General features: G+C 49.0%; 5 protein-coding genes across 5 annotated transcripts; 2 read left to right on the forward strand and 3 right to left on the reverse strand.

Moving 5' to 3' along the window:
- Nucleotides 1-18,741: 18,741 nt before the first annotated feature.
- Nucleotides 18,742-20,878, reverse strand: CLAFUR5_04690 (Vacuole-localized protein 4; the record flags this gene model as incomplete). Its single annotated transcript, XM_047903838.1, has 2 exons — nucleotides 18,742-19,497; nucleotides 19,550-20,878. The coding sequence occupies 2 exons, from the start codon at nucleotides 20,876-20,878 to the stop codon at nucleotides 18,742-18,744; spliced, it is 2,085 nt and encodes a 694-aa protein (XP_047761388.1).
- Nucleotides 20,879-23,636: 2,758 nt separating this feature from the next.
- CLAFUR5_04691 (Apoptosis-inducing factor 1) lies at nucleotides 23,637-25,474 on the forward strand (the record flags this gene model as incomplete). Its single annotated transcript, XM_047903839.1, has 2 exons — nucleotides 23,637-23,937; nucleotides 23,988-25,474. 2 exons carry the CDS (start codon nucleotides 23,637-23,639, stop codon nucleotides 25,472-25,474), a joined length of 1,788 nt encoding a protein of 595 aa, XP_047761387.1.
- Nucleotides 25,475-25,552: 78 nt separating this feature from the next.
- Nucleotides 25,553-26,443, reverse strand: CLAFUR5_04692 (Uridylate kinase; the record flags this gene model as incomplete). Its single annotated transcript, XM_047903840.1, has 2 exons — nucleotides 25,553-25,869; nucleotides 25,924-26,443. 2 exons carry the CDS (start codon nucleotides 26,441-26,443, stop codon nucleotides 25,553-25,555), a joined length of 837 nt encoding a protein of 278 aa, XP_047761386.1.
- Nucleotides 26,444-30,524: 4,081 nt separating this feature from the next.
- Nucleotides 30,525-31,982, forward strand: CLAFUR5_04693 (Dothistromin biosynthesis peroxidase dotB; the record flags this gene model as incomplete). Its single annotated transcript, XM_047903841.1, has 4 exons — nucleotides 30,525-30,798; nucleotides 30,855-30,914; nucleotides 30,971-31,173; nucleotides 31,230-31,982. The coding sequence occupies 4 exons, from the start codon at nucleotides 30,525-30,527 to the stop codon at nucleotides 31,980-31,982; spliced, it is 1,290 nt and encodes a 429-aa protein (XP_047761385.1).
- An 877-nt stretch (nucleotides 31,983-32,859) lies between these two features.
- On the reverse strand, nucleotides 32,860-33,449 carry CLAFUR5_04694 (uncharacterized protein; the record flags this gene model as incomplete). The annotated part of the gene is made up of 4 exons (XM_047903842.1): nucleotides 32,860-32,964; nucleotides 33,023-33,182; nucleotides 33,247-33,290; nucleotides 33,327-33,449. The coding sequence occupies 4 exons, from the start codon at nucleotides 33,447-33,449 to the stop codon at nucleotides 32,860-32,862; spliced, it is 432 nt and encodes a 143-aa protein (XP_047761384.1).
- Nucleotides 33,450-67,116: the final 33,667 nt, after the last annotated feature.

The following is a 67,116-nucleotide window of genomic DNA, read 5'->3' on the forward strand; positions in this document are numbered from 1 at the left end:
ATGCCTACGAGGCGACGGCAGACCCCGTACGTGCTTCTATATTAGTAAGGACATACTAGAATCCGACTAGGAGGTAGTGTACTACGTAGACGAAGAAGGCGGGGGCGATATTACCTCCCTCTACGTAGGTAGTACCTAGATACACAACCTATATATACAACCGCTAGCCTCGAGGTCTAGCCGCGACCTAGGGGTCTATAGACACCTAGACAGTGCGCTTAAGAGATAAGGGTGCTATATCGTAGTAGGAGACTTCAATATAAACTACCCTTCCTAGGAAAGCCTTATATAGCTATACCCTATAGCCGACGAAGTACTCGACTTAATAGCGAGTAACGCAATTGCCCTTAATACCCGGAAGGACCTAGGCACCTAGAAGAGAGGGGGACTCTAAGGCACGATCGACCTCTCCTAGATCTTAGATAGCTACTACTATACGGTAACCTACTATAGGATCGAACATAAACTCGAGGCGTCGTTAGACTATATACTAGTCAGGACCTCTATTACGATATAGATATAACGTACACTAGCGAGAACCCCTAAGCTAAACTAGGGAAAGGCCTACTAGGCTAACATCTAGGCGTACCTCGATAACTCTAAGAGGCTAGTCTAGATCGCGTAGTAGTAATATAATAGTAAAGACGAGATAGACGAAGCAGTCTAGGGGTTAATAGACGAAATAAGAAAAGCGACCTTACTTTACGTTCTACTTACCTAACTAATAACGTAGTCCAAACTATACTAGACGCCGGAGTATACTACGGTAGTAAGAGAAGCAAGGAGAGCCCGCCGGGTATAGACGAGTAGCTATAGCGAGGAGGCCTAGAACGTATATAGGGAGGTATACTAATAGAAGAAGGCTATAATACGGAGGGAGAAAGCAGTCGGCTAGAGGGCTATAGTAGAAGAAATCGCCGGTAAGCTAGAGAGGATATAGAAGCTAGCGAAATAGGCCCGACAGGACTCTATATAGGGCCCCTCCTTCTCTATCCTAGCGCTACAATCGCCTAGTAGCCCGGTTAGTAACCCCGAGGCTAAGGCGCGTCTACTAGCTAGTAAGTTCTTCCTGCCCCTAGTCGAGGCTGATCTAAGCGACATAAATAGCTCTACTCCCCTAGCCCCTAGCATCGCGGTCTAATAGGAGGTGTCCGAGGGAGAAGTTGCCGCTATACTAAGGAAGTTACCGGCGAAGAAAGCCCCGGGGCCGGATAGGATCCTAAACGAGCTACTAAAGAAGTGTAGAGATCAACTAGCCCTAGTAGTTATAGCGATATTTAACGCCTGCCTATAGACCGGATACTACCCGATAGCTTTTAAACAATCGACGATAGTGGTCCTACGTAAGCCGTAGAAGGAAGACTATACGTAGGTAAAGTCGTACCGCCTAATTGCGCTCCTTAACACTCTTAGGAAGGCGCTTAAGAAGCTAGTTATAACGAGACTCTCCGAGGCGGTAGAGGAACACTCCCTACTCCCGGACACCTAGATAGGTACGCGCCTATAGCGATCGACGCTATCCGCGATAGAACTTATCACCTCTTAGGTAAAGGCTATCTAGTATAAGAATAGGGACAAGGTGGCTTCCTTACTTAGCCTAGACATATTAGGAGCCTTCGACTACGTGTTATACCCGCGGCTACTCTATATCCTAAGGTCGAAAGGACTCCCTAAGTAGCTTATTAACTTCGTACGGTCCTACCTCTAAAACCGTAGTACGTCGATCCTAGTCGGCTAGTATAGAAGCCTATTTTAAGTAGTCTATACTAGAATCCCGTAAGGCTTAACGCTAGTACCTATTCTGTTCCTCTTCTTTATAGCGACGCTACTCCTAGCCCTAGAATCCTAGAACACCGCTACGGGCGGCTTCGTAGACGACATAAACATCCTAGCGTAGTCTTCCTCGACTAAGGAGAACTGTAGGCTACTAGAAGAGAAGCACAAGATCTACGAGGACTAGGCTAGGAGGTACGGGGCTCGGTGTCACGGGCAGCCCGCGACCCCTCACTGTAGCTGCGTCGGCCCGGCTGAACCGCGGACCTTCTGCATTGGGTTAGCGCGGCTTGGCTTTGCTTTATAACTTCGCCGCGCCTCGCGCTCCTCTTTCGTAGCTTCGTAGAACAACAACTATCTCATTCGGACCCTATAGTACGCGCGCCCTTACAGTTTGTTCTACCTTACTACCTAGATCGCGGATCTAGGTAAGGGACGCGTAACAACAGGAACAGACAGAACCGCAGAACTCGAGAACGCGCAGAGCCGCATCAGAACACAGAACACGGTAAGGCGTATAGCGCGCAGATGCCTAGAGAACGCAACGCGGCGACACCATTAGCAGGTGGTCGCGCGCTCGTAGACAGTCAGGATATAGGCACCGTCACGCCTCCCCCGAACCTAGACAACATGACTTCACAAACAGCGAACGGCGGCATGCCACCGCCACCTAAGCCTAAGGGCAAAAGCAAGCAGCGCACATCTCTTTTCCCCGACCTCTCCTCTTTTCCTTAGAGTCAGACACAGGACGACAACCGGCGGGTCACAGTAGACACCGGTGTCGCGCTACAACAAGAGATTGATAAAGCTTACTAGAAGGCCTTCGAGCGAGAAGAAGGTGGTGAGATTGACTTTATAGAACTGTTCGAGTTCAAGCTCGAAGAGAACCTAGGCGGCGACCCAGACGAGGTGTATCTATTACTCGATGAGGCAGAACACATTCTCGCATCCGAATACCAGAATGTCACCCCAGACAACCTCACGACCCTTGCATCCCAACACCCGAAGACCACCCACGACTTCGTGCTACAAGTAGTCAACACGGCAATTACTAAGGGCAGACAACTCGATGTAATAGAGCGAGCCAACGACCTCCAGAACACCTAGTACACCACGCTGTACACCGAATACGACCGCATCTACAAGATGCTACGAAGTGAAGAGCTTGTCACACAGAAAATGGCAGCAGATCTCAAGAGCAAGAAGGATTGCGACCTAGCTAAGTTGCAAGAGCTGGGGAAGAAATACAAGGAAGCTAACAACCTGTGTAAGCAGTTCAGCGAGATCTGCGAGAAGGAGAAGAAGAAGGCACAAGATGCTGAGGCGAAGAACCAGGCCCTGCAACAAGAAGTCGATGACCTGAAGGCTCGGCTTGAGGCAGGAGACACCACACAGAACGGAGGCAGGGGCCGCTCAGGCCGCCGACCCTCTCGTTCCCGCCTACGCGAGACCTCACTCGAGCAGCTGTTGCGTAGGTATCGCGAAGCTGCTAGTGGAGGGGGCGGTGGCGGTGGTGGTGATAACGATAACGATGGAGACGACGATGACCGTGGCGACAATAGCCGAGGACGTGACAACGACCGTCCGCGACCAGGACCCAACAACAGTCGTGACTCGAGAATGCGTAACACCCGTACCTAGACACCACTGGTTGACCTTCCAGAACGTCTCTTCACCATTGACCGCACCCTCACTCGCGGCATAGAGATCGGCAAGGGTGTGCCCGACCCTAAGCACTTTAAGAACGATGACGACCCCAATTTCGACAGCTGGTACAGCAGTGTTCTCCTAAAGCTAACTGTAGCAACCTTCCGCACTGAGGCAGATGGTCTGCGCTTCGTGTATAGGTGGACATAAGGTGATCCTTAGCGAAGTATCAAGCCGAGGATCCCTATGCCTAGACAGTAGTCCTTTAACGAGTTCAAGACTAGAGAAGAGTTGTTAGACTGGATGACACGCTAATATAGCACACGTAATAAGGGAACCAAGGCTATGGTTAACATTGCTACCTGCAAGCAAGAACAAGGCGAAACCTTTGTAGCCTTCTATGCCCGCTACTCGAAGTTGCGCGCCTGGATATTATGGACCGATCAGACCGAGCTCATGCTGTTCCGCAACCGACTGAACCGCAAGTACTTCATCAAGACCTTCGGCGACCGCGAAGTCGACCGCCGCCTAGACAGCATACAAGACGTTATCGAGGAGTGCACCGTACTAGACGAGAGTTTCTACGAGACAGATCGACTATACCCGCAGAAGGAGCGCCCCCGGGGCAATAGCAACTCGAACAGCAATGGCGGCCAGAACAACTAGAACAACGGTAACGTAGTTGCTAGTGCCGCTGCCGGTGTAGCAGGTGCCTTGGTACAGCGCCCACTATAGTACGCTGGTACTAAGAAGAAGGAGGATCTGCCGACACATCTATAGAACCTGCCTACGCTCAACCGTGAGCAGCGCGAAGACCTTAAGAAGCAGGGTAAGTGCTACCGCTACCGTATAGGTTCTTACGTATCGACCAACCCTGAATGCCCAATGTATAGGTACGATAGCGACTATCGCCCACCGCGTCCACGCAATACCACGCCGAATCCGAACGCGAACCTCAGTTCCCTAGCCGCCGATCCGCGGTAGGGAAATGGCACGACCGCTGCCTAAGCGTGGTAGACAGCGGTCACCCGAACTTCCTAGGACAGAAAGAGTATGAGATTGAGAGACACGGAACGCAAGAGACGGTAACAGACTATAGTGAGGAGCTTAAGATATCGGCATGCGCACTGGATAAGCAACAGCCAGCTGTGTACCCTCACATAGTGTTACCCGTAATAATACGACAGAGAAAGGCTCGAGGCCTTGTAGATTCTGCTTCCACCTCTCTCTTTCTTGACTAGAAATTCACACGCAAATACACAATACCCCTGATCCCTTTGACGCAAAGCCGACGACTAACACTAGGAGATGGAACGGCCACTGCGCGGCAGATTACACACGCGGCCCCTGTAGACGTAGTCATAGGCGATCATCACGAGCAAATGTTATACTACGTCACCGACCTCGAATACGACATCGTCTTTGGCCTGCCGTGGCTTACAGCGCACAACCCAAACATCTTCTAGGAGACAGGCGAGGTGGCATTCAGGTCGGATTACTGCTTTGGTCACTGTCTACAGAATAAGACACCGACAATAGTGCAATCCCTGAACCACCGCGAGAAGAAGAAGCAGGCACTAGTACGGTACGGACCAGAGCCCTTCACTAGAGATGTAGCGAGCTTCACAGCAGGAGGAGCAGAGCTGAATGTCTCATCATATGACCTAGAAGACATAGACGATGAAGAAGTGGACTGCCAGGGCGTTTCTCAACGCGCGTGGGGGATGTACGCGCACCGGCCTAGGGCCGAGTGCTTCTACATCATGCCCACTAGGCGTGAGAGCGACGGCGGAGAGCTTAAGCTGAGTGCAATGGCTGCTAATGATCTGGACCAATTCTTGAACAAGCAGTTCAATCACAACCCGAAGGAGAAGTTGCCGCCAATGTACCACGATATTGCGGACGCTTTCTTAGCTAAGGATCATGAAGGACTCCCACCTCACCGACTAGGCGTAGATCATGAGATTCACATTAAGCCTGATGGTCTATAAGAGCCACTATACCGCAAGCCCTACGGCCTAGCTGAGAAGGAGAACGAGGCAGTTAAGAAATGGCTAGACGAGCAAACATCTGAAGGGAAGGTGCGGAAAGTAGGGCAAAAGACGAACCAGTCTCCTGCACCAGTGCTAGTAGTACGTAAGCCTAGAGGTGGGCTGCGTGTTTGTATCGACTACAGAGGATTGAATGCGATCACTATTAAGAACCGGTATCCGATTCCCTTGATATAAGAGACGCTCAACCGCATGCACGGCAAGAAGTACTTCACAAAGCTGGACATTGTAGCAGCCTTTAACAAGTTACGGATAGCTGAAGGGCACGAGTGGTTAACAGCGTTTGCGACACGATACGGCATCTACGAGTGTCTAGTGTTGCCATTCGGCTTGTGCAACGGACTAGCATCGTTCTAATTATACATTAACAAGGTCTTGTAAGAACACCTAGACGACTTTGTGTCGGCCTACCTGGATGACGTACTTATCTTCAGTGACACCTTAGAGGAGCACATTGAACACGTGCGGAAGGTTCTCACTAAGCTACGCGATGTAGGACTTACAGTGGACATCGACAAAAGCGAATTCTACCAACAGAAGGTGAAGTATCTTGGGCTAATCATAACCCCTAACGGCATCGAGATGGACCCCGAGAAACTCGAATGTATTCAGACATGGGAAGCTCCTGAGAACCTGAAGGATGTCTAGGCCTTCCTTGGATTTGCCAACTTCTACAGGCGATTCATCGAAGCATTTTCGCGCATAGCTGCTCCTCTCACAAACCTGACCAAGTCGGACGGACCAAGCAATCACAAGAACAGAAGGATTCAATGGTCACTAGATTGCCAACGAGCCTTTGACAATTTGAAAGCTGCGTTCAGCAAAGCCGGCATGCTCGCACATTACGTGCTAGGCAGGGAAACAGTAATAGAGACAGATTCTTCAGATTTTGTGAACGCCGGCGTGCTTTCGCAGTATGACGAGAATGGTGTGCTACATCCTATGGCCTTCTACTCGAAGAAGTTGAGTCCATAGGAGTGCAATTATGAAATCTATGATAAGGAACTGTTAGCTATCATTAAGGCTTTTGAGGAATAGAGACCCGAGCTCGCCTACGAGGCAGATGATGAGGACTCACAGCTAGTCAAGATTTACACCGACTATAAGAACCTGGAATACTTTATGACGATAAAGCAGCTAAATCGGCGACAAGCGCGTTGGGCTGAGTTCTTGTCACAGTTCAACTTCAAGATAATATACCGTCTAGGACTTCAAGGTACAAAGCCAGACAGCCTGACGAGACGCAGCCAGGACCTTCCGTAGGGGGTGGACGACCCTCGGAACCAGCATCAGCATCAGACATTGCTGCCTCCTAAGCGATTCCTTAAGATCGCCTCACTATAGGCAACAGTAGAAGATGCGCCGGAAGAAGAGGAACCAGTACCGCTAAACCCTAAAGCTGAAGAGTTTATGCCTACAGAACGAGATGCGCCTACTGAACAACCGGCGACGCGTGAAAGTCAGCGGGAAGCCGAACTCGAGTATCGAATGTCGACGGCGTACGTAACCGATAACGAGCTCAAGACCGCGATTAAGGACCTGCAGAAAGACCGTACTCCTACACTGCTATAGAGAGCGAAGATTCACCTAGCACACTACAAAGTGGATGGCGACCTGCTATATGTTCGAAACCAATACGACGGCTAGAGCTTATAGGTACTAAATGACCAAGCTTTACAGACCAGGATAATCAAGATAAACTATGACGCTCCAGCAGCAGGCCATCTAGGACGAGCTCGCACTTATAAACTCGTAGCACGTGAATTCTACTGGCCTGGATTAGCGAGATCCGTGCGCAGATACACCGCGAATTGCCGCACCTGCCGTACAACAAAATCTCTACACTCCCAGCCACTAGGATTACTACAGCCACTTCCTGTTCCAGATCGGCCTTGGAAACACATTGCAGTCGACTTCGTTGTCGGACTCCTAGACAGCACTCTTGACGGCATAGTCTACAACAACATTATGACCGTCACTGACAGGCTCACTAAGGAAGTCGAGCTGATCCCTATTGGCGTAATGACAGCACAGAATGCGGCAAGGCTTTTCCTCAAACATGTGTTCTGTCGGCGCGGGTTTCCTAACACTATTACATCAGACCGTAGCAAGCAGTGGGTTACTACCTTCTAGAAGAAACTCTGTAAGATGCTCCGCACAAATCGTAAGCTGAGTTCTTCGTATCACCTAGAAACTGATAGACAGTCAGAACGCACTAACTAGGCGATAGAACAGTATCTCCGCATGTTCACTAACGAGGCACAGGATGACTAGGCAGAATGGCTGTGCCTTGCTCAGTTCGCGATCAACAATCACCTGTCTGAGACTACTAGTGTGTCGCCGTTCTACGCCACCTTAGGATACAACCCTAAGTTCATAGAGCGAGTTGACCTAAACGCTGGAAAGGAGGGAGGACTGACCACTCTCTAGCGACTGGACGCGCGATCAGCAGAAACCTTTGTGCGTCGAATTTGCGAGCTTCACAAACACCTTTAAGAGAATATGCGAATGTCACAAGCTCTCTAAGCAGAGGCAGCAAACCGCCACCGAAGCATTCCTCTAGACTACAAGGTGGGTGATTGGGTGTATCTTAGCACCAAGAACATCCGCACGACTCGACTATCTAAGAAGCTAGACAGGAGATATGCCGGCCCTTACCAGATCACGGAAGTTATGCCGGCTAGACTCTCTTATCGACTAAAACTATCAGACGCTCTAGTAGGACTTGATAACTGCTTCCACACCTCACTACTACAACGAGCCGACCACCCCGATTTCCCACCACTTAAAGGGCAGCATCTAGCGCCGCCACCACCGATAACTATCGAACCTAACACCACCGAGGCTGATGTAGCAGCCGATATAGTGGCAGCACCTACGCACATGTACGAGGTGGAAAAGATCCTTGACATGTACACCCGTAAGCGGGTAGGCAAGGTGAAGAAGGGGCACAAGCGCAAAGTAGATACATGGTACAAGGTGAAATGGGCTGGATATCAGAACGAGGAGGATAGTGAGACCTGGCAACCTGCAGAGGACATGCTTGAACACGCAGCCGCCGCTGTTGCAGACTTTCACTATAACCGGCCGGAGTTGTCTACGCCTGTAGGCTTCGTAGCTCCATCTGACTGGTCCCTACCAGCCACTGAGATACTCGGGCTCAACTCGATCAGGGTCATTCCGAAAGACACCGTTACGAATGAGTCGCCTCGAGCCTTGCCTCTAATAGAATCTGCTCCGCACATATTCGATACTCGAGTAGAGCCTACAGAGCCTGCAATAATACCCAACTTTGGTCATAAGGATCATACGCGAGTGCGAGCCGAAGACAGACTTAGATCTAGGGCAAGCCAGCTAACTAGGCAATATGTTTCTCGAAGGAAGCCGGTCGAGGATGGTCTTAATAGAGCGAATGCGATGTTATCGGATGACGACAGGGCACTAGAGGATGATTCGGCGTTCGCGCGATTATGGAGCTCGACAGGCAAGTGGCCTCACAAGGTAAATAACGCTCAGAGGACTGAGGCGTGTTTTGGGAGGGGGGGTACTGTCACGGGCAGCCCGCGACCCCTCACTGTAGCTACGTCGGCCCGGCTGAACCGCGGACCTTCTGCATCGGGTTAGCGCGGCTTGGCTTTGCTTTATAACTTCGCCGCGCCTCGCGCTCCTCTTTCGTAGCTTCGTAGAACAACAACTATCTCATTCGGACCCTATAGTACGCGCGCCCTTACACTCGGTTTGCCCTAGAAAAGTACAATCTAATACACTTTACGCGCCGGCTACGGTTCTACAATATATAAGCTTCTATCTAGATATAGGGGCACACGACTAACCCGGTAAATCAGCTTAGGATCCTCGGACTATAGGTAGACCCGGCGCTACGGTAGAGGAAGTACGTATAGGTAATATTACGGAAAGCTAAACAGAATATAGTATTATGCTAGAGGCTTACTACGTCTATATAGGGGGCGGACTTCCGGTAGTTACGACTTCTATATACGGCTATTATACGGCCAGTCCTTACCTATAGTAGCTAAGTGTAGTCCTTAGGCGAGAGGGCCTACCTATCGAAGGGACTCGTCGCGCCGCTAGCGAAGATCTAAAACTAATGCCTAAGGAAGGTCACCGGGGTATATAAGTCGATACTAACGAGGATACTTAAGTACGAGACCGCTATACCGCTAATCGACCTATATATCTAGGGACTACGGACCTCCTACTTAGGCAAGTCGGCATAGTACCTAGTATAGAAGGTCATCGCTAGTATAGTCGTAAGGGCCCGCGAATTAGTACTAGCGTATAAGGGCATTCGACCCGGAAACGAGCCGAACTACCGGGTAAGGGACGAATAGCTAGTAATATAATAGGAAGGTAAGAAATCGTTTATAGAGCAACTATAGAAAGAGAGATGAAACAACTAGGTTGTAGGGCATAGTAGACGCCCTTAGCTAGCGGGATAACCTAAGTAATAGTTAGCTACAAAATCCGCGGTCAAGCACCCCCCGAAGCTTATCTACTACCGCCTTACGAGGGTATAGAGTAGTATAGTAACCCAACTACGAAGCGAACACATCGGCCTCTAGGGGTACCTATTATAGAGGAAGGTTCTAGGATATACGAATACTAGCTACCCCTACGGCTATCGCTCCTAGAACGTACGGCACGTACTCCTCGTCTATCCGAGGTAGTCGCTAGGAAGGGGGGAGTAGATAGTAAAGGCGAGGAACCGGACGATTAGGGCACTTCTTAACAACGCCGAGGACCTACGGCGCATTACGAACTGTATACTAGAGAAGGGCTAGCTAGAACAGTACCGCCTAGTAGGAGTAGTATAGGAAGAGAGGACACGACGTAGCGCGACGAGATCGGCTAGGAGCGGGGGCTAACGGGGTAGTGACATAGACTACGTACGTTTAGAGGGAAAGCTAATCTAGATAGTGAGTAGTCGGGGGCGGGAAGGGTTTTCACCTATTCGGGTTTCCCTTTGTATATAACAATAGATATATACCTATATAGGCCGGATAGGGTCCTAGAACAGGGGAATGACAAATCTATCTATCTATTATAGCGTATATCGTCTTTAGACGAGGCCAAACTGACCTTAGCTGTCTAGGCTACGAAACTCGACGCGATAATTACGAATCGACTTACTATAAAGGTATACGACGCGTCTCGAACTATACTAGGGTATCGATTGAATAGACGACCTCCTCGGGGTGACTACGAGCCTAATTCGAAGAAGCTTATAGAGCTAGAAGAGAGGGTGATACTTGAGTATATACTCGAGCTAGATCTTAGAGGTTTCCCGCTATTAAAGGCTAGTATACGAGTAATAGCCGATTCATTACTATAAGAGAAGGGTCTTAAGCCCGCTAGTCTTAATTAGATAGACAGGTTCATTAGGTAGTATTGTGAGCTAAAGGTTTGTATAACACGTAGATACGATCGTTAGTAAGCCCTAATAGAAGATCTAGACGTTATCGAGAAGTAGTTCTTATACGTAATATAAAGGAGAAGTATAGTATCCTTAACTAGGACACCTAAAACTTCGACAAGATAGGGTTTATAATAGGTATTATTACGTCTTAGAGCGTCGTTACAGGTTTAGAAAGGCGTAGTAGAAAGAGGAAGGTCGTTCAATAGGGTAATAGAGAGGGAGTAGAGAGATAGCGTCTTAGATAGCTCTTATACGAAGTAAGATTAGTAAGCTACGTAAGTCTAATAAGGCCCTTATATAGCGGAAAGTACGAAAGCGCAAGTATATTCAGTCTAGAGGGTCTCTAACCTTCGATAAGGCGTCGTAATTAATACCTCTAGAGGATACTAGGAGGTAGAAAGTAAGTAGAGAGTCGCTAGATAGTATTCGGCTAGTACTAAGGCTACGACGCTATAAGCGATATAGTAAGTCGGGGTATAACGTACGTACCTATTAAATAGACTTACTAGATAGCGAAGAATCTGAAGAGGAATTGTCCTCCTAGTAACGATTCTATAGGATGTCGTCGTATTAAGATACCGTCGTAATGAAAGTAGAAGTAGTATAGTTCTTAGTAAAAGTAGCCCGCTTAGTAGTATACCCCGCTTAGTAGTATACCCCGCTTAGTAGTAAAGCACGTAATTAATATTTACTATAAACGCGCCCTTTAGTAATCCGAGTAGGCTTAATAGTAGGTAGCTTACGATTAGGATTGTTTCTTATTAGCTATAATATAAAGTACTAGTAAGCTAGGAATACTAGTAAACTAGGAATTTCGTCTTAGTACGACTTACTTCTTAATTATCGTACTATGTCTTAATAACATAATATATAATCGTCTAATAAAGAAGGCAGAATTACTCTTACCCTCTCTACCTATCGTTAGGGCTAGTTTCCGAGTCTCCTACGCGTAGCTATAGTATATTACGTACCTTATTCGACGCTAACTAGCCGGTACTACGGAATTACTCCTCGCGTCGATACTCGCCCTATCTAGTATAAACTTACGTTAACCGAAGAATAGACGATTGTTCGATAGATCCTCGACCTCGATTTGCGAGGATTTACGCCTACCCTTAGCGAGGTAGTAGATATAGTAGACAAGCTAGTCGGTAAACGCGACGCGGATCCGGTAGGTAAGAACTAGGTAGAGAGATTCGTTTCGTACTCTACCGAGCTTCAAACGGCCTTTAACTAAGCAAAGGACCGTTAGAGAATACTCTAGGAAGATCTAGAAGTTATAAGCGCCTAATTTAGGCTTATATAAGAGACGATTACTAAGTATAGTATATATAACAAGGATATCTATAACTTCGATAAGACGGGCTTTTAGATAGGCGTAATTAGCTCTATAAAAGTCGTTACTAGCTCAGAGCGACGCTCTCGCCCTACGGCTACTTAGCCTAGTAATAGAGAGTAGGTTATAGTTATTTAGAGTATCTATACCGCTAGCTCCTCGAGCCTGCCCTTTATAATCTATAAAGGGCGCGTCTATATTTTAGTATAGTACGAAGAGGTAGATATACCGCGGAATTAGAAGCTTACGGTCTCCGAGAATAGATAGATAAACAACGTGCTTAGCCTCGAGTAGTGAAAGTACTTTAACGCGTATATAGAGGCGCGTTCTATAGGTAGCTATAGGTTGCTCATTTTAGACGGCTATAAGAGCTATTTAAACTAGGGTTTTAAGGACTACTATCTAGACTATAAGATCCTTACGCTCTATATACCGGCGTATTCGTTATATATCCTATAGCCTCTTAATATAGATAGATAGATATTTCATTAAGCTGTTATAGTGCCCTTTGGCCTATATAGCTATACTATCTTGTTTTCGTATATATAGAGGGGAAACCGTATTAGTGAAAACCCCTCCTCCTTCCCGCCTGTCTTTTCCCCCTAGTTATCGTCTTAAATTTCACTTATTAGGGGTACGCTAGTATTATAGGCCTGCCCTAATGACTACCCTATCTATAACCCCCCTAGCTTCCGCCTCTTGTCTATCTACTCCTCCGTCTCGCTAGCGAGGCTAAACTACTAGAGGTATCCCTACTATAGTATCTACCGAGAGATTCGGCGAATGTTACCTTTGTCCCTAATAATTGACTTATAGTCTCTCCTTCCCGCTTAGTACCTCTAATTTCCCCTGCCTCTCGCCTACTACGGGTATCGTAGTAGTATATGTTCTAGGTTTTACGATAGGTAGCTATACTAGTAGGCTAGGATATAGATGTCTAGTACGCGTCTCCTAAATAGGTAGGCCCTTAATCTAATATATTCGGACCTAATTTAGATTGCTATACTTGCTTTGGTCCCTATTAGCTATTAGGTCCCTATATAGCTAGTAATTGTGTCTCTAGAAGGCTCGGAGTGCTATCGGGCCTATTGTCTTAGGGGGCTTCCTTTTCTAGTCCTACTCCTATAGGTAGCTTACTATCTATTCCGCTAGGCTTTAGGTCTTAGCCTTACTCCCGCCGGCCTAGCGAGTCCTACGCTCCTCCTCTTTTCGTGCTAGCCATTCGGTACTTGTCTATACGGCCGTAAAGGTAGTAAGGTCATCCTCTTTTTAGCTTATCCTATATCCGGCCCCTCTCCGGTAGTAGCTTTCTATCTTATTCGTTACCTCCTAGATCGTAGTTTATACTAGGTAATCTGTCGTCTTTGCCGCGTATTAAATTCTTATTCCCCGGATATACTAGCCGATTAGTAGTGTTCCTATCTCTATTTCTACCGTACTTGTTAACGTTGTCTTATATACGCCTAGTATCCTACGTAGGTTGCCTACCTATGTCCTGTTTAGGGTTTGCTCTATCCGTTTCGGGATCGGTTTGCCTACGCCTCCTACTCCCTAAATCTATGCCCCGTATAACATAGCTAGTCTAACAATCGCCTTATATATTACTCTTACCTTGTCGAATGTTACTCCCTATATAGACGCCGTGAGCCTCTTTATCGAGGCTTCGTTAACTTACGCTCGACTCTAGGCTTTCTTAATCTATATATTCTAGCTTAGCTTCGGGTCGAGCTAGATCCCTAGTACTCGTAGCTCCGCTAATAGCTTAGTCTCGTAGCCTTAGATTCTTACCGCCGCCTTTATATTATAGTATGTTCTCGCTTTACTAAAGTATATAAGTTAGTACTTTTTAGGGGTGAACCGGGCACTATACTTCTTTACCTACTCCTCGCATTTCTTATGCCTATCTTTAAGGAGGCGACAATTCTCTTCTATCGAGTCTAACTAGGCTAGGATATTTATGTCGTCTACAAACCCCGATACTAAGGTTTACGGAGAGGTGAGTAGGGGGATTAGATCAGACATAAATATTAGAAATAGGATAGGGGAGAGAGTAGATCCCTAAGGTATTCTAGCCTCTACCTTTACCGGGTCGGACGTATACCTTCCTAGGACTAGGTATGTCGTCCGTTCCTAGAGAAAGGAGTAGACAAACGTCGTTACCTACTAGGGGATACCTTTCTACTATAGGATATATATTAGCCTTTAGTATAAGACGTTATCGAAGGCTCCTACGATGTCGAGGGATAGTAAGGACGCCGCTCGGTTCCTACCGTAGTACTAGAGGGTCTGAATTTGCTCCGTAATTAGCTCTATTACTATTAGTGTCGATCGCTAGCTTCTTCCCCCTATCTATGTTACTAGGAGTACGTAGTTGTCCTCGGCTAGCTACGTAAGTCTCTAGGCTACTATCTTTTCTAGGACCTTCTCTATCGTGTTTAGAAGTGCGATTAGTCTATACGACTTAGGCTAAGTATAGTCCTCCTTCTATAGCTTACGTAGCACTACTATTATAGACTCTCTATACGGCTTCGGGTAATACCCTAGCCGTAGGCACGCGGTAAATAGGTTTATAAGGCTCGGCGCGATCTCTTCTCTATACTCTTTTAGTAGTATGTTTAGTATCCTGTCTAGGCCTAGGGTTTTTCGTCCTTTTAGCTTACTTATAACTCCTATTACTATATTAGAGCTAACCGCCTAATCTATGTCTAGGGGTTCCGGGTATATACTCGGGTCGATGTCCGTAAGGTCTACCTCTACTTACGTCGAAAAGAAATAGTCGGCTAATACTTTTGCCTTGCCCCGGGGCGTAGCCTAGGCAATCCCTTCGCGGTCTATAATTAGGGGGAAGTGAGGGGTTTGTTACTCTTTAGGTAGTCGTACCTATTTAGTAAGTCTCTATATCTATTCCGGGTTTTCTATAACGAGCCTAATCGTCGCTCTTTAGTCCTATAGCTTATCGCGTCTTATCTATACCTTCTTCTCTTATGTCGCGCGACAGTATTACTCCTACGTCTCTTAGGTATACTCCTTCGTCTACTATTGCCTTACCCTTCTAGCCTCCCTTACCTTCGTAGAGTATTTAGGGGTCTAGAAGGCCTTCTACTACGTTAAGGGCCGGAGTAACGGCGTATATTGTTCCGCTACTTACTATATAACCGAGGTAATCTGTTCCGCTACTTGATCTAGCTAAGCTATCGTCTCGAGTTCTCTATACTATAGTAGGTTCGCTATTAGGAAGCCTCTTATATCGTCCTAGCGTGCCTTCTTCTAGTTACGGCGTAGTTCGCTTACTAGCTCCTCTATCGCCTTCACCCCTAGCGTCATTTAGATAGGAATATAGTCTAAGGAGGCTTCTAGCGCGTAGTTCGGTCGGCATTAGACTAGTCTCTCTTTAAATTCTCGTAATAGAAAGTATAGGTCGATCGTACTTATACTTATACGGGCCTTCTACGTCTCTGTTCCCTTTAGTATTACTAAGGCCATTCCGTAGCGTATAGTTATGTCTAGTAGCTTTCCCCCTAGAAACGCGTACGGGGGAGTGAATTCGAGTCCCTACTATAGGTAGTAGAGGTTGAAGTCGCCGAGGAGTACTTACTTTATATCTTAGCTTAGGGTCCGCTCTAGGTAGGCGAGGGTTCCTAGTTCCCTACTCGTCCGACCCCGCGGTAGCGGGTTATAAACGTTATAGATCTAGATAGAGCCTTATATCGTGTCGATCTAGATTAATGTTACGTCTCCTAGGTTACCCTACTACGGTAGTATAACCTTCTACGACTTAAGGTCTATAGTCTTACTTACGTATATATATGTCCTTAGGATAACGCCTCGTTTACCCGCGATTACGGTATAGTATTTCCGGTTATTATAAGTAGCTAGGAGTCCTACGTAGGGGTCGATCTATAGTTCCTATACCGTAATAACGTAGTGCCGTAGCGGGTCTAGCTCTTATAGAAAGTAGCGCTAGACCTTGTCCCTACTTTTGTTTACGTTATACTATACGGTAGTAATGTCGTCGTATAGTATTATTCGTTATCCGTAAGGTCTATTTCTGTACTAACCTACTATATCTCCTAAGCCTATATCTCGCTATCCGGCTAGCCCTAGGGCCGTAGCCTCTTAATATAGTTTGTTTTACGCCGATAAAGCTAAAGTACTTATAACGCGTACAGGACTTAGCGCGTTAGTACGTCTTCTATATTAATAAAGAAACCTTCCTTCCGGCGTTTAAAGACGCGTTTTTCGACGTGTTTACCGCGTAAAACTATAAAAAGGTCTTTAAGGCTATAGTGTTAGTTCCTATAAACGCGTAAGTAGTACTTAATTGCCTTAATATACGCCTATAAACCCCGCTAGGACTACCCCCGCCTTAGACAACATTATAGTAGTCTTAAAATCCGAGTAATTCGAAGGAGTTCACGTCGTAATCTAAGCTTATATACGACGCTATACTAAGCAACTCCAAAATAGCTTATAATAGCTTCTCTTAGCTTATAAAAGGCGGGGAAGTAATACTATAAGAGAATACGCTTCTTAGAGCTCGTAACTCTAAGCTTAAACGACAAGTTAAGACTCTTATAAAGCGCCGATCTTATAAACGAAAGCGTCTCTAGTACAGCGGGGTCTTAGAGTATAGAGTTGGCTCGTTATAGGTAGTTATCGAGTCGTTAAAGGCTATAGAATAGTTAAAGAAGAGTCGTAGGTTATAGGGTATAAAAGAGGGCTAGCTAAGTAGACGGCGGTATAGTAACTACGGTCGGACTAGCTATAACGTATGAACGTACTAGGAAGATAAAGAGAACAATTCTGAATCGGATAAGAGTATTAAGTTCACTAGTTCTCTATTTAATAGTAGTGAAAACGATCAATAAAGAATGCGAGTTAGTCGTGCCAAGACAAAATTCCTAGCTCACTAGTGTTCTCAGCTCACTGGTGCTTTACGTTATCTTATTTTCTGATTTTTTTTTAGAAAACTCGCGATTCAGCGGACCGGGAAAGCCGAGTGCACCAGGTGTTTATGCTAGCGTTCTAACATGTGCTTAGCTCTGTTCTGCCATTGGGCGTGACGCGGATCGAAGCTTTTCACAAAGTCAATGGTCAATGTATGCCAATGGCGACATCGTAGAAGTGGTCCAGTCTACCGACAGACATTGATCACATGCTACACTGTAAATGTCAGCAGTCCTGCCTGGGTGAAGCGTGAAGCAAGCACGTCCAGAGTGGAAACCAGCCGCAGATAGACAGTGTCGATGCCCGCAGAGTATAGGCGAGTTGCTATTCACCAAACCACCTCCAGCTGTTCGCCAAACTCTGCCCCACATTTGGCCGACTTCCCTCGTAGGATGCTGCTTTGCGCCTTGAAAACCCCCTAGTGTCTTTGTTCTCCGCGCACTCGAGCTGGCAACGAGTGGGGCCCTCTCCGAGGCGCAACGGCGACGTGCAAGACATCCGTTATGTGAGTTAGTTTGGTGAATAGGCTATAGCTATGTACCCGTGGTTTGGTGCAGAGCAAGTGGCGAGTACAGATGTGGTCGTAAAGCTTGGTCTCCTTGGCGGCCAGAGCGAAGGATCACTTCGAAACGGCAGAATAGCGTACCGCTGCGCTCGTGTGGGAACCAATCATGATGCGGTCGAGCTGATCAGGCCCTGCGCCTCAGCAGAGCAATGCTTCTCCAGAGTGATCGATCTTCGTAATGCTGTGTTCCTGGCAGCTCCATCCGCCCAGGCATGAACTTGAACTTCTCGTGCCTTGAAGTCATTCTGCTGCAAGAAATAGAAGCACTGTTGCCCTTCGCTGCATCTTCATTATCACGAGCTTGTGCGCCGGAGGAGTCGTGAAGACCATACGGCCGCCTAAGCTGTCGCTTGGTTCCGCGCGGTGCCATCTCCTGGGAGCGTTATGTCATGGCCCATAATGGCATCCATCGTATACTCCCGACTTCTCCGGATTCCGGAGAGTGAGGGTGAGGGTGAGTCGCGCAGGTTCTGCAGACCGAGAGAAGGGCTTTCTCTCGTTTTGCTGGCCTCAGAGGCAACGTCAAGTCTTGGGGTATATCGTTGTAGATCCGGTTGGCACATGCTGAAGTGCTTTGACTACGCATCTACTCTGATGGAAATGGCTGTGATCCATGACTGCTGGAATAATGCGTCGTGTGATCAGAAAGGTGCGCGAAACCTTGGAAGTGGCGTCAGAACCATCGTTGCCCAGAAACATGGCTGGCACTCGAAACATCCATGTTGGCGACGACCCACGAACGATTTGATCAATCGAGTCAAGGACAGAGACTTGAGAAGCAGTCCGGTTGTAACGCATTGTTTGGCGGAAATATCTATCTCTATACTACATTACGTGCAATCAAAATCCTCATGCATCGGCCGTGTCGTATCGGCATAAAATTGGCCGGTACAGATACAACTCTCCTGTACATTATATCTCATCCATTCTCGAGCCCAAATCGCTCCATAATCATTACTATCCACTATCATGTGGCAATACATGCTTAGAAAAGCATAGCGGCAACGGCAGCGGCGGCAACTGGGAAACCAGTGGCCATGACCTGCGCAGCAGCGCCAGTGTACTGGACGACAGAGCTGGATGGGTAGCTAGCTGGGCGTGTGGCCGATGGGGCGGATGGAGATGGGGTAGTGCCAGCTGGGTAGGTTGGTGCAACTGGCGAGCTCTTATCGAGAGTGGTGCCTGGAGTGTTGACTGGTGGTGGCTGCTCGTAGGTCGGAGCCTTTGGTGGCTGCGATGGGACCGCGACTGGAACGGTGGTCTGTGGTCCGTAGGTTGGAGCCTTTGGTGGCTGCGATGGGACCACGACTGGAACGGTGGTCTTTGGTCCGTAGGTTGGAGCCTTTGGTGGCTGCGATGGGACCACGACTGGAACGGTGGTCTTCGGACCCTCAACGGGTTTGGTAACTGTGCAACCTCCTGGGCATGGGAGTGTGAGGGTAGTTGGCTTGGTGACAGTGTAGGTCGACTGCTTGTGGGTGAAGACCGTGCTGCTAGGGCAGAATGTCGTCAAGCTAGTAACCACGGTAGTCTCGGTCTTTGGTGGGACCGGGATGTGGACGGTGGTGTTTGGGTAGAACGAAGGAGCGTAGGTTGGGACGCTGTAGACTGGCTTGGTTGGGTGCTCCACAGGCTTGGTGATGACGCATCCACTATTGCATGGGAGGGTCAAGGTCGTAGCGGTCGTCACAGTGTAAGTCTTCTGCTCATGAGTGAAGGTAGTTGGCGTCGGGCAGATCGTCTGCAATCAAGTCAGCGGCGGTAAAAGAGGGCTGCGAGGAAAATAAACTTACAGTCAACGAAGTGACAACAGCGGTAGTGTAAACATCTGGCTGCGAGTACTTTGGAGTGACAGTGTTGGTGCCGTTGTTCGCGAATGGGTTGTAACCCAAGCATCCAGCGTACTGCGAAGCACAGTAGGCGAAGTTGGCATCTGGAGAGCCACGGCACACGTTGTACTTGGCGTAGCAGTTCTTCTCGTTACCGTAGCCAGTTGGGGTGGCGGAGGTAGCTGGGTGAGTGGCGGTTGGGTAAACGAGGGAGAGGGTGCCCTGAGTGGAGATGCAAGAGGCGCCGTTGCCGTAGTCGTGGGCCGGGTTGCAAGCGTAAGTCTGCGATGGGTAGGCTGGAGCAGTGGAGCTGGCGGTGCTCAAGAGTGGGCATCCGTCAATGTACTCGCACTTCTGACCAGCTGGGTACTCGTGCGCTGGGTTGCACGAGTAGCGGTGCTTGCTGTCGTAGGTACCTGGTGCAGCGCATGATGTAGTTGGGTAGGCTGGAGCGGTAGAGCTGGCGGTTGGGTGGACTGGAGCAGTGGAGCTGGCGGTGCTCAAGAGTGGGCATCCGTCAATGTACTCGCACTTCTGACCAGCTGGGTACTCGTGCGCTGGGTTGCACGAGTAGCGGTGCTTGCTGTCGTAGGTGCCTGGTGCTGCGCATGATGTAGTTGGGTAAGCTGGAGCAGTGGAGCTAGCGGTGCTCAAGAGTGGGCATCCATCAATGTATACACACTTCTGACCAGCTGGATACTCGTGGGCTGGGTTGCAGCTGTAGCGGTGCTTGCTGTCGTATGTGCCCGGTGCTGCGCACGATGGCGTGGCGTAGGCTGGAGCAGTGCTGGTGGTGGTTGGGTAGTAGGCTGGAGCAGAAGAGCTGGCGGTGCTCAGGAGTGGGCAGCCGTCGATGTATACACACTTCTGACCGGCTGGGTACTCGTGTGCTGGGTTGCAGCTGTAGCGGTGCTGGCTGTCGTAAGTGCCAGGTGCGGCGCATGAAGGGGTGGCGTATGCCTTGCCAGTGCTGGTGGTGGTTGGGTAAACCAGAGAGAGAGTGCCCTGGGTTGAGATGCAAGAAGCACCGTTGCCGTAATCGTGAGCTGGATTGCAAGCATAGGTAGCGCTGCTCGATGAAGAGCTGCCGCCATAGTATGGTGGAGCTACCAGGCTCGACGACGAGCTGGAAGAGCTGCCGCCGTAGGAGGGAGGAGCTGGCACGCTCGTGGTGGAGGCAACCGAAGTCGTGTGGTCGCCATACTTGGGTGGCTGTGGCTGACCGTACTGGTAAGCCTCTTGACCAAAGGCCAGGGTTGCGAAAGCAGTAAGCGAAAGTGGTGTCGACTTCATCTTGAACGATTGTGTAGGTGAATCGTGAGTGTACTGGGTTGAGGAAAAAATCCTAGTCCTGGGGTGCAGCAATGGCTATATGTATTGAGTACAGTGTGCTGCTCCACTCCATCAACCACAACCCAACCGGACGTCATAGTGCGGCCGGCTCGTATGAGTGTCTGGTACATGACGCCCGTGACAGGAGTTAGCAAGAGCCTTACGAGACCAGAAATTGGAAGGTTGAGGCTCGTCCTGGCTACCGTCCCGTCCAAACACGAGGCACCAGCCCAGCGCTAGTGACTTGTTCAGTCATGGGCCATGCCAAGCATGAGCTATTCTCCATGCACCCCCGTAGACTCAAGCTCGTTCCAACCGAGATGGCAAGGACCATGTTTGATGTGGGCTCCATGAACTATTGGTGGGTCCCGCTCAATATTACTCCAGAATCTTCCACCTTCGCGGCGTGAGAAGCGGACACTCGCCCTCGTTGAACATTTCTCAGGTCCAGGGTGACGGGACTCCGTGGTCGTGCATTACTGCAAGATACATCAGTGACACCAAACAAGCATCCGGCGACAGGGCGGCACACAACGGCAATGCAACCGTCTGTGCAGCCTTTCGGTACCCGGTCCGGAGTCGTATTATGTAGTAGTGCTTGAGAACAACAATAGAACAACGAGGCGAGTCGTGCGCCAAGATGGCTGATCGTCCGTATTAAGCACAAGACATGTGGGCAGACTGCACGCAAATTTTCTCTCGTCTCCCAAGCTAAGGCAGGTACGACACGGCGGTGGTTGATGCTACCGTGGGGTCTTGTCACAAAGCTCGTTTCTATTTTGAGGTCGATGTTGCGCAGGGGAAACTAGCTGTCCTGTGCCGTGATTTGCTCAGAGCCCGATCCACTTCGCGCGGGAGGGTCGTGTTTAAGAAAGAAAAATGGTCCAGTCCGATGGCTCGAAATGTGTTTAGCCAAAGCCTATTTCGACTTCGTAGAAGGGAAACCGGCTTCACACGCCGTTGAGATGCGTTGACTGTCGTATCTCTGTTATATCCTCCGAAGCAGTCTTCAGCCTCAGTATGGTGTTGTTGAGCGTTGTTCGGCATGCACACAGCTGACAGCGGCAAATGCTGCTGGAAGATGATCAGATGTTCTGAGGCCAGGAACCTGTCCAGCCGGGACAACAACCCCTTGCTCCGCGGTCATCAAGGCAAGCCGTGATAGTGGAGCAAGATGCGTTCAATGGCTTGAACTATAGCACGAGCAAACATGGTCTCCCTGTTGCTCTCAGTCAGTTCTCAAAGATACGCTACGATGCGTATTGCCTTGCATCCAATAGAATGAGAAAGTGTATTCACGAAGGAACAACGACTGCCAGCTTGTCCTTATATCGTGTACCTCTACAAATGGTTCGCCGTGTGTGCTTCATCGTATCGCAAGATCTGTGCGAATCATGAGCCTCAAGAGCAACCGACGATGGTCCTCGTGATGCAGAGCAGAAAGCAATATCGACTCTTTTGGGCGATACAAAACACGGTGTCGCAAAGCTACAAAGCTGGCAGGTCCTCGGTTCGAGATGGCATTGGAGGAGAATCTGGGTACGCGCATATAGGCCAGCCAGCTGTTTATTGAAAACCCGTGCAGACGCTGCAGACATAGCACCTTGCGACAGCTCCGTCGTCCACCTGTCCGGGCTGCTCGCCGTCACAGTCGCTGACAGGCACCAGAAGGCTGGTCACCTCCTGCATCGACACAATCGCACGGTGCTCCAGCGTTCTAGCCCAGCATCCAGATGTTCATCGCCTCGATCTCTGTGCATGGCTTCCGTACCATGACATGACATCCGGAGCGACTCGCATGGGCCATGGCAGCGCGAAGACGTTCTGGGACCCATGGTCTTTCCACCGGCGTTCGCAACGAAGACTTCCACATGATGGTGGCATCCGGATCATGTTCCATGGCCCCACGAATGGTTTTTGACGGCGGTCCACGACGTTGATGCCTATGATGTCTGTCCAGCCTCTGTTTCTTCCACGCACGAGTCCAGATCCATGGGCAGACTCAAGGCGTTGAGAAGGCGTTCCAGTAAGCGCGAGACGGTCACGCTGGCCACGACGCGTCATCTCAGCTGCACCGTCAGCCGTCGTGCATCCCGTTGTCGTGTTGTCTGCAGGTGTCTTGTCTGGTCGCGCGGAGTCTTTCTTTCCACCACGTCGCCTTTGCCAATTGCGCCTGCTCTGTCATTGGTTGACATGTCTTCATCTCAAGCGTTCAGACCGTCCAGACATGTGCTTCAGTCTGGCGAACAGTGGCTCTCTTCTCTAAGCATCCCATGGTAGCATCCTCGCCCTCTTGCCTCTGGTCGTTGCGAGGTATCACGTACGTATCAGTCCTCCAAGATGCAGACCGTCGAAGCACTCTGGAGGTTTGCGTGTCCTGATGCCAAGAGCCCAAAGTAATGTGGCATATCAATGCCTTTGAGCAAAACGTGCTGTGATTGGGTCTGACCAGATTGTTTCTATCACGCACATCCTCTTCCACTCTGCACCAAGGCTGCCATCATGATGCTGCTGACCAACATCAGGACAACGACTGGAGTGAACGAGAGGAGCCGACAGCTGCGAGCTTATCGATTATGCACGATTGCATCACCATGTCGTACTGTTTCTAGCCAATGAGAAGGAGTCAAGCGGTAATCGATGTGCAAGCACGACGAATGACATGAATATACATGGAGCTGTGCTGGCAACGCATTGAGCTGCCCCTCCAAGCACCTCGATGCAATCGACGCGTACCTTTGTCTCTTCGCTCCTCCGCCGACCTTACACCCAGCCATTGACTGCAGCGAAGCAGTCGTTCACTGCACGACCGACACGACCTTTCTCCGCTACGACACGAGCCATGGCTACCGAATACAAGCTTAAAGGCATCACCAGCCTTGATGGCCTGAAGAACGGCCAGACACAGGAGGTTGAGGTTGAAGGTGTTGAAGAGGGCAAGGTCTTGCTGGCCAAGGTCAAGGATGAAGTGCATGCCCTGTCGCCCAAGTGCACACATTACGGAGCACCACTCTCCAAGGGTATTGCAATTCTGCAATAGGTGATGTCGTAATGTGCTAATGATCCCCAGGTGTGCTCACGCCCGACGGCAGACTGACCTGTCCATGGCACGGAGCTTGCTTCGATGTCAAGACTGGTGACATCGAAGACGCCCCAGCACCAAACCCGCTACAGAAGTTCAAGATCGTGCAGAAGGATGGCGAGGTGTACATCAAGGGTAGCCGAGAGCAGATCTTGGCCAACAAGAGGACATTGAACATCAAGTGCCAGGCAAAGGGCAACGACCATGTCGTCATCATTGGACGAGGAAGTGGTGCATTTGGTGCCATCGACGGTCTAAGAGCAGGTGGGTACACCGGACACATCACGAGCATCGCCGAGGAAGACTACCCACCAATCGACCGAACGAAGCTATCAAAGGCGTTGATTACGGATGTGTCGAGCATTCAGTGGCGAACACCAGAGACCTACAAGGAAGCCGATGTCACCTTCGTGCAGGGCCTGGCTGAGTCCGTCGACTTTAGTGGTCAGAAGGTCAAGACGAAGAATGGCAAGGAGTTCAGCTACACCAAGCTCATCCTCGCGTCAGGTGGCACACCCCGACATCTTCCTCTCGATGGCCTCAAGGATGATCTCAAGAACGTCTTCCTGCTGCGGACACCCCAGCATACCCAAGAGATCATGAAAGCTGCTGGTGAGGACGGCGCAAAGAAGGTCGTCGTCATTGGAAGCAGCTTTATCGGTATGGAAGTGGGCAATGCTCTTGCTGGCAAGAAGCACAATGTCTCGATCATCGGCATGGAGTCGGAACCAATGGAGCGTGTCATGGGCACACAAGTCGGCAGCATCTTCCGCAAGATTTTGGAGCAGAACGGCGTCAAGTTCTACATGGGTGCGTCAGTCGAGAAGGGCGAGCCAAGCAGCAGGGATCCTAGCTCGATAGGGTCAGTGGTACTCAAGGATGGCACGAAACTCGAGGCAGACTTCGTCATCGAGGGCGTCGGTGTCCGCCCTTCGACAGACTACCTCCAGAACAATAGCTCCATCAACCTCGAGAAGGACGGCTCCGTCTCAGTTGACGATTCATTCGCAGTCAAGGGCCTGAAGGACGTCTGGGCCATCGGTGACATTGCAACATACCCCTACAACGGACCCGGCGGCAACGGCAAACCCGTCCGCATCGAGCACTGGAACGTCGCCCAAAACATGGGCCGCTCAGTCGCCCTCTCGATCAACAGCCCTGGCTCCAAGCCAAAGGCTTTCATCCCCGTCTTCTGGTCTGCGCTCGGCGCTCAGCTACGATACTGCGGTCACACTCCTAATGGCTTCGACGATGTTACCATTCATGGCAACACTGACGTCAGCGAAGGCAAGCAGAGCTTCGTGGCGTACTACAACAAGGGCGAGGACATTGTCGCAGTGGCTAGCATGATGAGAGATCCGTACATGACGCAGAGCGCGGAACTTATGAGACGAGGTAAGATGCCGACGAAGAGCGAGATTGCGAAGGGCGTGGACATTATGGAGATTAGTGTGCCGGCTGAGGTGAAGATATGAGCAGCGATGGTAAGTAGCCGAACGAAATATGAATGAAACACCCATGAAATGAAAAGATATCAAGTCCAATGCAGCCTCTCATGCCTTCTCCTCTTCACCCAAGATATCTCGCAACGTCGCCCTCACGTCGTCCGCCACACTCTCAACATCCCGATCCCCATCAACTCTCACCACTTTCCCTTCCGCCTTCGCCGCTTTCAACACCTCAGCAGTATTCTCCCGGTACGTCCGCATTCGCTCAGCTATGTTCGCCGCGCCCGCCACATCGTCAGAACGAGCTCGTTTCTCCAATCGGCGGACCAGAACCTCTTCCGGCACTTCCAAACCCACGATCCGACGAATGGGAGCCACAATTTCTTCGAAGAGACGATAGGGCATGATCGCTCGTGGGAACCCTACGTCTCATCAGCATGCTCTCGCCCTTCTCTTCACTTGATTCTCGGATTCACCATCTAACACAACCACCGTCCCACTCTCCACTCTCTCCAAATTCCTCTTCAGGATCCTGACCGTCATATCCGGTGGTCCCAGCCTTCCAGCTAGCATGTTCTCCTGCAGAAGTGAGGCATACGGACTGGCGGAGTCTTGCATTTCTTCGCGTGGCATGTCGCCGATGCTGATGTGGTGGATTCTCTTGGTGGGAAAGTGAGTAGTGAGGTGGGTGGATTGGGTTCCTTTTCCGGAGGCTGGGCCGCCGAGGAGGGAGATGATTGTGAGGTTCGTGGTAAGAGACATGGTCAGATTGGGTCCGATGGTGGAGGTGGAGGTCAGGTAAGGCGGTGGGTTTGTGTAGGAGAGGCTGAAGGATTCGCAGGTTGCAGACGTGGTGAAGGCTGTGTATGGCGACGGTGCTGTAGTTGATGATGTCTCGCGAGGATGTTTGTGAATCTGATATGCATGTGATGGCAGTGGCGGAGGCATTGGTGACTCAACGGCTTGAGAAACAAGAGTGTGTCGCGGGTGAAGCATCGCGATTCCTCCTTAGTCGCAGTGATGGCATAGCGGGTGTGGGTGAAGTAGGTTCTCGGCCGTCGATGTGGTTCGACTGCGGGTAGTCAGCTCATTTGCCTGTGAGTCACAGTGGCCGCCTAGGCACTGTGGTTGTCGTGGGGAGCGACCGATGCACGAGGCGCTTCTTGGTTTGAACAGCGTCGTAGTATCGCGTCGAGCATTGCGGAAGGTCGCGTCAAGCAGTAGAGTCACTTGATGGGATGCGACGGCACCGCGATAGGCAGAGGATCATATACATGTGCGTTTGGGAGTCGGTGGCATGAAGTAGATGAGTTCGTATGCACAGTAGTATGGGAATCTTAATGTCCCTGCATTGTGTACCGTTGCACGCGCGCGCAGCTGCATACTTTTGTGATGAGAAACAGCATGCACGAAGCGTGGGTGATGCAATGCAGTCTGAGGACAGAAACACGCACAATAGGCAGAAAGGGGCAGAAGGAATTGTTACACCTTGAAAATGTGGGGAGGCAACAGTACAAGACGCTGCAGGATCCAGCGTGGCTTGACGCTCCGCCCCAGTAGGGTTGAGCTGAGAGCCAGGCCACGAACGATGCAACGAGGCAGCGCGACCGGCAGTGGCGAGGACGAAACGGCAGCCAGGCAGAGGTAACAACACCATCACCGAACCTCATGAGCAACGCCATGAACACGAGAAACGAACGGGCGGGGAAGGCATTGGAAGCAAAGCGCGAGACACAGAAACAGTCGGATTCAGAACACTACATACCAAGCCATCCACATGTCCAACTGACTGCTGCAGCAGAAGCCCTCCAGTCCCAGGCCCGTAGGCACCGGAAATCTGATGGGCCTCCTCTTTAATAGGTTACCCTGCCTGTAGCATTACAATGGTCTTAGGTGAGAGAAGGAAGGATCGTAGGTGAAGCGGCGCGGCGGCGAAATGAAGACGGAATCTAAGGAGGTCAACTCAGGTGCTCAGGACGGAAAAGAAGAAAAGGAAGTTCTCAGGTGTCTAAATGTCCAATCAACTATTTCCAGCATATCTGAGAGCAAGGTCAGTGGAGGTCTCAGAAACGCGAAGAGGAAAAGTGCTCACAAAATTCCCGCCTCCTTCAACATCTTGTAAATTTTTTTCTTATATTTTTTCGCCGCTCTTCTCTCTCGTCGGTCGTCGCGCCAGTCGTGGAAGCGCTGGCGCCACGCGCGAACCGCCTCACAAGCCCGACCCATCGTGATGGGGAGCCAGCTGCCGGGGTGAGTGTCGGGTACGGTCTTGAGAAAAAGAAAGGAAAGAAGAAGAGGAAGGGAAATGGAGGGAAGCGGGCATTTAAAGGGCGCGGCCAGCCTGCACAAGCCAGCTATGCCAATGTCGGATAGCTGTTCAGCAGCATGATTGATTGTGTCGTCATGACGAATAGGAAGCGCTGCTGTCACCTGTATCCAGATGTATAGATGGTTGTAGCCAGTGAGAGCTCTGCAATGGCTTGCTTGTCACGAGCAACTTGCGCAGAACCAAGGCTGTGAGGTCCTGTTTGGGCAACGCGCCAGCGAGAGGTATCCCCAGCGAATGATGCTCGTCTCAGCCTCGTAGCACGATGCCATATTTGTGCAGAGCTTCCCAACACGTCTACCGACAGAACAATTCGGCGAGCGATGTCGGTGTATGGAATCGATCTGCGATTGCTGAGCCTCTCTGAACCAATTGAGCCTTGCTCAGAAGAGACTTGTGGTTGGAGAGGGACTGACAATGGCAAGATCCGGCTGTATCGAAGCGCGTTGTGCAGTGCATGTCTTGATCGCTCCGTAATGTGCAAAGCTGCTTGCCGCAGTCTGATGCCGTTCAGTCACACACTCGTAGAAGGGTGATTACACTGCACAACGCGCTCCAGACGTGGATTTTCTATTTGTAAATTATCGGTCCTCTCCTGGTTTGAGGTCGGCCGTGCAAGGGCAGTCGCCAAACCCGCAGCGACACGAATGTCAACGGCAGTAGCAGCCCAATGGAGGAAGCGATGGCGTATCCTCGGTTGAACGTGCTTGCACTGGGCCGCAATATCTCCCCAGGCATTGCCAGCGTTGTATTGAAAGCAGGTACGCCCTTCGTGAAGTCTCGCAGCCTTTGATCCAACTCTTCCGTGCATGCGTCTATGTCTTCTCCATGGCGCGCGTTCGGGGCCGCCCTCTCGACATCCTGCATGTGGTCCTTGGTGGTGCTATGGTCTCATCGAGTGTGGAATCATGCTATCCTATCATCCATTGCCTGGGGCGAGTCTTCATGGCGAGACAATTCTTCGGCGCATGAAGGACTCACTGGGTCGCACTACTACTTCAAGATCATTTGCCGATTCTACAAGCGTGTCTTCGAGCAGACAGGATCTGCCCGTAGACACGTACGACGACACGATCAGGCGCGTGAGCGAGCGATGGCAGCAGTCCATAGGATGCGCTTCGTATCCGCTTCGTATCAAGAGCAGTGATCAGGAGAAGTAGCATGGAATCGGGAAGGAAGTGCAATCAAAGTTGGCGGGATATGCATGAATGCCTGGCGTATGTTGGTGTTTCAAAGAATTGCGGCCTGACCAGAACGACTTTCGACACAACAACATCATCTTCGCCTCGAAACACCGTCTCATTTCAATGAACACGGCCTACCGGATCAAGAGTGTCGCTACGCAGGATAGTAGCATCGTCACATTCACGCAATACCGGCAGTCAGGCACATGCAGAACGCTCAGCAACGATCATCATTCGGTGGCGGCATGGTATTGTATCGCAACATACGAGCGATCAGGACCACCTCCGCCACTTCCTCGCACATTGAGGCCCTAACCAGTACTTTCGGCAAGCTGGCGAGCTACTACCCGGACGAGACCTTTTCGCTAGCCGTAGAGCTCGACCACCAGGAACGGGCAGCGTACGAAGCAATCTTGATACAGTCGATGACCAGGTGCCGAGCAACGTCAGGAGAAGTGTCGATGACAATCGAGGTGACGTGCTCTCCAGGGCGTACATCTTGAGCCCCGGAAAAGCTATCACTCACGCCTTGGACCCTGGGCGATAAAATGGATTATTCCAGCCACCCAAGGATCCACAGATCGGATGTCTGTCATAATTGGTGCATCTCGTGGCTTAAGCCTTTGCGCCCATGTCTAAGCCCCAAGCTCTCGGTCACAACTGGACAGTGGAAGGGCGAGATCCATCTCTAATGCCCTCAGACTTGGTCGCGCGGAGTGCCGACTTTCTTCCAGGCAGTGCTGTCAGCCCGAGAAAAATTTCCCGAGACAGTCTGCTGAGCGTCTCGCCCATATCTGAGTCTGTAAAATCCCGATGCTACTCCTCAACCAGACTGCCGGTGGCGTCTAGTGAAGTCGTCCTCTTTACCAGTGACCTCAAATGATTAGTAACTTCAGCTCGAACACCGAGTAACAACAGTCACCATGTCACGGAGCACGACGTCGGCATTGTTTCTTCCATATTGTTGCATCGGCCGATGCGGCATAGGCGGCGATCATCTCGAGTCGCCGCTATGAGACCGTCCTACTAAGGTTACTATCAACGCAGATGAGATCCAGGGCAGACGGCGTGGACCGGGCGCAGCGCCACTTCTCCAGGCTCTCCATCATTCTCCGCACTCTTTACGACGCCGTCGACGCTCCTTCGAGGCTTAATTGCTCTATACCAAGCATCGCTGGACAACATCACTGCGGCTTTTTGTTGCCAAGGCTGCGGCTTCAGCTTGAAGTGTAGTAGCAAGTCTTGGTAGGCGATCTTTTACTACACACAGCATCTACCGGCAGCACTAGGCCTGCAAGCACGTGGCTCAAGAGACATGATGTAGCATAGTGAACCAGATTCCACTAAGTGTTAGCTGTATGTGGGGATTACCGGGCGTTGCAGCTACGCCATATCGAGAAATTGCCGAAACTTGGTAGCAGTGGTACAACGAGATGTTAGCAACACCGCACCGGTGATTGGTGTCGTCGCACACATATATGTATGCGACGCAGTACCTGGTCGCTCGTTCTTTCGCCTTCCCGATCAATCACACTCTTAGATTATCACTGAATCAACGACCTCCAATATGAAGTTCTCGGCTGGGCTCACTCTCTCGGCGGCCAGCTATGCAGCGGCATGGCCTATGGTTGCGGAAATGAACGCAAAGATGCTGGAAGCTGAACTAGTCAAGCGCGAAGAACCACCACCACGAGCACCCGCCTTCGTCATCGATCGCCCGAACACTGGACTGCCACCCAGGCCATTCGACGCAGAAGATCAGTTTGTCGACGTTCGGCCAGGGAGTGGACATGAATGGGCTGCTCCAGGACCTGGCGATATTCGCGGCCAATGCCCTGGACGTATGTAACGCCTGTCATGCTGTGCAAGCGTGTCAATCGCTGACCTCAAGTCCCAGTTAATGCCGCAGCCAACCATGGATTCCTGAACCGTAACGGAATCTCGACCATCACGCAAGGTATGTTAACTCTCCGGCCTGCTCCTGCTTGTTAGATTACTGATGCTGCTTCACAGCTATTGATGGCCTTGGCGCGGCCTATGCTATGGCACCGACGCTGTCTGCCTTCCTGGCAATTGTCGCCGTCGGATTGGGTGGAGACCCAATCACGCAGCGATGGTCGATTGGCGGTTCTTTCGCGCCATCGCTACCGCTCTTCCCAGCACGGGGTATTGCGGGCACGCACAACAAGTATGAGGGCGACGCATCGATCATGCGAGTAAGTGGTCAATTTCTTGACGGGCCGTCCATTCTTGTGCTAATACACCGGTCCAGGGCGATGCGTACCTGAACGGCGGCAACGTCGGAGTACTAGAGCTCCGCCGATTCGAGCACATGTGGAACCTTGGCGAGACCTTTGGCTTCGCTGAAGCTGCTGCGCAATCCGACTACAACACCCGCTGGTCCATCATGAACAACCCATACTACTTCTCCGCACCATTCTCCGGCTTGATTGCCCCAGCCGCACACAACTTGGTAATAAACTTGATGTCGAACCACAGCGCCGAAGTACCAGGCGGCACTCTTACCCGCGAAGTCTTGAAGTCTTTCTTCTCCGTCACTGGCGATGCTCCCGGCTCGTTCACCTGGGTAAAAGGCCACGATAGGATCCCAGAGAACTGGTATCGCCGCAACTCAGCCGATGGGCACACCATCGCCGAGGCGGTTGTCGACGTGAACATCAACAACCTGGCCTACCCTGGCACCATCCGATTCGGCGGTAACACGGGCACAGTCAACTCATTCGCCGGCGTCGACTTGCAGGACATTACCGGTGGAGCCTTTAACCTTGCCGACTTGGCCGATGGTAACAACGGTGCATGTTTCCTCTTGCAAGCTTCTTTGGCAGGTTTCCCTGACGCTTTTGACCCGGCTCTTGGTCTGTTGGGAAGCGTTCTCGGGTGGGCTACACAGCAATTGGGACCAATTGGTCAGAACCTCGGGTGCCCGCAACTCAACATGTTCAACAACAACCTCTTCGACTCTTTCCTAGGTGCTTCCTACACCGGAAATGGCCAAGGGCAGTAAAGAGGCCCGACGAAGCCGTAGCTCACTGTTAATATATATGATGTATCATGAAGGAATGATATAATGATCGAAAGTACCCTGTATCAGTGCCGAGCGACAACATTCATGGTACGTCCCTGCATCCATAGGTCGCAGGTATCCTCAATGCCGTGTGCGTGGTACGAAAGGACGGCCAGAACTTGTCCTTCTTGCCAGGTAGTGTCCACGCTCGGAGCTGTATTTGGTTGATCTTGAGGAGCCTTCTGACTACGATAGAGACCGGACCACAGAAGACCTGGATCGCCATTGAGTGAGCAGCATTGGCGCCAGTGAGCAAAGTAGCTGATATGTCTTGCCAAGTCACTAAACCAGCACATATTCTTTGCGACATTGATGCAAATGATGCTCTTTACCTTGATCCACTTCCGTGAAGTAACTCAACGAATCAGCAGTGACCCAGACCGTCGCTCGCCCGAATACACGGTAGATATAACCAGAGGGTTCCTGCCCTGTGCCTTAAGACCTTGAGGCTTGCCAGCTTACGCGATTTCACCAGTCCCCGATATCTTCGAGCTGTAACGACTCCGGCCACCAGCAGAACGATTCGGCTGCACGATATCCCTGTTTTCCCTTTATAGGCAAGAGTCGTTGACACGGCCTCCAAATGCGGTGCCTGCTTGTTTAGCTTGGATCATGGAGTCACCGCTAGAGTTGATAGGGCCTGTATCTCGAAGTTCGCAATGCCATTGCCGCCATATCATACACAGAACAATACATAGCGGGTGACCAGTATCTTGAGTCCTCCCACGAGAGTGCAAAGATTTGCTTCGGGACTCGATGTCGGACCGTTCTCCCCTTCAATTTCCTCCGATGGGAATGCCCAAAACATCCGCTTTTGTCACGTCGACACGGACGGTCTCAATCTCGCAATCGGAGAGGTCGAAATCGAAGGAACCAGCGCGTTCGCGCCGACTGGCAGCGGAACCACGCGAGGCCCGACTGTCTGTACGTATGTCAGTGATCGGCGTCTCCTCCTGTTCGCATTCGTCTCCTCAGCTTACAACGTCCAAAGCGATAGAGCTAGTGCCGTTGGCAGAATTTGTTGTAGGCGGATTGTTTCTTGGGTCGGTCTTGTACAGGACCTGTCGGATCAAGGGTCCCTCAATGTCGGTGGTGCTTTCGTCCAAGCCGACTGGGAGGTATGGTAACCCAAAGAGGGAGCTGAAGACAATCTGCTTAGTGGAGCCCGCGCAAATGTCCCAAGGATAGTTGCGCAAATACATACACCAACGTCTTTACACCGTCTTTGGTTTCAAGTTGCTGAAGGTACTCTGTCGTCGCTCAGGGTCCCAAATCGCTCAAGGCCCTGGCCAAGCCCGTCGTTATGCTGGAGCGGAAAGCATCCGAGCATTGCGCATTGCGCTCGAGGAGAGGGCTCGCGAGCGTGGAGCCTGCGAGAGTCATCAACAGGACAGTCGGTGTATGCATTGCGATTATAGTTGGGATGAGTATTCCGATGGTGGAGCCTTGGGGTAGTTGGACAAAGTCTTCCCTTATGTACTTACCGTTGCGTTGAATCAGTTCGCCCATTTGCCAATCGCTAGGCCTGGAGTAGCAATTTTGAGGCTTTAAAAGCAGACACCTTTGTGCAGATCGTTAGCACAGTTTGTAAATGCTCGCCGCTGAAGTCATGCTGTAGCGAGATCCAAAGGATGTCAAAGGCCATCGCTATGCTGGGGAAGTCCAGAATCTCTTCACTGAGCCTAGCGGCATCGTGCTATTATGCAAGGCCAGGGTATCGACGACGATCTCAGCTGCTGATCCAACATGTCGCTTGTGGCCTGATGGAGTTGCGCTGGTCGCTGCGCGAGTTGTGCATCACACTGGTCTGCAAATTAGCCAGAATCACGGCGGGAGGTATTTCGTACCATTCTGAGCTCCATCAGCTTCGCGATACTTCAGCGTGTACCAGTCCACTACTTTGAAGTCATCACACCACCGCAAGGCACATTGCTCACTTCCTTAGACACGGCAAGTACGCCGTCTACGTTGAGAAGCTCTGCCTGAAGCGGTATTTCTGCATTGTCCGCGAATGGTAAGCGGCAAGTGCGAGCGCTGCGAAGCGCGATCTGCACACGTCACAAGTGGAAAGTCCTATGTGCCGTTGAGCAACGACGGTTTCCGCGCTCTTACCACAGCCATTGTTGGCACCGCAGCCTGCTGAGCACTTGCTAAGGTGCTGTCCAATGCACTGAAAAGAGGGAGCGGAACAGTCCGGGTGGAGTAGCGCAGCAATCAGCTTCATCGTGTCTTTGGCTGTGTTCTTCGACCATATCATGGCGGACATGTGGTGTATTCGTCTTTGAGGCTGCTCGGAGAAGCAAGACCGCAAAATGGACAGCCCGGATAGCTGCAGAGATGTAGAGAGTTGTAAAACAGATACGTGGTGGCCGGCCGTGCAGACGCAGTTCTGTTTGCTGCCACCGGCACTGTTGTAGCAACGTCGTTGAGTTCCCGACATAGGGAAGTGCGATGGCGATGTAAATAAGCAGCGTAGGGCTTCGTGTGATGTTGGATGGTTAAGAGATGCGGCGATGGAACGGGTGACTGGCAAGCTCGGCGAGCGTGTTTGACCCTCCGCCAATCACATGAAGGTCTTGTCGGCCCGAACAACTCCGAACCGAAATTCACTTCCCGCAAGCACGGGCTTCACAAGCAAAATTTGCAAAAGAAGATTGCACAACGCTGCGGGGCAAAAACATGCAACCAGACACACAGACATACGCCGGGACCACGGCTTTCTTTACACAAATCGAAGCGCATTTACGAGGAGACAAACGCAGCGAACCTGCAGCTACGCGCCCGCGCGATCGCGCGCGCAATCGCCCTCGAAAGAGACCTAGAAACACGACGGTCAAAGAAAGGGGAAGACCCTGAAATTTGCGGCGACCTTCCCCTTTAGGAAGGAAGCAATTCCAATGGACATCGACACTACCCCGTCCTCCCCGGACCTACTCTCGCAACAACCAAGGACCCCGACACAACTACAGCGTAACAAACGCCCGATTATACATGGCAATACACCCGTCCGCCCAAGTCCATTCGTATTCTCGCAAACACAAAAAAAAGTCCGAAATCGAAAGAAAAATCCTCGATACAAGAGATCTTATCCTAGGAGCATCCGTCCTAGCACAAGGTACCCCGGAACAGAACGACCCTCTTGACCTACTTAAGATCTTCCGTGAGTATACGGAAAAAAGAAGGTCCGTCAAACGTCGTCAATCCTCGTAAAACAAATCAACAACCTCGAAAAAGCGACAAAAAAAATCGAGACTATAGAGAAGCAGCCTCGAACCTACGTAGCGGTTACGGGATCGAAAGTATTAAACACTACGAACAATTCCTAGTGGTCTACTGTCCAAAAGAAGAAACCGACGCCAAAAGAGACAATTCTTAAAAAGAGAATTATTAACGTGCTTTACCACCGAGCGGGCTATACTACCAAGCGGGCCACTTTTACTAAGAACTGTACTACTTCCACTTTAATGACGACGGTATCTTAACACGACGACATCCTATAGAATCGTTACTAGGAGGACAATTCCTCTTTAAGCTTTTCGCTATCTAGCGAGTCTACTTAATAGGTACGTACGTTATACCCCGACTCGCAATATCGCTTATAGCGTCGTAGCCTTAGTACTAGCTGAACACTATCTAGCGACTCTCTACTCACTTTCTACCTCCTAGTATCCTCTAGAGGTATTAATTACGACGCCTTATCGAAGGTTAGAGACCCTCTTGACTAAATGTACTTACGCTTTCGTGCTTTCCGCTATATAAGGGCCTCGTTAGACTTACGTAGCTTACTAATCTCGCTTCGTATAAGAGCTATCTAATACGCTATCTCTTTACTCCCTCTCTATTACCCTATCGAACGACCTTCCTCTTTCTACTACGCCTTTCTAAACCCGTAACGACGCTCTAAGACGTAATGACACCTATTATAAACCCTATCTCGTCGAAGTTATAGGTGTCCTAGTTAAGGATGCTATACTTCTCCTTTATATTACGTATAAGTAAGAACTACTTCTCGATAACGTCTAGATCTTCTATTAGGGCTCGCTAACGATCGTATCTACGTATTATACGAATCTTTAGCTCACGATACCGCCTAATAAACCTGTCTGTCTAATTAAGACTAGCGGGCTTAAGACCCTTCTCTTATAGTAATAAATCGGCTATTACTCGTATACTAGCCTTTAGTAGTAGGAAACCTCTAAGATCTAGCTCGAGTATATACTTAAGTATTACCCTCTCTTCTAGCTCTATAAGCTTCTTCGAATTAGGCTCGTAGTCACTCCGAGGAGGTCGTCTATTTAATCGATACCCTAGTATAGTTCGAGACGCGTCGTATACCTTTATAGCAAGTCGATTCGTAATTGTCGCGTCGCGTTTCGTAGCCTAGACAGCTAAGGTCAGTTTGGCCTCGTTTAGAGACAATATATACTATAATAGTAGATATATAGCTATATCTATAGAAGTGGTATAGTTCTTAGTAAAAGTGGCCCGCTCGGTAGTATAGCCCGCTCGGTAGTAAAGCACGTTATAACTCTTATAAACATAGATAACGAAGTAGACCCGAAACGAACCCGCGACGAAATAAACAAGGCACTCGGTACGACCGCCGTAGTAGCCGTAGTAAGGACAAGGAATAATAACGTCGTACTTACGATAACCGGGAAGGTCTTAATAAACTCTCTACTAGAACAGAAAGAAAAGTAGAGTAACGCCCTTCTAAAGTAAGCTTAGGAGGTAAGAAAAGACGAAGAATAGTACCGAGTAGCTATTTATAGAATCCCGATCGCCGTAGTCCCGGACCTCGCTACCCTTAGCGAAGAGATAGGGAAATATAACGAAGACCTTACTCTCGAAATTTACGGTAAGCTACTCTAGCTAATAACGAATAAAAAGAGACAAATATAACAATATAGCTCCGAAGTAGTCGTATTTAAGATAAAAGAACAGGCTAAGAAGGCTATTCGATTTCGTCTCTACGCGCTCGGACTATCTCTAAAGGTAGAGAAATATATCGTAATCCTAAGAACGATATAATACCCGAACTGCCTCAGTTTTGGATACCTACCGGAGAAATACCGTAGATAACCGAGATGTAAATACCACGTTAAAAGCTACGATACGAGGGAACACTCCTACCTCGAATACGGTAAACGTACTAACTACGAATACGAAGCGGTGAAGTACGTAAACTACGGAAAAGGACACCTAGCTACGGCTAAGGAATATAAGATCTTCCGGTTATTACTACGCCCGAGGACGTAATACCGGAAAACGACTCGATCGACGTAAGGGAACTACGAATACTTTAATATAACCTAAACGGATCGATCGCGGCTACGGAGAGTATCCTAGACCTTATAATTAAACTCGACGTCCGTATTATCTTCGCGTAAGAACCGTAGTTCTTAAGGGAAGAGAACTACAAAAATACGAGGTCAATAAACTACTAGGCCTTCGACTAAGTCCGACTAAAGCTAAAGAATAAGGAGACCCGTCCGAGAGTTATTACGTAGGTCCGAAAGGACTACCCGTACGAAATACAGTAAGGACCTAGCGAAGAAGAACCCGATTACTAATTCCTCGATTTAATTATCGGGAAAGAAACTACCCGGGTTATAAATTGCTATAACGAACGAGATCTCGAGATACGGTTATAAAGGACTATAAACTATATACTCTTTCGAGAAAACCTTTCCTATATACTACTAAACACGATCCTACTCGGGGACCTAAACCTATATTACCCTAGGTAGGAACCTACCTATACCTCGCCGAACGGCTAAGAAATAGTATTTAGAGAGTAGATTAATAGACATTATTTTACTATTTCAAATACTATCGGTAAAGGTACCTTCTTCCGGCCGAATATACTTTAGGAAAGCGTAATCGACCTTACTTTTACAAAAGGCAAACTATAACAAAACATAAGGGACTAGTAAAGGTTACCTACGAATAAGTCGGACTATAAACCGATCTTCTTTACCCTTATTACGTAGGAACCGATAACCCGAGAACAAACCGAAAGGCTCGATTTAAAAAGAGCCGACTAGGAAAAATTTAATAAAGAATACAATATTACGGTTCACCTCGTAAGGCTACACTTAGTGTCACGTGATCTAGTGCGCTAGCGCGCCCGGACCCTAGACCTTGACCTCGACGTTTGCTTTATCGCGGCTTCGCGACTTTCTTATCTTCTCTTCTTCGTAGAACTTATTCGATTCTAAGGTATTAATACGTTTACGCCCTATCTTACGCCTTGTCCGTATTATATAAGACAAAGCTATAAGGCTCCCGGACGAGATTCTACTCCGTAATACTACTCTCGAGAGGCTATAAAGTAACTCTTCTTAAGATACGTCGACACTCGATTTAATAATCGAGGAATTTACGGCTATTATCTAGGAAAGTATAAACGAAGCTGTACCGAGGGTAAGAGTAAGTATAAAATCAAAGGACTAGTAGAAACCGGAGCTAAAAGTGCTACGACAAGACCTAAACCGAAGCTACCGTTCCCTTTAAAAGGAACGAAGCCTAGGTAACGCCGTAAGATACCGACTAGCGAAGAACCTCTACTTTTCGAAGATAAAAGAGGTAAAGAGGGACTACTAGAACTAGTTCCTCGAGAGTAACGATCCGAAAAGCGTCTTTAAGGCAATGTCCTATACGAAGGACAGGCGGAACGAGCAAATACCGAGTATAAGAAACCCGGGAGATAATAAACTCGAAGACACGTTTCTAGGAAAATATAAAGTACTCCGGAAAGGACTCTTCCTACCCCCCCCTCGAAAGGACCTACCAAACTAGACAGGATATACGTAAGGAAACTAGGAATAGCCTAAACTCTCGGAACTAGAACTAGCTACGGTATTTTCTACGAAGAAAGTCAAAGGAAAATCCCTAGGACCGGACGGTATTAGATAAGATATAATCCCGAAAGCCTACGAGGCTATTCCGTAAGTATTCTACCGTACCTTCTCGGCCCTTTTCAAAGCCGGATACTATCCGAAAAAGTGGAGAGAGGCTATAGGAGTAATCCTACGAAAAGCCTCGAAGCCGGACTACTCGATACCGAAAGCCTATCGAGTTATCTCGCTTCTTAACTACCTTAGGAAAGTCCTCGAACGAATTCTCGCGAAAAGGCTTAGCTACCTCGCCGAAACGACGCAGCTCCTTCACGACTTATAACTAGGAGGAAGACAAAAGAAGTCCGCTATCGATACGGCCTTTATTCTCTAGAATACGATCGAAAAAAATAAGCGGAAGAGATATAAGACAAGTATACTATTCCTAGACGTAAAAGGAGCCTTCGAATACGTCGCGAAAAATCAACTTCTTACGGTTATAAAAGTATACCGACTCCCGGCCTCGCTAATAGCTTAGATAGACTCCTTCCTATCGGATAGACAGCTCCGCCTACGATTTAACTCGACAACTAAGGAATTTAGCCCGATAGAGACGGGGATCCTATAAGGAAGCCCTATTTCACTAATACTTTTCCTTATCTATATAAGAGACCTATACGACACCCTAGACGTAGCTATACGTCTACTCTTCTACATTGACGACGTAGCGCTTATAACGGGTTTAATAAGCCTACGGAAAAGCATAAAAACACTCGAAAAAGTAGCAAAAAAAATCTACGACCTAGGAAAAGACAAAGCAATTGAATTCGACCTAGTAAAGACAGAGTTAATCTATTTCACGAAAGAAAAAGACTTAGATAGAGGGATACGACTACCGGGAGATAACTACGTAATCCCGAAACTAGTCGTTAAATAGCTAGGATTCTACTTCGACTAGAACCTCTCGTTCAAAACGTACATCGCTATAAGAACGTCATAAGTCGATAAGTATTCGAAAGGATGTCCCGACTAGCTAGTACGGGCTTCGGACTCTTAGTAAACGCTCTAAGGAGAATATATAGAGCGTGTATAGTAAGTATAGTAGACTACGGGTCTCTAGTATAGATAGAGGTCAAAATCCTAAAGGCAAAGATTAGGCCCCTATAAGGACTTCAAAACAATATAACCAAAAAATACTAGGGGTGTTTAAGACGGCCCCTACGCTAGCCTACGAAATTGAAAGCGCTTTACTTCCCCCGGGTCTTAGGCTAGAAAGATCGGCGCTATTATACGCCGCGAGGATAGGAAGCCTTCGACAAAATCACCGTATCCGATAAGAATTACGAAGTAACCCCGGAAGGAGAAAAGAAACCCTCCTAGAAAAACCGACGCTAGCCCTCGCTACCTACTTTAACGAGGACGAAATCGAAAAAAAAGAATACCTTCTCACCCCGTAGGATAATGCCCCCTTTAACCTTACTATAATAGAGAGCTAAAGCGAAGGCCCTCGTAAAACAAAAAAAGAGATAAAAAAATTATATAAGAACACGCCGAAAAGAAATAGTACGTAGCTACGGATAGAGAAAAGCCCTCGAAATATTCACGTACATTCGAAAGACAAACCGCCGGAGAGCTCCGAAAGGAGATAGGGAAGATAGAAGCTAAAAGGGTAACTACGAGTGCCTTCTTCTAAATCAAAATCGGACACGGCTATATTTAAAGCTATCTCTAAAGATTCGGCCTTACGACAATAGATAGATGCCGCTACGGGCAGCGCGAATCCCCTAAACACTAACTACTTTACTACGAGAAATACAAAACCTAAAGGTAACCCCTTAAAAAAATATTCGAACTATATACCCTTATAATCTAACTACTACTCTATATAGAAAAAGGGATAACGTTTACTCTACCCTTCCTAAGGGATATAGGAATAGCGACCCGTAAGAAACACCTTAAGAGAAGGAGAGTAGAAGAAGAAGAAAAAGAGGACGAAGAGGAGGAGGAGGAGGAGGAGGAGGAGGAGGAGGAGGAGGAGGAGGAAGAAGAAAACTAGCCTTTACGGCTCACAAATTCAAAAAACAAAGAGTTTCGTTACGAAGTAGAATACCTCGAACAGGGGACACCCTAACGAGAAGGATACGATTGTTACTACTACGTAGTACCGTGTTATACAGTCCCTGACTTTTATATAGCACGAAAATGGAACAAACAAACAAGTAAACAAACAAACAAGCAAACAAACAAACAAGCAAACAAACAAACAAGCAAACAAACAAACAAGCAAACAAACAAACAAGCAAACAAACAAACAAACAAAAACATGTAACACAAGGGATTCCTACGTGGTCACCTACCGTAGTACTAGTCTTATAGTCTAATACTTAAGTACGCTAGAGCGAACGAACTGTAGTCGACTTAAGGTGGCTCGCTCCTGTTATTACCTACTAGAAGTATACGATTTCGGGTTACTAGGAACTCCGAAGATCTTATTTATAACTGTCCGATTAGTGTCCTTCTAGACAGTAGCTTTCGAATCCTAGTATCTAGATTCCGTAACCGGGTTTCCGGTCTCTAGATCTCGCTATCACGTCTTATTATATAATAATTCCTACTTAAGCTCGTCGGACACTATATAGTCTTAGCGGGCCGGGCTAGGAAGATTACGTTTACGTAAGTTTAGGTTAGAGTATTATAAGCAGGGCTTAGATAATAGACACACGCTCACTTTATAGATCGGCCATACCGGCGTGTCTCCGCTACTACTAGATACAATATGCTTTGCGTAAGCGGGTAGATTAACTCCCCTACTTAAGCACTTGTCTAGGCTCTAGCTAACGTACTAGAAGAACCGAGCGGGAGCCTCCGATTCGAGCGGGACGACCGTTTCGGATCTCATCTAATCGAAGCCAATCTAGGCTAGTGCGTTAGTAAGTACTTAGGCAGGGGAGTCAATAGTAAGAGCAGCTAGGCACTTCTCCGTACCCCGGTAGACACCGCTCCCCGGCGGTTTTGCGTGAAGTTTTTGTCACGCTATACGTATACGGGCCCGATATTTACTTATGGCCCAAGCTCGTACGTATAGCCCAAGTTCTTAAAATTGCACCTTAAAACCCCTAACCCTATAGTTTTTTTGAGCGAGGAGCCGACGTACGAGCGTAGGGGCTTTAGCCTCGACGCGCCGCGAGTACTCGAGGCGGGCTACAGGCCTTCTATAGCATTGTTTATATATAAAATAGTCCCGGGGTATAGTAGATGCCGCGGGTATAAAGTATCACGTTATTTGTGTAGGAAGTTATTATACGGGCTTATATAGCGTGTTTCAAAAGCAGGTTATGTATTGTATATATCTATCTAGAATAGACAAGTATTACTCTTAAAGAGGCTATAGGTAACTAATTAGTTACCTAATTCTTAGCGTATATAGCCTTAAGTTTTAATAATAGACTATTACCTATATATACGCTTAGATCGCGACACGCCCCCTTAGCTTATACGCTAGAGTAAATAAGCCAATCCTTTATAATCGCGTATAGCCTATTATAACTACCCCCCTATCTATAGTAGTAACGTTAGGCCCTCGGTATTACTACTACTATAGTAAGGGTAAGTTAGTTATTTTAAGTAAAGTAAGCTAAGGTAAGTAAGGTAAGCTTTATACTCCTTCTTTTATTCCCTACTTTTACTACTCCTATTATTACCTATAATATATTAGCTAGAATAGTAGATTGACGGAATCATCGATCTCTGCGCCAAAACACGACACATTCGAAAGCTCTTATCAAGGCCATTCCAACGATATAAAAAGCAGGCCACTGCCCCTAGGACTGAGGGAGTTCTACCCCATTCAATCTGGACAGCTTGAAGCTCTCTTCACCCTGTTTCTTCAGCTCCAAACGCCGCGGAGGTGCCTAGCTACATTAGGCAACTCCTAGGCAATGGCAGCCCAGGCTACGGTACTAACGGCGCCTACGGCCCTACAGGCGAAGCCCCCCCAAGACAACTGGCAGCAACTTATAGAGGACGCAAAAAGCATGGAAACTAACGATCAGCTCCCTTACCGGTCTCTACAGGTAATGATCACTCAGCTACGCACGGCGCTTGTACTGTCGTATCACCGAGGGCAACAAGAAATGAGGACGACGTCCCAGGCGATTAGCAAGGCCACCCGGAATCAACACCCCCATAGCTGGGCATCGGTCGCGGCATCGATACCAGGCCCCCGCCCAACGCACGATGCAGTTACGATCCGCATTGCAGCAAAGGAAGACCAGGCCGAAGTTGCGAAGCTATCGAACAAGGAGCTCGCCCAACGAATTAACCAACCAGGGGTGGTCGCAGTGAACCAACAGTCTAACGGCACCCTACAGATCTATACTAGCTCTGCTACTGCTAGGAGGCACCTAGAGGCACAGCCACAGTGGGCATCTAAGGTTGCGGCATCAGCGAAGGTCTCAACGAAACAATTCACGATCCTAGTCCACGACATGCCTAAGGAGTTTGACCCAACCAACCAGGGTCACCTACGCGCTCTCCAAGAGGACAACCCGGTCACTCTTAACTCTCCAATCCAGAAGGCGACTTGGCTCCATAGGAAATGGCCAGAAGGCAAGAAGGCCTCGGCGCTAATAGTATGGCTACAAGACGCGAAAGCGGCGGATCTAGCGATAGAACAAGGCCTGGTCTGGCAATACAGCCTCAAGACAGTAGAAAAGCACTCCTCATCCTTTCGTGTCCTCCAATGCTTCAAATGCCAACAGTATGGACACCAAACCTACACGTGCACAAACAAGCAGGCCTGCTCGAACTGTGCAGGAGACCATATGTCTAGGGACTGTACATCGACTACGAGACGGTGCGCGAACTGTCCGGGGCACCACCCATCGTATAGTGCGGAATGCCCACAGCGGAAACTAGCGAAAAACAAGGCAATCACAAACAGAACCGTCGCCCCAAGATTCTACGGCGACCGTGAGGCTAGCCCACACCGGAACCTACTAGCGGCGGTCGGGCACAAGCGCCCTAGGGCCGAGAACGATGTAAAGGATGCGCAGCCTAGGGCGTACGGGAGGCCACGTGCTCTGCTAGCTGCGGCGAGGGAATCTAACCAGGCCCGGCTCCCCTTTAGTACACAGCCGATAGGCGTAGACCAGGACGCACAGGGCAGTAGGACACAGGACGATACAGAGGAAATGATTGTCGATGCCGATGACTAGCCTCGACACGCTTAGCATCATCCAGTATAACGTCAACCATAGCAAGGATATAGTCCAGAACCATTTCCTACACGAGGCGGACCCGCGCGTCCACCACGTCCTTGCAATCCAGGAGCCATGGATTAACCCGCACCATAAGAGACCAACGACCTGCAAGTCACCAGGCTACACGACATGCCTACGAGGCGACGGCAGACCCCGCACGTGCTTCTATGTCAGCAAGGACATACTAGAATCCGACTGGGAGGTAGTGTACTACGCAGACGAAGAAGGCGGGGGCGATATCACCTCCCTCCACGTGGGTAGCACCTGGATACACAACCTATACATGCAACCGCCAGCCTCGAGGTCTAGCCGCGACCTAGGGGTCTGCAGACACCTAGACAGTGCGCTCAAGAGACAAGGGTGCCACATCGTAGTAGGAGACTTCAACATACACCACCCTTCCTGGGAAAGCCTTATGCAGCCGCACCCTATAGCCGACGAAGTACTCGACTTGATGGCGAGCAACGCAATTGCCCTCAATACCCCGAAGGACCTGGGCACCTGGAAGAGAGGGGGACTCCAAGGCACGATCGACCTCTCCTGGATCTCAGATAGCCACTACCACACGGTAACCTACTGTGGGATCGAACATGAACTCGAGGCGTCGTCAGACCACATGCCAGTCAGGACCTCTATTGCGACACAGATACAACGCACACCAGCGAGAACCCCTAAGCCAAACTGGGGAAAGGCCCACTGGGCCAACATCCAGGCGTACCTCGATGACTCCAAGAGGCTAGTCCAGATTGCGCAGCAGCAATACAACAGTAAAGACGAGATAGACGAAGCAGTCCAGGGGTTGACAGACGAAATAAGAAAAGCGACCTCACTTCACGTTCCGCTTGCCCAACCAACGACATGGTCCAAACCATACTGGACGCCGGAGTGCACTGCGGTAGTAAGAGAAGCAAGGAGAGCCCGCCGGGTGTGGACGAGCAGCCATAGCGAGGAGGCCTGGAACGTATACAGGGAGGCATGCCAACAGAAGAAAGCCATAATACGGAGGGAGAAAGCAGTCGGCTGGAGGGCCACAGTGGAAGAAATCGCCGGCAAGCCAGAGAGGATGTGGAAGCTAGCGAAATGGGCCCGACAGGACCCTACACAGGGCCCCTCCTTCTCTATCCCAGCGCTACAATCGCCTAGTGGCCCGGTTAGCGACCCCGAGGCCAAGGCGCGTCTACTGGCTAGCAAGTTCTTCCCACCCCCAGTCGAGGCTGATCTAAGCGACATAAACAGCTCTACTCCCCTAGCCCCTAGCATCGCGGTCCAACAGGAGGTGTCCGAGGGAGAAGTTACCGCTGTGCTGAGGAAGTTGCCGGCGAAGAAAGCCCCGGGGCCGGATGGGATCCCAAACGAGCTACTAAAGAAGTGTAGAGATCAACTAGCCCCAGCAGTTGCAGCGATCTTCAACGCCTGCCTACAGACCGGATACCACCCGATAGCTTTTAAACAATCGACGACAGTGGTCCTACGCAAGCCGCAGAAGGAAGACTATACGCAGGTGAAGTCGTACCGCCCAATTGCGCTCCTTAACACTCTTGGGAAGGCGCTTGAGAAGCTGGTTGCAACGAGACTCTCCGAGGCGGCAGAGGAACACTCCCTACTCCCGGACACCCAGATGGGTGCGCGCCCACAGCGATCGACGCTATCCGCGATGGAACTTATCACCTCTCAGGTAAAGGCCATCTGGTATAAGAATAGGGACAAGGTGGCTTCCTTACTTAGCCTAGACATATCGGGAGCCTTCGACTACGTGTCACACCCGCGGCTTCTCTACATCCTAAGGTCGAAAGGACTCCCTGAGTGGCTTGTCAACTTCGTACGGTCCTACCTCCAAAACCGCAGTACGTCGATCCTGGTCGGCCAGTACAGAAGCCCATTTCAAGCAGTCCACACTGGAATCCCGCAAGGCTCAACGCTAGCACCTATTCTGTTCCTCTTCTTTATGGCGACGCTGCTCCCAGCCCTAGAATCCCAGAACACCGCTGCGAGCGGCTTCGTAGACGACACAAACATCCTAGCGTGGTCTTCCTCGACTGAGGAGAACTGTAGGCTACTAGAAGAGAAGCACAAGATCTGCGAGGACTGGGCTAGGAGGCACGGGGCTCGGTTTGCCCCAGAAAAGTACAATCTGATACACTTTACGCGCCGGCCACGGTTCCACAATATGCAAGCTTCTATCCAGATACAGGGGCACACGACTAACCCGGCAAATCAGCTCAGGATCCTCGGACTATGGGTGGACCCGGCGCTACGGTGGAGGAAGCACGTACAGGCAATATTACGGAAAGCTGAACAGAATATAGCATCATGCCAGAGGCTCACTGCGTCCACATGGGGGGCGGACTTCCGGCAGTCACGACTTCTATATACGGCTATTGTACGGCCAGTCCTTACCTATGGCAGCCAAGTGTGGTCCTTAGGCGAGAGGGCCTGCCCATCGAAGGGACTCGTCGCGCCGCTAGCGAAGATCCAAAACCAATGCCTAAGGAAGGTCACCGGGGCATATAAGTCGACACCAACGAGGATGCTTGAGCACGAGACCGCTATACCGCCGATCGACCTATACATCCAGGGACTACGGACCTCCTACTTAGGCAAGTCGGCACAGTACCCAGTACAGAAGGTCATCGCCAGTGCAGTCGCAAGGGCCCGCGAATCAGTACCAGCGCATAAGGGCATTCGACCCGGAAACGAGCCGAACTACCGGGCAAGGGACGAACAGCTAGCAACACAATGGGAAGGTGAGAAATCGTTTGTAGAGCAACTATGGAAAGAGAGGTGGAACAACCAGGTTGTAGGGCATAGTGGACGCCCTCAGCCAGCGGGACAACCTAAGGAATGGTCAGCTACAAAATCCGCGGTCAAGCACCCCCCGAAGCTCATCCACTACCGCCTTACGAGGGCACAGAGTAGCATAGCAACCCAACTGCGAAGCGAACACATCGGCCTCCAGGGGTACCTATCATGGAGGAAGGTCCCAGGATACACGAATACTAGCTGCCCCTGCGGCTATCGCTCCCAGAACGTACGGCACGCACTCCTCGTCTGTCCGAGGTGGTCGCTAGGAAGGGGGGAGTGGATGGTAAAGGCGAGGAACCGGACGATTGGGGCACTTCTTAACAACGCTGAAGACCTACGGCGCATTACGAACTGGATACTAGAGAAGGGCTGGCTAGAACAGTACCGCCTAGTAGGAGCAGTGCAGGAAGAGAGGACACGACGCAGCGCGACGAGACCGGCTAGGAGCGGGGGCTAACGGGGTAGTGACATGGACTACGTACGTTCAGAGGGAAAGCTAATCTAGACAAGGAGTAGTCGGGGGCGGGAAGGGTTTTCACCTATTCGGGTTTCCCTTTGTACATAACAATAGATATATACCTGCATAGGCCGGATAGGGTCCTAGAACAGGGGAATGACAAATCTATCTATCTATCTATTACCTATATAATAAGGTATAGATTATATAACTATTACTAGTAAAATAGCTTAGGTAATAGTCCCGTTATACGGACTTTTACTTAAGCGTATAATTATCTTACTTATAGGTAAACATTAGAGGTCCTAAGTTCGATCTAGGGGTAGCCTTAGTCTAATCGTATACTTAAATATATTATTATCGTCTGCTTAACTTTATTAAATTATCTAATAATTGCTCTATACTAAGTAATATCGCTTAAGTAAATAGTAAGAGAGCTCGCTCCGCCTATAGGGAGTATAAAATACTATTTAGTAGCGTACTATACTAGGCTATCGACGAGAGAGCTCATACTATATAAGGTATAACGGGGCTCTAATAGATAATACCGGAGTAACGGTATCGGAAAGTTAAAAAGGTACCTTTAGGGTACCTTACTTTTTATACCTCTAAAGGTTATTACCTTAGAGTAGTGATACCTTTTTGTTCTAGGCAAATATATACTATATATAAAGTACGAAAGTAGCGGATAATATAGTACGTAGTAATAAGGTAGTATAGTAATACTAGTAGTAGTCGGAGAAACTTCTCGCGTTCTAATTAGACGCGCTACTTCTTATTACGCGCGCGTACGCTACTACTACTAATAGGGGTGTTTCTCGCCCTTACGATATTAGCTAATAGGAATCCAAGAAATACCTATTAATAATAGTACTAGGACCGTACCGGTAAATAGATAGATAGATTTATTATTCCCCTATTCTAGGACTCTATTCGGCCTATATAGGTATATATCTATTGTTATATATAAAGGGAAACCCGAATAGGTAAAAACTCTTCCCGCCCCCGACTCCTCCTTATCTAGATTAGCTTTCCCTCTAAACGTACGTAGTCTATATTACTACCCCGTTAGCCCCCGCTCCTAGCTAGTCTCGTCGCGCTATACCGTATCCTCTCTTCCTATACTACTCCTACTAGGCGGTACTATTCTAGCCAGCCCTTCTCTAGTATCTAGTTCGTAATACGCCGTAGGTCCTTAACGTTATTAAGAAGTGCCCTAATCGTCCGGTTCCTCGCCTTTACTATCTACTCCCCCCTTCCTAGCGACTACCTCGGATAGACGAGAAGTACGTACCGTACGTTCTAGGAGTAATAGCCGTAGGGGTAGCTAGTATTCGTGTATTCTAGAACCTTCCTCTATAATAGGTACCCCTAGAGGCCGATATGTTCGCTTCGTAGTTAGGTTACTATACTACTCTATACCCTCGTAAGGTAGTAGTAGATAAGCTTCGGGGGGTACTTAACCGCGGATTTCGTAGCTAACTATACCTTAGATTGTCCCGCTAGCTAAGGGCGTCTACTATACCCTACACTCTAGTTGTTCTACCTCTCTTTCTATAGTTACTCTATAAACGATTTCTTACCTTCCTACCTTATTACTAGCTATTCGTCCCTTACCTAGTAGTTCGGCTCGTTTCCGCGTCAAATACCCTTATACGCTAGTACTAATTCGCGGGCCCTTGCGACTATACTAGCGATGACCTTCTATACTAGGTACTATGCCGACTTGCCTAAGTAGGAGGTCTATAGTCCCTAGATATATAGGTCGATCGGCGGTATAGCGGTCTCGTACTTAAGTATCCTTATTAGCGTCGACTTATATACCCCGGTGACCTTCCTTAGGCATTAGTTTTAGATCTTCGCTAGCGGCGCGACGAGTCCCTTCGATAGGTAGGCCCTCTCGCCTAAGGACTACACTTGGCTACTATAGGTAAGGACTGGCCGTATAATAGCCGTATATAGGAGTCGTAACTACCGGAAGTCCGCCCCCTATATAGACGTAGTGAGCCTCGAGTATAATGCTATATTCTGTTTAGCTTTCCGTAATATTGCCTATACGTGCTTCCTCTACTATAGCGCCGGGTCTACCTATAGTCCGAGGATCCTGAGCTAATCTACCGGGTTAGTCGTATACCCCTATATCTAGATAGAAGCTTATATATTATAGAACCGTAGCCGGCGCGTAAAGTGTATTAGATTATACTTCTCTAGGGCAAACCGAGCCCCGTGCCTCCTAGCCTAGTCCTCGTAGATCTTGTGCTTCTCTTCTAGTAGCCTATAGTTCTTCTTAGTCGAGGAAGACTACGCTAGGATGTTCGTATCGTCTACGAAGCCGCTAGTAGCGGTGTTCTAGGATTCTAGGACTAGGAGTAGCGTCGCTATAAAGAAGAGGAATAGGATAGGTACTAGCGTTAAGCCTTACGGGATTCTAGTATAGACTACTTAAAATAGGCTTTTATACTAACCGACTAGGATCGACGTGCTACGGCTTTAGAGGTAGGGCCGTACGAAGTTAATAAGCTACTTAGGGAGTCCTTTCGACCTTAGGATATAGAGTAGCCGCGGGTATAATACGTAGTCGAAGGCTCCTAATATATCTAGACTAAGTAAGGATGCTACCTTGTCCCTATTCTTATACTAGATAGCCTTTACCTAAGAGGTAATAACTTCTATCGCGGATAGCGTCGATCGCTATAGGCGCGTACCTATCTAGGTGTCCGGGAGTAGGGAGTATTCCTCTACCGCCTCGGAGAGTCTCGTTATAACTAGCTTCTTAAGCGCCTTTCTAAGAGTATTAAGGAGCGTAATTAGGTAGTACGACTTTACCTACGTATAGTCTTCCTTTTACGGCTTACGTAGGACTACTATCGTCGATTATTTAAATACTATCGGGTGGTATCTCGTCTATAGGTAGGCGTTAAAGATCGCTACGACTACTAGGGCTAGTTGATCTATATCCTTCTTTAGTAGCTCGTTTAGGATCCTATCCGGCCCCGGGGCTTTCTTCGCCGGTAACTTCCTAAGTATAGCGGCAACCTCTCCCTCGAATACCTCCTATTAGACCGCGATACTAGGGGCTAGGGGAGTAGAGCTGTTTATGTCGCTTAGATTAGCCTCGACTAGGGGCGGGAAGAACTTACTAGCTAGTAGACGCGCCTTAGCCTTAGGGTAGCTAACCGGGCTACTAGGCGATTATAGCGCTAGGATAGAGAAGGAGGGGCCCTATATAGGGTCCTATCGGGCCCATTTTGCTAGCTTCTATATCCTCGCTAGCTTACCGGCGATTTCTTCTACTATTACTCTCTAGCCGACTATTTTCTCCTCCGTATTATAGCCTTCTTCTATTAGTATACCTCCCTTTATACGTTCTAGGCCTCCTCGCTATAGCTACTCGTCTATACCCGGCGGGCTCTCCTTACTTCTCTTACTACCGTAGTATACTATAGCGTCTAGTATAGTTTAGACTATGTCGTTAGTTAGGTAAGCGGAACGTAAAGTAAGGTCGCTTTTCTTATTTCGTCTATTAACCCTTAGACTGCCTCGTCTATCTCGTCTTTACTATTATATTGCTACTACGTAATCTAGACTAGCCTCTTAGAGTTATCGAGGTACGCCTAGATATTAGCCTAGTAGGCCTTTCCCTAGTTTAGCTTAGGGGTTCTCGCTAGTATACGTTATATCTATATCGTAATAGAGGTCCTAACTAGTATATAGTCTAACGACGCCTCCGAGTTTATGTTCGATCCTATAGTAGGTTACTATATAGTAGTAGCTATCTTAGATCTAGGAGAGGTCGATCGTGCCTTAGAGTCCCCCTCTCTTCTAGGTGCCTAGGTCCTCCAGGGTATTAAGGGTAATTACGTTACTCGCTATTAAGTCGAGTACTTCGTTAGCTATAGGGTACGGCTATATAAGGCTTTCCTAGGAAGGGTAATATATATTAAAGTCTCCTACTACGATATAGTACCCTTGTCTCTTAAGCGTACTGTCTAGGTGTCTATAGACCCTAAGGTCGCGGCTAGACCTCGAGGCTAGCGGTTATATATATAGGTTGTATATCTAGGTACTACCTACGTAGAGGGAAGTAATATCGCCCCCGCCTTCTTCGTCTACGTAGTATACTACCTCCCAGTCGGATTCTAGTATGTCCTTACTAATATAGAAGCACGTACGGGGTCTACCGTCGCCTCGTAGGTATGTCGTATAGCCTAGTGACTTATAGGTCGTTAGTCTCTTATAGTACGGGTTAATCTATAGCTCCTAGATTACTAGGACGTAGTAGACGTACGGGTCCGCCTTGTATAGGAAATAGTTCTAGACTATATCCTTGCTATAGTTAACGTTATACTAGATAATACTAAGCGTGTCGAGGCTAGTTATCGTTATCGATAATCATTTCCTCTATAATATCCTATGTCCTACTGCCTTATACGTCCTAGTCTACGCCTATCGGCTATATACTAAAGGGGAGTCGGGCCTAGTTAGATTCCCTCGCCGTAGCTAGTAGAGTACGTAGCCTCCCGTACGCCGTAGGTTACGTATCCTTTATATTATTCTCGGCCCTAGGGCGCTTATACCCGACCGCCGCTAGCTAGTTCCGGTATAGACTAGCCTTACGGTCGCCGTAGAATCTTAGGGCGACGGTTCTGTTTATAATTGCCTTGTTTTTTGCTAGTTTCCGCTATAGGCATTCCGCGCTATACGATAGGTAGTGCCCCGGACAGTTCGCGTACCGTCTCGTAGCCGATATATAGTCCCTAGATATATAGTCTTCTATATAGTTCGAATAGGCCTACTTGTTTATATACGTATAGGTTTAGTGTCTATACTCTTAGCATTTGAAGTATTAGAGGACGCGAAAGTATAAGGAGTACTTTTCGACTATCTTAAGGCTATATTACTAGATTAGGCCTTATTCTATTACTAGATCCGCCGCTTTTGCGTCTTATAGCTATACGATTAGCGCCGAGGCCTTCTTGCCTTCTAGCCATTTCCTATAGAGCTAAGTCGCCTTCTAGATTAGAGAGTTAAGAGTGACCGGGTTATCCTCTTAGAGAGTACGTAGGTGACCTTAGTTAGTTAGGTCGAACTCCTTAGGTATATCGTAGACTAGGATTGTAAATTGCTTCGTTAAGACCTTCGCTAATGCCGTAACCTTAGATACCTACTATAGCTATACCTCTAGGTACCTCCTAGTAGTAGTAGAGCTAGTATAGATCTATAGAGTACCGTTAGACTATTAGTTCACTACGACTACCCCTAGTTAATTAATTCGTTAGGCGAGCTCCTTGTTTAATAGCTTCGTAACTTCGGCCTAGTCTTTCTTTACTATAATACGGATCGTAACTATATCGTACGTTAGGCGGAGGCCTAGTATTAATACCGCGACCGATGCCTAGCTATAGGAGTGTTGCTTCCGGGTAGCCTTATTAATCGCCTAGGACGTCGTCCTTATTTCTTATCACCCTCGGTTATACGATAGTATAAGCGCCGTACGTAGCTAAGTGATTATTACCTATAGAGACCGGTATAGGAGCTAATCGTTAGTTTCTATACTTTTTGCGTCCTCTATAAGTTGCTACTAGTTGTCTTAGGGGGGCTTCGCCTATAGGGCCGTAGGCGCCGTTAGTACCGTAGCCTAGGCTACTATTGCCTAGAAGTTGCCTAATGTAGCTAGGCACCTCCGCGGCGTTTAGAGCTAAAGAAACAGGGTGAAGAGAACTTTAAGCTATCCAAATTAAATGAGGTAGAACTCCCCTAATTCTAGGGGTAGTGGCCTGCTTTATAGATCGTTAGAATAGCCTTAATAGGAGCTTTCGAATGTGTTATGTTTAGCGATATAAGGCGAAAATTCTACGAAGGTATATCGGCATTAATAATATTGAATTGTTCGGCTTCTAGGTCAAAGCTCGCGGCTATATCGTAGTAGAGGCGGAATATACTTACTAGTAATATATCAGCGTATATATCTAAGTATAACTTATACCTTATAGATCGCCTCTTACGTATAGCCTAGCCTTAACGTCCTCAAGTATACCGTACTTGTCTAGTTTATAATTATATACTGACTTTAGCGGTAGTAGTAGCTAAACTCCCTTCTCTTATTAAGTATCCTAATCCTTCTCTTCTATTTAATAGGTACGGATTGATAGTAGCGGAGTAGAGTCAGAGATTAATCTTTAACTAAATAGTAGTACGAGTATAAGATAATTTATTAGGAACTCATATATTGATTATATTAGATGTCTATCTAAGCTAAAGGGGAGAGAAGGTATCTCTCTATCAGCTAAGTCATCGTAGATGCCTTAGGCTACTAGATCACTTCCTAATTGTCAACCCCCTTTAAGATACTATATCTTAACACTCCTACTTATCTCGTATAGGAGGTTATAGTCTGCTCACTTCCTATTAATAGTACTTAGACCTTTTTATAATAGGTTAAGCTAGCTTATAAACCTCTAGAAGTATAGACTAGTCTTTAGTTTTATAAACCCGTCTATAACTATCTTAGAGGTAAGAGTATACTTAACAGTAATAAGCCTCCTCTACTAAAGTTTCCTAATAGCGTTATAGGTAATATCGATGTGCTTCGACTTGTTCTAAATATACTCATCTTTTACTAGGGTGGGGGCAGCTTGATTATTACCTCTATTACCTCTTAATTGGACTAGTCTTAAATTTAATATAGTCTTCTAGTTTCTAGTAATTCTTAGTCAATAGAAACAGTCTCCTACTAACTCTAGATAATCCGTTTCTCTTAGTAGTAAAGCTAGGAATCAGGACTGCTTCGTATATATATTTATAGCTATATATTTAGCCTCTATTATAGATGTTACTACAGACTTTTACTTCTTACTTACCTAAGAAACTAGTGCCCTATAGAGGAAGAAGACATACCTAAGGATTAAGACTCTGTCTACTTTGTCTATTATATAATCAGAATTATAGTATCTAATAAGGTGTCCTTTTCTAGACTTTAAGAACAAAAGTCCTAGATCAGGGTATAATCCTAGGTACCTAGTGATCTTCTTTAAAGCCTTTATATAGTAGGTAGATAGGTCACTTATAAATAAGCTTATCCTTCCTAGGGCAAAAGTAATATCTAGCCTTATAATTCTTACTAGCTATATCTAAGTACTATTAACACTCTAGTACTCTGCCGTGTCACACCTCTTATCTATATAGCTTAAAGATTTAATGGCCTTATAGCTGTCTATAGGTAAGTATATAGGTACTACCTTCTTATAGTTTATTCCTATCTTAGCTAGGCTATCTCTAATAAAGTGTCCTTAGTCAAGTTTTAGAATTCCTCTCTTCCTATCCCTTATAACTCTTATACTAAGGATCTTTTTAGGTTCACCTAGATCCTTGATCTTAAAGATCTTACTAAGTTCTCTTTTTAACTAGAGAACATCTAGTAACTTTAGTATAGTAATAGGAATGTCATCTATATATATAAGGATTATGATCTCCCTCTTCTTATAGATAAGTAGGCATAGATCCACTTCTAACTATATGAATCTAATCTCTCTGAGCTTTGATATATAGAGTTGATTCTAATCTCTATGTCACGGGCAGCCCGCGACCCCTCACTGTAGCTGCGTCGGCCCGGCTGAACCGCGGACCTTCTGCATCGGGTTAGCGCGGCTTGGCTTTACTTTATAACTTCGCCGCGCCTCGCGCTCCTCTTTCGTAGCTTCGTAGAACAACAACTATCTCATTCGGACCCTATGGTACGCGCGCCCTTACAGTTTGTTCTACCTTACTACCCAGATCGCGGATCTAGGTAAGGGACGCGTAACAACAGGAACAGACAGAACCGCAGAACTCGAGAACGCGCAGAGCCGCATCAGAACACAGAACACGGTAAGGCGCACAGCGCGCAGATGCCTAGAGAACGCAACGCGGCGACACCATCAGCAGGTGGTCGCGCGCTCGTAGACAGTCAGGATACAGGCACCGTCACGCCTCCCCCGAACCCAGACAACATGACTTCACAAACAGCGAACGGCGGCATGCGACCGCCACCTAAGCCTAAGGGCAAAAGCAAGCAGCGCACATCTCTTTTCCCCGACCTCTCCTCTTTTCCTCAGAGTCAGACACAGGACGACAACCGGCGGGTCACAGTAGACACCGGTGTCGCGCTACAACAAGAGATTGATAAAGCTTACCAGAAGGCCTTCGAGCGAGAAGAAGGTGGTGAGATTGACTTTACAGAACTGTTCGAGTTCAAGCTCGAAGAGAACCCAGGCGGCGACCCAGACGAGGTGTATCTATCACTCGACGAGGCAGAACACATTCTCGCATCCGAATACCAGAATGTCACCCCAGACAACCTCACGACCCTTGCATCCCAACACCCGAAGACCACCCACGACTTCGTGCTACAAGCAGTCAACACGGCAATTACTAAGGGCAGACAACTCGATGTAATGGAGCGAGCCAACGACCTCCAGAACACCCAGTACACCACGCTGTACACCGAATACGACCGCATCTACAAGATGCTGCGAAGTGAAGAGCTTGTCACACAGAAAATGGCAGCAGATCTCAAGAGCAAGAAGGATTGCGACCCAGCTAAGTTGCAAGAGCTGGGGAAGAAATACAAGGAAGCCAACAACCTGTGCAAGCAGTTCAGCGAGATCTGCGAGAAGGAGAAGAAGAAGGCACAAGATGCTGAGGCGAAGAACCAGGCCCTACAACAAGAAGTCGATGACCTGAAGGCTCGGCTTGAGGCAGGAGACACCACACAGAACGGAGGTAGGGGCCGCTCAGGCCGCCGACCCTCTCGTTCCCGCCCACGCGAGACCTCACTCGAGCAGCTATTGCGTAGGTATCGCGAAGCTGCTGGTGGAGGGGGCGGTGGCGGTGGTGGTGATAACGATAACGATGGAGACGACGATGACCGTGGCGACAATGGCCGAGGACGTGACAACGACCGTCCGCGACCAGGACCCAACAACAGTCGTGACTCGAGAATGCGCAACACCCGCACCCAGACACCACTGGTTGACCTTCCAGAACGTCTCTTCACCATTGACCGCACCCTCACTCGCGGCATGGAGATTGGCAAGGGTGTGCCCGACCCTAAGCACTTCAAGAACGATGACGACCCCAATTTCGACAGCTGGTACAGCAGTGTTCTCCTAAAGCTGACTGTAGCAACCTTCCGCACTGAGGCAGATGGTCTGCGCTTCGTGTATGGGTGGACACAAGGTGATCCTCAGCGAAGCATCAAGCCGAGGATCCCTGTGCCTGGACAGCAGTCCTTCAACGAGTTCAAGACTGGAGAAGAGTTATTAGACTGGATGACACGCCAATATGGCACACGCAATGAGGGAACCAAGGCTATGGTTGACATTGCTACCTGCAAGCAAGAACAAGGCGAAACCTTTGTAGCCTTCCATGCCCGCTACTCGAAGTTGCGCGCCTGGATGTCATGGACCGATGAGACCGAGCTCATGCTGTTCCGTAACCGACTGAACCGCAAGTACTTCATCAAGACCTTCGGCGACCGCGAAGTCGACCGCCGCCTAGACAGCATGCAAGACGTTATCGAGGAGTGCACCGCACTGGACGAGAGTTTCTACGAGACAGATCGACTATACCCGCAGAAGGAGCGCCCCCGGGGCAATGGCAACTCGAACAGCAATGGCGGCCAGAACAACCAGAACAACGGCAACGCAGTTGCTAGTGCCGCTGCCGGTGTAGCAGGTGCCTTGGTACAGCGCCCACTACAGTACGCTGGTACCAAGAAGAAGGAGGATCTGCCGACACATCTACAGAACCTGCCTACGCTCAACCGTGAGCAGCGCGAAGACCTTAAGAAGCAGGGTAAGTGCTACCGCTGCCGTACAGGTTCTCACGTGTCGACTAACCCTGAATGCCCAATGTATGGGTACGATGGCGACTATCGCCCACCGCGTCCACGCAATACCACGCCGAATCCGAACGCGAACCTCAGTTCCCTAGCCGCCGATCCGCGGCAGGGAAATGGCACGACCGCTGCCTAAGCGTGGTAGACAGCGGTCACCCGAACTTCCTAGGACAGAAAGAGCATGAGATTGAGAGACACGGAACGCAAGAGACGGTAACAGACTATAGTGAGGAGCTTAAGATATCGGCATGCGCACTGGATAAGCAACAGCCAGCTGTGTACCCTCACATAGTGTTACCCGTAATGATACAACAGAGAAAGGCTCGAGGCCTTGTAGATTCTGCTTCCACCTCTCTCTTTCTTGACTGGAAATTCACACGCAAATACACAATACCCCTGATCCCTTTGACGCAAAGCCGACGACTAACACTGGGAGATGGAACGGCCACTGCGCGGCAGATTACACACGCGGCCCCTGTAGACGTAGTCATAGGCGATCATCACGAGCAAATGTTATGCTACGTCACCGACCTCGAATACGACATCGTCTTTGGCCTGCCGTGGCTTACAGCGCACAACCCAAACATCTTCTGGGAGACAGGCGAGGTGGCATTCAGGTCGGATTACTGCTTTGGTCACTGTCTACAGAATAAGACACCGACAACAGTGCAATCCCTGAACCACCGCGAGAAGAAGAAGCAGGCACCAGTACGGTACGGACCAGAGCCCTTCACTGGAGATGTAGCGAGCTTCACAGCAGGAGGAGCAGAGCTGAATGCCTCATCATATGACCTGGAAGACATAGACGATGAAGAAGTGGACTGCCAGGGCGTTTCTCAACGCGCGTGGGGGATGTACGCGCACCGGCCTGGGGCTGAGTGCTTCTACATCATGCCCACTAGGCGTGAGAGCGACGGCGGAGAGCTTAAGCTGAGTGCAATGGCTGCTGATGATCTGGACCAATTCTTGAACAAGCAGTTCAATCACAACCCGAAGGAGAAGTTGCCGCCAATGTACCACGATATTGCGGACGCTTTCTCAGCTAAGGATCATGAAGGACTCCCACCTCACCGACTAGGCGTAGATCATGAGATTCACATTAAGCCTGATGGTCCACAAGAGCCACCATACCGCAAGCCCTACGGCCTAGCTGAGAAGGAGAACGAGGCAGTTAAAAAATGGCTAGACGAGCAAACATCTGAAGGGAAGGTGCGGAAAGCAGGGCAAAAGACGAACCAGTCTCCTGCACCAGTGCTAGTGGTACGTAAGCCTGGAGGTGGGCTGCGTGTTTGTATCGACTACAGAGGATTGAATGCGATCACTATCAAGAACCGGTATCCGATTCCCTTGATACAAGAGACGCTCAACCGCATGCACGGCAAGAAGTACTTCACAAAGCTGGACATTGTAGCAGCCTTCAACAAGTTACGGATAGCTGAAGGGCACGAGTGGTTGACAGCGTTTGCGACACGATACGGCATCTACGAGTGTCTAGTGTTGCCATTCGGCTTGTGCAACGGACCAGCATCGTTCCAATCATACATCAACAAGGTCTTGCAAGAACACCTAGACGACTTTGTGTCGGCCTACCTGGATGACGTACTTATCTTCAGTGACACCTTGGAGGAGCACATTGAACACGTGCGGAAGGTTCTCACCAAGCTACGCGATGCAGGACTTACAGTGGACATCGACAAAAGCGAATTCCACCAACAGAAGGTGAAGTATCTTGGGCTAATCATAACCCCTGACGGCATCGAGATGGACCCCGAGAAACTCGAATGTATTCAGACATGGGAAGCTCCTGAGAACCTGAAGGATGTCCAGGCCTTCCTTGGATTTGCCAACTTCTACAGGCGATTCATCGAAGCATTTTCGCGCATAGCTGCTCCTCTCACAAACCTGACCAAGTCGGACGGACCAAGCAATCACAAGAACAGAAGGATTCAATGGTCACTAGATTGCCAACGAGCCTTTGACAATTTGAAAGCTGCGTTCAGCAAAGCCGGCATGCTCGCACATTACGTGCCAGGCAGGGAAACAGTAATAGAGACAGATTCTTCAGATTTTGTGAACGCCGGCGTGCTTTCGCAGTATGACGAGAATGGTGTGCTACATCCTGTGGCCTTCTACTCGAAGAAGTTGAGTCCACAGGAGTGCAATTATGAAATCTATGATAAGGAACTGTTAGCCATCATCAAGGCTTTTGAGGAATGGAGACCCGAGCTCGCCTGCGAGGCAGATGATGAGGACTCACAGCCAGTCAAGATTTACACCGACCACAAGAACCTGGAATACTTCATGACGACAAAGCAGCTAAATCGGCGACAAGCGCGTTGGGCTGAGTTCTTGTCACAGTTCAACTTCAAGATAATATACCGTCCAGGACTTCAAGGTACAAAGCCAGACAGCCTGACGAGACGCAGCCAGGACCTTCCGCAGGGGGTGGACGACCCTCGGAACCAGCATCAGCATCAGACATTGCTGCCTCCTAAGCGATTCCTTAAGATCGCCTCACTACAGGCAACAGTAGAAGATGCGCCGGAAGAAGAGGAACCAGTACCGCTAAACCCTGAAGCTGAAGAGTTTATGCCTACAGAACGAGATGCGCCTACTGAACAACCGGCGACGCGTGAAAGTCAGCGGGAAGCCGAACTCGAGTATCGAATGTCGACGGCGTACGTAACCGATAACGAGCTCAAGACCGCGATTAAGGACCTGCAGAAAGACCGCACTCCTACACTGCTACAGAGAGCGAAGATTCACCCAGCACACTGCAAAGTGGATGGCGACCTGCTATATGTTCGAAACCAATACGACGGCTGGAGCTTATGGGTACCAAATGACCAAGCTTTACAGACCAGGATAATCAAGATAAACCATGACGCTCCAGCAGCAGGCCATCCAGGACGAGCTCGCACTTATGAACTCGTAGCACGTGAATTCTACTGGCCTGGATTAGCGAGATCCGTGCGCAGATACACCGCGAATTGCCGCACCTGCCGTACAACAAAATCTCTGCACTCCCAGCCACTAGGATTACTACAGCCACTTCCTGTTCCAGATCGGCCTTGGAAACACATTGCAGTCGACTTCGTTGTCGGACTCCCAGACAGCACTCTTGACGGCATGGTCTACAACAACATTATGACCGTCACTGACAGGCTCACTAAGGAAGTCGAGCTGATCCCTATTGGCGCAATGACAGCACAGAATACGGCAAGGCTTTTCCTCAAACATGTGTTCTGTCGGCGCGGGTTTCCTGACACCATTACATCAGACCGTGGCAAGCAGTGGGTTGCTACCTTCTGGAAGAAACTCTGCAAGATGCTCCGCACAAATCGCAAGCTGAGTTCTTCGTATCACCCAGAAACTGATGGACAGTCAGAACGCACTAACCAGGCGATGGAACAGTATCTCCGCATGTTCACCAACGAGGCACAGGATGACTGGGCAGAATGGCTGTGCCTTGCTCAGTTCGCGATCAACAATCACCTGTCTGAGACTACTGGTGTGTCGCCGTTCTACGCCACCTTAGGATACAACCCTGAGTTCATAGAGCGAGTTGACCTGAACGCTGGAAAGGAGGGAGGACTGACCACTCTCCAGCGACTGGACGCGCGATCAGCAGAAACCTTTGTGCGTCGAATTTGCGAGCTTCACAAACACCTTCAAGAGAATATGCGAATGTCACAAGCTCTCCAAGCAGAGGCAGCAAACCGCCACCGAAGCATTCCTCCAGACTACAAGGTGGGTGATTGGGTGTATCTTAGCACCAAGAACATCCGCACGACTCGACCATCTAAGAAGCTGGACAGGAGATATGCCGGCCCTTACCAGATCACGGAAGTTATGCCGGCCAGACTCTCTTATCGACTGAAACTATCAGACGCTCTAGTAGGACTTGATAACTGCTTCCACACCTCACTACTACAACGAGCCGACCACCCCGATTTCCCACCACTTGAAGGGCAGCATCTGGCGCCGCCACCACCGATAACTATCGAACCTGACACCACCGAGGCTGATGCAGCAGCCGATGTAGTGGCAGCACCTACGCACATGTACGAGGTGGAAAAGATCCTTGACATGTACACCCGTAAGCGGGCAGGCAAGGTGAAGAAGGGGCACAAGCGCAAAGTAGATACATGGTACAAGGTGAAATGGGCTGGATATCAGAACGAAGAGGATGGTGAGACCTGGCAACCTGCAGAGGACATGCTTGAACACGCAGCCGCCGCTGTTGCAGACTTTCACCATAACCGGCCGGAGTTGTCTACGCCTGTAGGCTTCGCAGCTCCATCTGACTGGTCCCTACCAGCCACTGAGATACTCGGGCTCAACTCGATCAGGGTCATTCCGAAAGACACCGTCACGAATGAGTCGCCTCGAGCCTTGCCTCTAATAGAATCTGCTCCGCACATATTCGATACTCGAGTGGAGCCTACAGAGCCTGCAATGATACCCAACTTTGGTCATAAGGATCATACGCGAGTGCGAGCCGAAGACAGACTTAGATCTGGGGCAAGCCAGCTAACTAGGCAACATGTTTCTCGAAGGAAGCCGGTCGAGGATAGTCTTGATAGAGCGAATGCGATGTTATCGGATGACGACAGGGCACTAGAGGATGATTCGGCGTTCGCGCGATTATGGAGCTCGACAGGCAAGTGGCCTCACAAGGTGAATAACGCTCAGAGGACTGAGGCGTGTTTTGGGAGGGGGGGTACTGTCACGGGCAGCCCGCGACCCCTCACTGTAGCTGCGTCGGCCCGGCTGAACCGCGGACCTTCTGCATCGGGTTAGCGCGGCTTGGCTTTACTTTATAACTTCGCCGCGCCTCGCGCTCCTCTTTCGTAGCTTCGTAGAACAACAACTATCTCATTCGGACCCTATGGTACGCGCGCCCTTACAGAAGTGCCCTAATCGTCCGGTTCCTCGCCTTTACCATCCACTCCCCCCTTCCTAGCGACCACCTCGGACAGACGAGGAGTACGTACCGTACGTTCTAGGAGCGATAGCCGTAGGGGCAGCTAGTATTCGTATATCCTAGAACCTTCCTCTATAATAGGTACCCCTAGAGGCCGATATGTTCGCTTCGCAGTTAGGTTGCTATACTACTCTATACCCTCGTAAGGCGGTAGTAGATAAGCTTCGGGGGGTGCTTAACCGCGGATTTTGTAGCTAACTATTCCTTAGGTTATCCCGCTAGCTAAGGGCGTCCACTATGCCCTACAACCTGGTTATTCTACCTCTCTTTCTATAGTTGCTCTACAAACGATTTCTTACCTTCCTATTATATTACTAGCTATTCGTCCCTTACCCGGTAGTTCGGCTCGTTTCCGGGTCGAATGCCCCTATACGCTAGTACTAATTCGCGGGCCCTTACGACTGCACTAGCGATGACCTTCTGTACTAGGTACTATGCCGACTTACCTAAGTAGGAGGTCCGTAGTCCCTAGATATATAGGTCGATCGGCGGTATAGCGGTCTCGTACTTAAGCATCCTCGTTAGTGTCGACTTATATACCCCGGCGACCTTCCTTAGGCATTAGTTTTAGATCTTCGCTAACGGCGCGACGAGTCCCTTTAATAGGTAGGCCCTCTTACCTAAGGACTATACTTAGCTACTATAGGTAAGGACTAGCCGTATAATAGCCGTATATAGAAGTCGTGACTACCGGAAGTCCGCCCCCTATATAGACGTAGTAAGCCTCTAGCATAATGCTATATTCTGTTTAGCTTTCCGTAATATTGCCTATACGTACTTCCTCTACCGTAGCGCCGGGTCTACCTATAGTCCGAGGATCCTAAGCTAATTTGCCGGGTTAGTCGTGTGCCTATATATCTAGATAGAAGCTTATATATTGTAGAACCGTGGCCGGCGCGTAAAGTGTATTAGATTGTACTTTTCTAGGGCAAACCGAGCCCCGTGCCTCCTAGCCTAGTCCTCGTAGATCTTGTGCTTCTCTTCTAGTAGCCTACAGTTCTCCTTAGTCGAGGAAGACTACGCTAGGATATTTATGTCGTCTACGAAGCCGCTCGTAGCGGTGTTCTAGGATTCTAGGGCTAGGAGCAGCGTCGCTATAAAGAAGAGGAACAGAATAGGTACTAGCGTTAAGCCTTACGGGATTCTAGTATAGACTACTTGAAATAGGCTTCTATACTAGCCGACTAGGATCGACGTACTACGGTTTTAGAGGTAGGACCGTACGAAGTTAACAAGCCACTTAGGGAGTCCTTTCGACCTTAGGATATAGAGTAGCCGCGGGTATAACACGTAGTCGAAGGCTCCCGATATGTCTAGGCTAAGTAAGGAAGCCACCTTGTCCCTATTCTTATACTAGATAACCTTTACCTAAGAGGTGATAAGTTCTATCGCGGATAGCGTCGATCGCTATAGGCGCGTACCTATCTAGGTGTCCGGGAGTAGGGAGTGTTCCTCTACCGCCTCGGAGAGTCTCGTTATAACCAGCTTCTTAAGCGCCTTCCTAAGAGTGTTAAGGAGCGTAATTAGGCGGTACGACTTTACCTACGTATAGTCTTCCTTCTACGGCTTGCGTAGGACCACTGTCGTCGATTGTTTAAAAGCTATCGGGTGGTACCCGGTCTATAGGTAGGCGTTAAAGATCGCTATAACTACTAGGGCTAGTTGATCTCTACACTTCTTTAGTAGCTCGTTTAGGATCCTATCCGGCCCCGGGGCTTTCTTCGCCGGTAACTTCCTTAGCATAGCGGCAACTTCTCCCTCGGACACCTCCTATTAGACCGCGATGCTAGAGGCTAGGGGAGTAGAGCTGTTTATATCGCTTAGATTAGCCTCGACTAGGGGCGGGAAGAACTTGCTAGCTAGTAGACGCGCCTTAGCCTCGGGGTCGCTAACCGGGCCACTAGGCGATTATAGCGCTAGGATAGAGAAGGAGGGGCCCTATATAGGGTCCTGTCGGGCCCATTCCGCTAGCTTCTATATCCTCTCTAGCTTGCCGGCGATTTCTTCTACTATAGCCCTCTAGCCGACTGCTTTCTCCCTTCGTATTATAGCTTTCTTCTATTAGTATGCCTCCCTATATACGTTCTAGGCCTCCTCGCTATAGCTGCTCGTCTATACCCGGCGGGCTCTCCTTACTTCTCTTACTACCGTAGTGTACTCCGGCGTCTAGTATAGTTTAGACTATATCGTTAGTTAGGCAAGCGGAACGTGAAGTAAGGTCGCTTTTCTTATTTCGTCTGTCAACCCCTAGACTACTTCGTCTATCTCGTCTTTACTGTTGTATTACTACTACGCGATCTGGACTAGCCTCTTAGAGTTATCGAGGTACGCCTAGATGTTGGCCTAGTAGGCCTTTCCCTAGTTTAGCTTAGGGGTTCCCGCTAGTGTGCGTTATATCTATGTCGCAATAGAGGTCCTAACTAGTATATAGTCTAACGACGCCTCGAGTTTATGTTCGATCCTATAGTAGGTTACCGTATAGTAGTAGCTATCTAAGATCTAGGAGAGGTCGATCGTGCCTTAGAGTCCCCCTCTCTTCTAGGTGCCCAGGTCCTTCGGGGTATTAAGGGCAATTACGTTGCTCGCTATTAAGTCGAGTACTTCGTCGGCTATAGGGTGCGGCTATATAAGGCTTTCCTAGGAAGGGTGGTATATGTTGAAGTCTCCTACTACGATGTGGTACCCTTGTCTCTTAAGCGCACTGTCTAGGTGTCTGTAGACCCCTAGGTCGCGGCTAGACCTCGAGGCTAGCGGTTGTATATATAGGTTATGTATCTAGGTGCTACCTACGTAGAGGGAGGTAATATCGCCCCCGCCTTCTTCGTCTACGTAGTACACTACCTCCTAGTCGGATTCTAGTATGTCCTTACTGACATAGAAGCACGTACGGGGTCTGCCGTCGCCTCGTAGGTATGTCGTATAGCCTAGTAACTTATAGGTCGTTAGTCTCTTATAGTACGGGTTAATCTATAGCTCCTAGATTATAAGGACGTAGTAGACGCGCGGGTCCGCCTCGTATAGGAAATGGTTCTAGACTATATCCTTGCTATAGTTAACGTTATACTAGATGATGCTAAGCGTGTCGAGGCTAGTTATCGGCATCGATAATCATTTCCTCTATATCGTCCTATGTCCTACTGCCCTATACGTCCTAGTCTACGCCTATCGGCTATATACTAAAGGGGAGCCGGGCCTAGTTAGATTCCCTCGCCGTAGCTAGTAGAGCACGTAGCCTCCCGTACGCCCTAGGTTGCGCATCCTTTATATCGTTCTCGGCCCTAGGGCGCTTATGCCCGACCGCCGCTAGTTAGTTCCGGTGTAGGCTAGCCTTACGGTCGCCGTAGAATCTTAGGGCGACGGTTCTGTTTGTAATTGCCTTGTTTTTCGCTAGTTTCCGCTATAGGCATTCCGTACTATACGATAGGTAGTGCTCCGGACAGTTCGCGTACCGTCTCGTAGTCGATATATAGTCCCTAGACATATAGTCTCCTATACAGTTCGAGCAGGCCTACTTATTTGTGTACGTGTAGGTTTAGTGTCTATACTGTTAGTATTTGAAGTATTGGAGGACACGAAAGGATAAGGAGTGCTTTTCTACTATCTTGAGGCTATATTGCTAGACTAGGCCTTGTTCTATCGCTAGATCCGCCGCTTTCGCGTCTTGTAGCTATACTATTAGCGCCGAGGCCTTCTTGCCTTCTAGCCATTTCCTATAGAGCTAAGTCGCCTTCTAGATTAGAGAGTTAAGAGTGACCGGGTTGTCCTCTTAGAGAGCGCGTAGGTAACCCTAGTTAGTTAGGTCAAACTCCTTAGGTATATCGTAGACTAGGATCGTGAATTGTTTCGTTAAGACCTTCGCTAATACCGTAACCTTAGATGCCTACTATAGCTATGCCTCTAGGTGCCTCCTAGCAGTAGTAGAGCTAGTATAGATCTATAGAGTGCCGTTAGACTATTAGTTCACTACGACTACCCCTAGTTAGTTAATTCGTTAGGCGAGCTCCTTGTTCGATAGCTTCGCAACTTCGGCCTAGTCTTCCTTTACTACAATACGGATCGTAACTACATCGTGCGTTAGGCGGGGGCCTAGTATCGATACCGCGACCGATACCTAGCTATAGGGGTATTGATTCCGGGTGGCCTTACTAATCGCCTAGGACGTCGTCCTTATTTCTTGTTACCCTCGGTGATACGATAGTATAAGCGCCGTACGTAGCTAAGTGATTATTACCTATAGAGACCGGTAAGGGAGCTAATCGTTAGTTTCTATACTTTTTACGTCCTCTATAAGTTGCTACTAGTTGTCTTAGGGGGGCTTCGCCTAGAGGGCCGTAGGCGCCGTTAGTGCCGTAGCCTAGGCTACTATTGCCTAGGAGTTGCCTAATGTAGCTAGGCACCTCCGCGGCGTTTAGAGCTGAAGGAACAGGGTGAAGAGAGCTTTAAGCTGTCCAGATTGAATGAGGTAGAACTCCCTTAGTCCTAGGGGCAGTGGCCTGCTTTATATATCGTTAGAATGGCCTTAATAAGAGCTTTCGAATGTCGCTAAGCCATAATAGTATCCCTAGCTATATAGTAGCTAGGTAGTAGTGAGCTTAAGAGCTAGGTTATCCTTATATTAGCTTTCCTATAATACTGACCCTCTAGGTTAACATAAGTAATCCTTTTTCTAAGAGAAACTAGGTGTGTCTATATAGATCTAATAGTGAACTCTTCACTCATCTTAAAGGTCACAAATTGCTTTGTAAGCTTATATGTATAGGTTAGTAGCACCTAGCTATACTTGTTCTAGAGATATACCTACTTCTTAGTAGCTCTTCTAGATTTATATAAGCCCTTAAGCTCAAATTCATC

The sequence above is a fragment of the Fulvia fulva genome, chromosome 4, assembly GCF_020509005.1.
Source record: "Fulvia fulva chromosome 4, complete sequence".
NCBI classification, from domain to species: Eukaryota; Fungi; Ascomycota; class Dothideomycetes; order Mycosphaerellales; family Mycosphaerellaceae; genus Fulvia; species Fulvia fulva.